The sequence below is a fragment of the Ursus arctos genome, unplaced genomic scaffold (assembly GCF_023065955.2).
Source record: "Ursus arctos isolate Adak ecotype North America unplaced genomic scaffold, UrsArc2.0 scaffold_2, whole genome shotgun sequence".
NCBI classification, from domain to species: Eukaryota; Metazoa; Chordata; class Mammalia; order Carnivora; family Ursidae; genus Ursus; species Ursus arctos.
In genome coordinates, this window is record NW_026622874.1 from 61,563,462 (window position 1) to 61,635,328 (window position 71,867).

Here is a 71,867-nt window from a genome sequence, read left to right on the forward strand (position 1 = left end):
TTAATTTTTAGACTTTAATCTTTCCCTGGAAATTTAATAATGAAGAGATTTTAAAATTTTGATTGGTGCGTCTATATGCTGTTGACATTTATTACTGAAATACCTTCATATTGTCATTTAATTTCATTGCAAAACTTTTGATGGAGCTACACCTGGGCAAGACGACCAGAAATCATTAGGATGGGGGAGAGTAGGGAGATAATTTTAGATTTGGTGGTAGCATGGCCTTACAGTTAATTTAATTAATCTATTGTTTGGACCCACTTGGGTTTCTGGAGCAAAGTCTACACTGACCACCAGCTGTTATAGGAGAATCCGTAAAGGAGTACTGGGACAGCCACATCTCTGGTTGGTGACAGGTGTATTGGTTGAGCCCTGTAGATGAAAAGAACAACAACAAAAAAATAGAAGTATTTGGGGATGAAATATTTACTTCCCATTCCTCATATGATAAAAGCAGCATCAGAGAACTGTTCCTGGCCTCACTTCCCTTCCACTCAGTTCCCTCCTGGAGAGAAGTAGTTGTGTTCTGGGCTCTGCACCCCCCTTCCAGAGAGCACACCGGTAGTCTGGGTCAGCCCTAATGGGACTATTTATGGCATGGAAACCTGCAAACACTACGAACCGGGATTTTTCGTTCCATAGAACTGGCTCTCCCGCAGGGTCTTCTGTCACCCATCTGGAAGGAATGACTTATCCTTTGATGACTTTGGGATGGGGAACTGAGCATGTAGACGGCTGTCCCCTTCTGTCCCCTGCTTTGTGTGTGGGTGGGTGTGTGTATTTGGGGATCCGCCTGTCTGCAGATAGCATGTGTTTGGGTCTGCTCTCGGCTTTGTGGTGACTTTGACAATAGGTCCTCTGCACCCTTGAGGGGAAATCTGTCTGTTTCAGTGGGGTGGGTGAAGCTGTCTACACCTGGGGGTTGGTAGGAAGCCCTCTTCACCAGCCCTGCTCTGTTGTCTTAAAGTCAATGTTTTGACCTCTGTCTGTCTGACTTCTTAATTTCTTCCAGCTGGTTCAGAACTCAGATGAAAAGGAGAGCAGTACCATTTATTAGCTTCCTTACACCCCAATTCTTACATTTTCTCTCTTTACTTGTTTGGAAGTTGTATGTATATATACTCTTCTAATGGCTACTTGTAACTTCAAACTATTCATTTTTAAAAAAATCATATTTTTTGTTTTGAGAAATGATCCCACCAAGAATGGAAATCTGCATCAAATATTTTTTTAAAAACTCAAATCATTTAAAGAAAGCTTTGTCCTCTGTCTCAGATGCAAGCATAGCGATGAAGTTATGTGTATCTTTCTTACATATTTTTTTAATGAACTTCTAAAAATAAACTTTTACTTTGCCATAATTTTAGATTTATAGATAAGTTACAAAAATAATATGGAGTTCCTATAAGCCCTTCACCCAATTTCCCTTCATTTTAACATTTTGCATTACTGGGGTCAATTTGTCAAAATTAAAAAACCAACATTGGCATATTACTTGTAACTGGACTCCAGTCTTCATTCAGATTTCTCTAGTTTTTACACGAATGTACTTTTTCTGTTCAAGGATTCAGTCCAGGAGACCGTGTCCCACTCACCATTATGTCTCCTTGGCCTCCTCTGGTCTGTGACAGTTTCTCTGCCTTTCCCTGTGTCTCATGACCTTGGCAGGTTCGAGAAGTACTGGTCAGGTATTTTGTGGGAAGCCCCTTGATTTAAATGTGTCTGAGGTTTCTCTCCTGTGAGACTGGAGTTGTGGGTTTTTAGGATGAATTATTCATTAAAAATACTTTATAGACACAGTAGATAGATGGATACCGATGTACAGTATGTCCTATTGTTTTGAATTTTAAAAGCCGCATAAGAGATAACATTTACATAGCTTTTATAACTTGCCTTTTTTTATTCAACGTTGCATTAAGATCCATCCTTTTTGAAATAACAGGTATTTTTTCCCCACTATGGTGTGATATACGCATTCCTGAAAGTCTTCATGTTCTGCATAATTGTGCACTAAAAATAGCAGGGCTCGTGGGATAATTAGACCCCATACACGATTAGGGGCAGACCACTTGAAGCCCGCGTGCCCGCGCACCAGCGCCCTGATGCGGACCGTAGCCATCCCCCGACCTGAGCAGCGGGGGGAAGGCTCCCAGCCACGCGGCCCCACGCCCGCCCCCGGCAGCTCGGGGCTCCCATGACCTTTGAGGGGCTATCACCTCCAAGAAATGGTTTTGTCCAAATTTAAAATCTGATCCCCCGTGTCGCTTTAATGATCAGAAACTGTTTTTAACACAGGGAGACACATCCTGGCAGCTTTCTCATGAGCACGTGCGGTACCATGGGGTGGTTTCATGCTGGGGACACACAGCAGGGTCTGAAGCCTATAAATCATGGGCCACATGCACTAATGGCCCTTAAGCAGGCTGCCCAGCCTTTCACGAGGATCTTCCTGTATTACGAAGAATTTTGTTTTAATTGCGCGGAGGTGTGGTGTTTATTAGGAAGCCAGGGCACGGACTTGCCACCAGCTTCCGTATTACCTGCAAGTGTGGGTAAATGCCTCTCTTCTCGGGGTTCCCGAGCTGCCGATAGGTGATCTTCCTTACGCACCTGGTAAAGCTGCTGGGAACCCTGTCAGCGAGGTAACCAGGCTGTTTTTCCAAGGGGCTTTATTGATTTCATAAAGTCAACCTTAGCTCCTGAAAGCTGTCTGGTCATATCTAATGCTCTCCGGATTATTCTCAGGTATGACCTTCCAGTCAAAGCCTTGTTATACAACCAACGTTTCCAAGTGTGTCCTGTCACAAGGACAGCAGATTCTCATTGAACTCGCATACACAACGATGTTGCCATGAACGCAAGAATACGCACGAAGAGTTTCCAAGTTCTTGAGGGAACGGGTAGGGAGAAAAAGATAAATGGTTAGTCTTTGTTCACATAGGTGTATGTTTGCAAAAAGGCTGATAGTTTAAGAGGGAAAGGTTTTCTTAAATCTGGAAAAACAAACATGGAAGAACCAAGGATGTTCCAGAATTTAAGATCGTAGAGATTATGATCATACTTATCAGCTCATTTAGTCCCATGGAATTAATGCCAGCCGATCTTGATTTTTTTGTTCGAAGTTGTACCAAGCCCTTGGTTTCTCTGTTAGAGTTCTAGAAATTCTTACCCACTTCAGTGGTGTGATCTGAAAGTCATCAGAAACCCGTTCTTGTGAGTGTCCTTTTCATGAATCTCTCTGAAGACAACTTTTGCAAAAACATCAGAATAAAACAATAACTTCTGTAAATGATGAAAAGACTGAAAAAATGACCATAGTTAAAGATCTGTTGAAAATTCACTATTGATTGTTTCAGTGACACACAACATTTAAAGATAATAACTGCAATTATGACTGATAACGTTGTACCAGAATATATTATTAGGATTTCAGGAATTTTAGGTAAATTCTAGAACCACTTATATTAATAATGTATATCCACGCAAATATAAACTACGGCTTCACCTCACTTATGTGACCATGCTTCCCATGTAATTTAACATCAAATAAGCCTAAATTAGTTTAATGCTTCTTCTTTTATAAGGAGAGAGAACAAATCTTTTGAGATGTTTCAGGGACTTCCCGGAAATTACTTCCAGGTCAAAAAAACTTCGCTTAGAATTTGATTTGGGGAAGTTTGTTAAAAATTACAAAAGGTTTGGACACTTGACTGCATAGAATCACAGATAATTATGAAATGATATTTAATTATCTATTTAACCAAAGAGACTATTTTAAAGACAAATACAGAAGGTTATACAGTGTTAAGCAAAACTCAGCTCTTAATATTAAGACTCAGTTAAGTCAGTAAACACTTGATAAAGACAACATGAAGCATAGCGAGTGATTTTAGTAAAAACAAAATATTTATTTTCCAGGAAGATGGCTTTAAAGGTAAAAAAAACCCCTTTCATCACATCTTTCCAAGCACAGACCAATAGTCCAAAACCACTTTGGCCTTCTAGCAGATAAAACAACATTACATAAACAACCTGCCGATACTAATATTTATTTTAAAAACCCTTTAACCAATTTTTAGCCAGCTTGACTCCATGAGGTAAAATTCTCTCTCTCTCCCTCCAAATACACTGTTAGTTTGTCCTCCATTATTTTCCTTCTCATTCTGAAATAACCAATTTTACTTCAGGACAAATTCACTTTTTCTCCCCCTCAACAAAAAAGTGCATCTCTGTACCTCAGACCTCTCCGTACCCAGAAACACATCCCACTTTCCTTGCATACAGAGTTGCTTTGCTTCCCTTATTATTACTAACAGTTTTAACTACAGGTGTTCATTCGAATTCTTTAACCCGAGTGGTGCCTGGGTGCCTCAGTCGGTTGAGCGTTGGACTCTTGGTCTCGGCTCAGGTCGTGATCTCAGGGTTGTGAGACCGAGTCCTGCGTTGGGCTCTGCACTCAAAGGTGTGTCTGCTTGAGATTCTCTCTCCCTCTGCCTCTACCCCTGCTCCCTCTGTCTCTCTCTCAAATAGAGAAATCTTAAAAAAACAGCAACAACAATTCTTTAACCCTTAGAACGCTTAATGTCTAGTAAACACTAAGAAGTAAGCATTTGTGAACTGTTACATCAGTATTCTTTAGGTTGACAAATTTATGAATACATTCCATAATTTCTAGAAACACATGCTCTTTCACAGAACAACCTTTCAATACGGCACCTTTGGCCATCGTTCCTAACAGACCCAAATACCTTTAGTTTCTATGAAATAGAAGGCCAAACGTAGATAAACCTATGTCCAGTAACTAGTATTTCGGTATTTTATCAGATTTGTAAATGATCTAGATATTCAATAAATATCCACCATGTAACTTATCTTAGTAAAACTCTAAGGTTTCAAGTTACCCCAAAGACTTGGGAAACATAATTATTGCTGAAAAGTTCATCTATAAGCTTTTACCCTACTTACATATATCTAAATTACTCGCACACGACAATTACTTTTAGACTCTGAACCCAGACTTCCTGAGACACTCAGCCATGAGTCCAAGCTCTTTCCCTGGCTGACAAATTCTCGAAGAGATACCATGAATGTATTTGACTAGTAAACGCACGTAGAATCAATGTTGCATGTCTGCATTAGATTTAATGTTCATAACTCTTTTTTTGGATAACTCTGAAGCTGTTTATATTTTATTTTTTTATTTTTTTTAAGATTTTATTTATTTATTTGACAGAGAGAGACAGCCAGCGAGAGAGGGAACACAAGCAGGGGGAGTGGGAGAGGAAGAAGCAGGCTCCCAGGAGAGGAGCCTGACGTGGGGCTCGATCCCGGGATTCCAGGATCACGCCGGGAGCCGAAGGCAGACGCTTAATGACTGCGCCACCCAGGCACCCCAAGCTGTTTATATTTTAAACCAACAAATGTAAATTAGCATTTTAGTTAGATGATCCCGCATCACATGGACTTGTAGAATGTGCATGCTAGTGTCTATATTTCTGAGTTTGAGAAACTCTTAATTCATAACGATTTATTTTTAAGCCAATGAAATGGAGCTCTTTTACAAATTAATTTTGACAATACCCTCTGGGGGTAGAAGAAAATACCGTCTCTGCATGTACATACCCAGACGTACATAAACACACAGACACAGAGAAATTCTAGCCTTATTTTGAAAATTCTAGCCACGAAACAGGTACATCGATATAAAAGCCACTAATTTATAAATAACAGTTGAGTTCAAATTGTAGCTGTCAGACAGAACAAGTTAAGATTACCTGCTCAAATGGCTGAAGCTTTTTACTAATGCTTCTGGGAAGACATTTAGATTTGTATTTGTCCTTGACAGGTTATCTTACGGGGGGGCTGTGGCCTAGCATTTGCACAGGGGAATCTCTACAGCATTTTGTGTTTTTAAAAATCTTCCCGCCCCGCCCTTCAGTCTCAAGTGGTCATGGGCTGTGTTTTAGTTGTTTCTGGGGGTGTTTACATTTTAAAGACATGGCAAAATTTACACATGGAGGGGACAGAGAAAGAATGTGAATTTTCTCGTAGGTGTTTTGAAGGGTATTTGTCTATTATCAGAAGTCCAGGGTAACTACTGGACTTAAAATTTTTCTTCCTTTTCTGAAATGCAGAACCACTGCCTTCCAATATTTGGATTTTTTTTTTTTTTTTTTTTTTTGGCGAGATCTGCCAATGTCTGAAGGCAAATAGGAAAGGGTCTGAGTGGTCTGAGTAGCTCTCAGTGTAACTTTCTTGCCTCTCCAGAGATTCAAGTGACAGATCAGGGATTGTTGGTTTTAAGTCCTTTTTTTTTTTTTTTAAGATTTTACTTATTTATTTGACAGAGAGACAGCCAGTGAGAGAGGGAACACAAGCAGGGGGAGTGGGAGAGGAAGAAGCAGGCTCATAGCGGAGGAGCCTGATGTGGGGCTCGATCCCATAACGCTGGGATCACACCCTGAGCCGAAGGCAGACGCTTAACGACTGTGCCACCCAGGCGCCCCTAACTCCTTTTCTGTCTTGCATTCCTGCGAGCTATCTTCAGAGAATTGGATCACTGCTCCCACTATAATGCTTAGACGTGGACTCGTCCATGCCACCACACTATTTTGAATATGTCTTTTTATGTCAGGGAGAAGATTTCCTACTAAGGCGGAAATTAAAAGATTTCTATATTCTGGAGCTTCAGGGCATAGTACAGTATGCCTTTGAGAAGTCTGTATAAAGCATTCAACAAAGGCCTTTGGAGGTTCTCCCTCTTTCTGAGAGCACAATTCAACCTTATACAAATTCACCGTACAGGGAGAGACTACTATTGCTTCTATCAGCCCCTGGACATTGGCCTCCAGTTGGTCCTTTTCTGGATCGTCTGTAGGAGGGCCTGGGAGAAATCCTGGCCATCTCTTTCCCCTGTGGGAGGGGTTTGTCCCCAGGGGGCCCTTGGCTTGTCTGTTAACCACACTACAATCATGATGGGACAATATTTTAGCAGCCAGTCAAGGTCCTCATGGGTGTCATGGTGAATGGTCGTCAATATTTCTAATTCCTGTCTAACTTTGTCAGGGTCTTCTGAAAGTGGAAGTTAAAGGGCATTATAACTTAGAAGGTCTGTTGCTATCCAGGGGACATGAATTCTTTGCGGTGGTGGTGGGTCGTTGGGGGGGGGGTGTCCAGGATGTATCCAAAAAGGACGTTGCATAGAAAGGCTTGAAGCTGAAAGAGCCTGATGATGGAGCCCAGCAAAGCGAGCCTGACTCTGTCGCAGGTGCTTCTGCGAAATTCACTTCCTGGGTTTCAGCACTTACATGAGTAACCTGTACACTCAGAGCCTGGAGAACAGGCCGGAGTGCTGTCTGTAAATCTTGTGGGGAAAGGGAAGCTAAAACAGGCGGCTGGGTGTTTAGGGATTTTCTGGGGGAAAGTGGAGGAGTTTGGGGGAGTTAAAGGAATTTGCTGAGGAGATGAGGCTGAATTTTAAGAAGGGGAATTGATAGCAGATGTGGGTTTTCATTTTTGTTCTAAGTCTAATTTCTGATCTCTCATCTTGTTAAGGGAGTCCCTAAAACTAGCTGTTATTCTCGTTTGTATCTACTTTTTAATTTGGTCTTTCCATAAGTAAGGCATAATAAGATATAAGAAAGACATATGTCTTTCCATAATAAGACAGTTGTTTAGGATGAGAACTCTCTAAATTTTTTTTTTTCAGATATAGACGTTTTCCAATTCGAAGGATCCTTTGGGCATTGATGAGTAGGATCTTATATTAATCTCAATATTAGCTCAAACCAATTAGGCTTAGTGGCTTAATGAAGGATGCAAAAGAGATGCACCAAACTAAACCAAACCAAACCAAACCAAACCAAAAGATGAACCAAGTGCGGGTACGAAAGATACAGCCGTCACAAAATCCAGAAAGTTTACTTCCAAATGTAGCCCAAGAAAACAAGACCCTTGGGGCGCCTGGGTGGCTCAGTTGGTTATGCATCTGCCTTCCGCTCAGGTCATGATCGTGGGGTCCTGGGATTGAGCCCCGTGTCAGGCTTCCTGCTCAGGGAGTCTCCTTCTCTCTCTTCCTCTGCTCCCTCTGCCCCTCCCCCTCGGCTGGTGCATGTGCACATTGTCTTACAAATAAATAAAGTCTTAAAAAAAAAAGAAAACAAAACCCTTCATTGTCATATGCAGTAGGAATTGTGTAGTGAAAATGGTGTCTCCAGTATCTCATGAGAACAGGAGATGCTTCCAGTCCCAGACTTGCTGATCTGCGACACCAGGAAAGTGCTACTGAAATGGGATCTCTCCAGCACTAACAAGACAACAAAGGTTGAGATGACAAAGGCCCCTTGTGGATTGGAGCCCTTGTGACAAATGTCCCTGTGAGCTGGCATGGGAGTGCTGCTAGACACACACTGGCAGGGGCACCTTCTGGCTGGTGGAGACCAGAGAGAATGTTCTCCCTAGTCACAAAGCCAAGCCCTGAGGACATAGAACAAGATGAAAAGAGAACCTCATGTGGTTTTCACACAGGGGACCCACAGCAAAATTTGTTTAAACAGACGCTACTACGGTGAGAACCATGAACTCACCAGTCTGTGAGGCTGGCTTGAACAGCAGGCTTCTAGGGCCTCTGTCTGTGTCCTACCCCATGGTTTCCCTCCTCATCACAAATGACACACAAGACAGAAAAAGGAAAACAGTGACCATCTCTGGGAGGAAAGGGGTCAATAGCAAACAGAAGTACTCATAACAAATCTTTACAGTAGTGGCAGTAACCAAGGAATTAGTTCACACAAACATTTTCTCCTGCTAATCTAAATTTAGAAAAGAAAAGGACTCTTTCCACTCTTGCTCCCAGCAGATCCTGCAGGCAGAGACCCAGGAGACTGATGTGATTTAAGAATTCTTACTTTCTAAAACTAAGGATGTACTGTATGGTGCTTAACATAACAACACAACAACAACAACAACAACAACAACAACAACAACAACAAAAGAGTTCTTACTTTCTGCTGCCTCCATCAGAGACCCCAGTATCTCCAGCTGCACGGCCCCAGAGTGAGAGTGTCAGCCAGTGGAGAGCCCCATCATGGGCACCAAAACTGTAGGGGAGGAAAACTTTTTCCTTCTTCCCTTCTAGGTTCTTTGGCTGGTCTAATAATTAAATTGACATAAGACAGATTAACAAGAGGAAAACAAATTTAGTTTTGTACAATGAGATCCTATAAAAATATGAGACTCAAAGAAGTGACCAAAGCAGGCAGCTTTTATGCCTGTTAGCCAAGGAAACAAAAGATTCATGAAGAATTGATGAGACAAAGGCATTTGGACTTTGGATAGCAAATTAGTGAGGAAGTAACAAGGTTCATTTATGCAGCCTTCTTGGCCCTGAATTTTCTACCTCTGGTGATAAGCATGTCTTCTTTCTTGGCGCAGGGAGGGCACCTTTCACAATGGAGACTTATTTCTAGCCTTCTGAGGGACAGAGGAGGGTCAGAGTGTTCTTCTTGCACTGGCTGTTTCTTTTCTTTTCTTTTCTTTTCTTTTCTTTTCTTTTCTTTTTTTTTCTTTTCAAGATTTTATTTATTTATTTGACACAGAGAGAGACAGCCAGCGAGAGAGGGAACACAAGCAGGGGGAGTGGGAGAGGAAGAAGCAGGCTCCCAGCGGAGGAGCCTGATGTGGGGCTCGATCCCAGAACGCTGAGATCACGCCGTGAGCCGAAGGCAGACGCTTAATGACTGCACCACCCAGGCGCCTCACACTGGCTGTTTCTTAAGTAACTTTAATTAAAAAAAAATCTCTCTGCCAAAGTGGCATATTTGGGGGTGGCCTATTCTGCTCCCCTTCAAAAGTAAGTAGTTCCAAGGGTTGTCATAAGAATCAACTACGATCATGCATAGAGAGCACTTGTAGTGCCTGGCATGGAGTAAGCGCTCAAAACAGTTTCTGCTGTTATTATCCTTAGGCTGTTCTGCTGTATATCCCTGACATAGGTTCATTCTATACCATCAAAGTATAGTTTGGTGGAATTGGTCTGAGGTGACGGCGATCGAAGGTTTTGCTAAAGATTAGGTTCAGGATATTAGGAGGATGAACAGCAAATCTTCCAGGTAATTATTTGTGAATATTGATCCCCCTTTTTCGAAAACTATTTGGAAGCATACAAGTTAAGGAAATATTCTCGGGAAAAAACGTGAGTGCAAATGTTCTCCATTGTCCAATTAGGGCAGATCCATATACCCTGACATTCAGCTAAGCAGAAGAGAGGGTCGACACTTTTTTCTAGTTAAAGAATCCAGTCAGGAGATACGTCTTAATTATAGGAGACCATCCCAACTCCCCAGGGACGTGGGCTGAGCTAATACTGTCCTCAGAATTCAATTACTATTACTTACTACACACAGTTTAGTGGACAGCCTCTGGCCCTAATAATCTTAGCCAGGAAAATTTTTATAGCTGGGATTTGCATTTAGTGAACATTAAAAATTCTCAATAAAGCTTTCTGGAAATGTTTAAATTTAAACAGTTTAGCTCCCTGGTAGATACTTCCATGTAATTTTGGTAGAAAATATATCCCAAGGTAACGGACACATTTCTACTGTATAGAGTGGTCAGACATAATCCAATTAAATGTTGGATGACATCTGCCGAAAAGGGTGATTTTAGTTTGGGTGAGTTGGTTTTACGTAATTCTTTTTCACAGTAAATGGAGAGTAGGAGTAATTGTCCACTGAGGCCGCTTCTCGCTGCTGTTGATAAATCATTAGCACTGGTTTTCCTTTAGAGTAGGGATCATGCGTCCGGTTTGTCCAGACGTGGACTCATAGGGAGATGCTGGAGGTTGCTACCTGACAGGACACTTTGCCTTGGGGACTGCAAGTAGCCACGTTGACAAGAGTCAGGGCCAGGCCTGATCCCAGGGGGAGCGCCCATGGACGCGCAGACCAGGTACCAAAAATTTCCCTGTGCCGAACAGAAGCAGCGGGCCGTTGGTTATGGTGACAAGCCTCGCATGGCCTCCAGCTGGATGAGCGGACGAGGACCCATCTCTGAGGTCTATGCAGGGCCCGGAGGAGGGACTGCAGGCTGCCTTGGAAGTGGGGCTGGGCCTGCTGGAAATGGATTTGGAGTCCCAGGTGACAAAGCAGGTAGGATGCAAAGTCTGTGATTTTTTCCCCCCTGCTTTTCACCACCCCCAGGTCTGATGTGCAAGGGTTGACAAAAATAGCAAATGACTCCAGGTCCTTAAAATGTCAGCAGTAACAGCAGCATAACAAGACAAATACCCAGGCGGTCTGCTGCAGGGCCCACGCTTCTGAACTGCCCCTGGCGCTCGCGTGGCCAGGCGAGGAAGGAGGGGATGGGGCTGTGTGCGTGCTTCCTCGTGGGGGGCCTCTCCAGGGTGCCATGCATCCAGGCCGTTGGCTGCCATTTCTGGGGCGCTGGCCATCTCCCCGGCTTTCATCTCGTGGTTGCATGGGTAGGAGAATGGCTTGCGCATAAAAATTCTGCCCTGCCTCAGTGTCCCCGCAGACACTAGGCAGAGCATGTCCGTGACACCTCTTCTAAGTTCTTCTCTACTGCCGTGTATGCTGGTAGACATAACTTCATATCCTGGGAAGCATTTACCCAGGGCGTGGAAGCATATGAAGAATCCTCGAGGTCAGTGATTCTCAACTTGAGATGCTTATATTGTAATGACCTGGGAGCTTTTAACAGTCCGATTGCCCAGGCCACCCCGTAGGTGGCTAGAGTCGATGGTCTGGTGGTGAGACCCAGGCAGCAGAATTTTTAAGTCTCTTTCAGTGACTGCAATGGGCAGCCAGTCTCTACTAGTGGGGGCTGGGGACCCCCTGTTCAAGGCTGAGTGATAGCTTCAGGAAGACAGCTGTTGTCTCTGACTGATTGTGCGGCTCTTTCTGCCTGATGTGTCCCTTGCTTCCTCTTTCCCTCGCACTGCCGAAGCTTCTGTTTGGACTGAGAGAGCACAGCAAATGCGTGTTCAGACCCCAGAGTCCAGTGTCTAGCTACTCCAGGATTAAATAAAATGAGAGCCCAATGTTTACCATCCAAAACATTTTTATTTATTCACTAGACTGGCACTGTGATAACAAATGTTCTGTTTGTCTTAGAACGTTCTTCTTTTTCCACAATTGCTACTTTGGATCTCTGCAGTTTGGGGTGTTTGTCTCATCTACTGGGGCTTGAAATGAGGAAGAAACCGAAGTGTTGAGGTGTGGGGAAAGGCTGAGATCTTTCAGGATTTTTATTGGAGCGCCGTGACCTGTAGGAGAAAGAGAGCAGAGAGCGTCGGAGCAAACACATCTGAGGCCAGAGTAAGGGTCACAGGGCATGTGGACTTATTGCACCTCCTTCCCTGATGAGGTCCATGGCCACGGTCAGATCCGGTGAGCGGTCACTGTGCTGTCCAGGCAGGTTATGGGAACCCGGAGCCGATTGCGAAAAACTCACAGCAGGGCTTAGAGTCCCTCTTCCTTGTTCTTTCTCTTCTCTTCCACTGCTTGAACCCTCCCTCTCCCTATCTCCATGTCCATCTCGCTCTCTTTCAGTGTTAAGTCTTGTTCAGAATATCCACTTTGGAGATCTTTCTGACAATGTGCTGGGCTCCTTGAAATCCGCACGTGTCCCTCGAATCCATCCATCCTACTGGTACCTGCATTCTTTGGACTCACGTGGGCAGCCCAATGCTAACAAGAAGGTAGTTTGAGCTCAGCGAAAACACCTCTTCCTTCTGTGTTCCCATCTTTTACCTATTATGTATATATTTTCTGTTCAAATTATGCATCTGTCTTTAATTGGGCAAATGGCTAGAATAAGAAAAGCTTTCGAAGTAATCACTTTAAGCCAATCTTATATTTTCAAAATAAGATGCAGAAAGTTTGGGAGAGGGTCATTTGAGAACAAATTTAACTGCACATCATTTTTTAAAAAAGATTTCATTTATTTATTTGAGGGGGGAGGGGAAAATGAAGGGGAGAAGCAGACTCCCCTCTGAGCAGGGAGCTGCACGCGGGGCTCGATCCCAGAACCCTGAGATCCTGACCTGAGCTGAGGGCAGACGCTTAACCGACTGAGCCACCCAGGTGCCCCTTAACTGCACATCATTTAAAAAAAACCCCGAAACTTTTCCAGAAATGTACGAACCATCTGAAACAGTCCCATTACCTTGTATGTTTGGAATACGCTACCCACATAATAGTTGATTCTTCCAATTGATTGAGAAATAACCTTTATTACCGATCTTTCATTGAATATCCATGGGAAAAGTCATGATGAGACCATGGCCAATAAGCTCAAGATTCTTTTCACATGGAATTATAATGTTTTACATGGAAACATATATCCTGCAAAATACAAAATCAGGATGTCAAACTGGTCTTGTTCTCTGTTCCAGGTATAGTGGGAATAAAGCCAAATAGCCACACTCAGACTGGGTTTCCTGTTGATAAAATGAAATAGTGGCTTTTGGGGCTTCAAGGGCTACCGATATCCATACTCTTTTTCCTTGCTTCTTCATTATTATTATTTTTTTTTTTCTGATTTTTCTTTTTCTTTCTTTTTTTTTTTTTTATTAATAATGATTTTTTATTATATTATGTTAGTCACCATACAGTACATCCCCGGTTTTCGATGTAAGGCTCGATGATTCATTAGTTGTGTATAACACCCAGTGCACCATGCAATATGTGCCCTCCTTACTACCCATCACCGGTCTATCCCATTCCCCCACCCCCCTCCCCTCTGTAGCCCTCAGTTTGTTTCTCATAGTCCATAGTCTCTCATGTTTCATTCCCCCTTCTGATTACCCCCCCTTTCTTTATCCCTTTCTTCCCCTACTGATCATTCTAGTTCTTATGTTCCATAGATGAGAGAAATCATATGATAGTTGTCTTTCTCTGCTTGACTTATTTCACTAAGCATTATCTCCTCCAGTGCCGTCCATGTTGTAGCAAATGTTGAGAACTCATTCTTTCTGATTGCTGAGTAATATTCCATTGTATATATGGACCACAACTTCTTAATCCAGTCATCTGTTGAAGGGCATCTCGGCTCCTTCCACTATTTAGCTATTGTGGACATTGCTGCTATGAACATTGGGGTGCATATGGCCCTTCTCTTCACTACGTCTGTATCTTTGGGGTAAACACCCAGTAGTGCAATGGCTGGATCATAGGGTAGCTCAATTTTTAACTTTTTAAGGGACCTCCACACTGTTTTCCAGAGTGGCTGTACCAACTTGCATTCCCACCAACAATGTAGGAGGGATCCCGTTTCTCCACATCCTCTCCAACAATTGTTGTTTCTTGCCTTGTCTATTTTTGCCATTCTAACTGGCGTAAGGTGGTATCTCAGTGTGGTTTTGATTTGAATTTCCTTGATGGCTAATGATTTTGAACATTTTTTCATGTGTCTGTTAGCCATTTGTATGTCTTCATTGGAAAAGTGTCTGTTCATATCTTCTGCCCATTTTTTGATTTGTTTATTTGTTTCTCGTGTATTGAGTTTGAGAAGTTCTTTGTAGATCTTGGATACCAGTCCTTTATCTGTAGTGTCATTTGCAAATATATTCTCCCATTCCGTGGGCTGCCTCTTAGTTTTTCTGACTGTTTCCTTGGCTGTGCAGAAACTTTTAATCTTGATGAAGTCCCATAAATTCATTTTATCTTTTGTTTCTTTTGCCTTTGGGGATGTGTCATGAAAAAGGTTGCTTAGGCTGATGTCGTAGAGGTTGCTGCCTATGTTCTCCTCTAGAATTTTGATGGATTCCTGTCTCACATCGAGGTCTTTCATCCATTTGGAGTTTATTTTTGTGTATGGTGTGAGATAGTGGTCAAGTTTCATTCTTTTGCACGTAGCTGTCCAATTTTCCCAGCACCATTTATTGAAGAGACTGTCTTTTTCCCACCGGATGTTTTTTCCTGCTTTATCAAATATTAGTTGCCCAAAGAGCTGAGGGTCCATTTCTGGGCTCTCTATTCTGTTCCATTGGTCTATGTGTCTGTTTTTGTGCCAGTACCATGCTGTCTTTGTGATCACAGCTTTGTAGTACAGCTCGAAATCCGGCATTGTGATGCCCCCAGCTTTGTTTTTCCTTTTCAACAGTTCCTTGGAGATTCGGGGTCTTTTCTGGTTCCATACAAATTTAAGGACTATTTGTTCCAGTTCTTTGAAAAACGTTCTCGGTATTTTGATCGGGATAGCATTGAAAGTGTAGATTGCTCTGGGTAGCATGGACATTTTAACTATGTTAATTCTTCCGATCCATGAGCATGGAATATCTTTCCATCTTTTTATGTCTTCCTCAATGTCTTTTAAGAGTGATTTATAGTTTCTAGAATAAAGGTCCTTTACGTCTCTGGTTAAGTTAATTCCAAGGTAACGTATGGTTTTTGGTGCTATTGTAAATGGGATGGATTCCCTGATTTCTCTTTCTTCGTTCTCGTTATTCGTGTACAGAAATGCAACTGATTTCTGAGCATTGATTTTGTATCCCGCCACGTTACTGAATTGCTCTATAACTTCTAATAGTTTGGGAGTGGATTCTTTTGGGTTTTCCATATAGAGTATCATGTCGTCTGCGAAGAGAGACATTTTGACTTCTTCTTTGCCGATTTGAATACCTTTGATCCCTTTTTGTTGTCTGATTGCTGTTGCAAGGACTTCTAGTACTATGTTGAATAATAGTGGCGAGAGTGGGCATCCTTGTCGTGTTCCTGATCTTAAGGGAAAGGCTTCCAGCTTTTCCCCATTGAGAATAATATTTGCAGTAGGCTTTTCATAGATGGCTTTTATGAGATTGAGAAATGTACCTTCTATTCCTACACTCTGAAGGGTTTTAATCAGGAAAGGATGCTGTATTTTGTCAAATGCTTTTTCGGCATCGATTGAGAGGATCATATGGTTCTTGAGTCTTTTCTTGTTGATATGATGTATCACGCTGATTGATTTGCGAATATTGAACCACGCTTGCATCCCAGGTATGAATCCCACTTGATCGTGGTGGATAATCCTTTTAATGAACTGTTGGATTCTATTAGCAAGTATCTTGTTGAGGATTTTGGCGTCCATATTCATTAGGGAAATCGGTCTGTAATTCTCCTTTTTGAGGGGGTCTTTGCCTGGTTTGGGGATCAATGTAATATTGGCCTCATAGAATGAGTTTGGTAGCTTTCCTTCTGTTTCTATTTTTTGAAAAAGCTTTAGGAGAATAGGTATTATTTCTTCTTTGAATGTTTGGTAGAATTCCCCAGGAAAACCGTCCGGGCCTGGAGTTTTGTTATTTGGAAGGTTGTTTATCACTGACTCAATTTCTTCATAATTAATTGGCCTGTTTAAGAAATCAATTTCTTCCGGTTTCAATCTTGGTAGTTTATAGGTTTCCAGGAAGGATTCCATCTCTTCCAGATTGCTTAGTTTATTGGCATATAGCTGTTGATAAAAATTTCTAATAATCCTTCCAATTTCAATGGTGTTCGTCGTGACCTCTCCTTTTTCATTCATAATTTTAATAATCTGGGTCCTTTCTCTTTTCTTTTGGATAAGTCTTGCCAGTGGTCTGTCAATTTTATTGATTCTCTCCAAGAACCAGCTTCTAGTCCTGTTGATCTGCTCTACTGTACTTCTGGTTTCTGCTTGATTGATTTCAGCTTTAATTTTGGTCAACTGCTTCCTTGTGCGTGGATTAGGCCTGTCCCTCTGTTGCTGTTCCAGCTTCTTGAGGTGAGAATATAAAAACTGCATTTTAGATTTTTCTATTCTTTTGAGTGAGGCTTGGATGGCTATGTATTTCCCCCTTAGGACTGCCTTTGCAGTATCCCATAGGTTTTGGACTGTTGTATTTTCATTCTCATTGGTCTCCATAAATTGTTTAATTTGATTTTTGATTTCCTGGTTTATCGAGTCATTCCTGAGCAGGATGGTTCTTAGTCTCCAAGTGTTTGAGTTTCTTCCAAATTTTTCCTTGTGGTTGAGTTCCAATTTCAGAGCGTTGTGGTCTGAGAATATGCAGGGGATAATTTCAATCTTTTGGTATCGGCTGAGACCTGTTTTGTGTCCCAGAACATGGTCTATTCTTGAAAATGTTCCATGGGCATTAGAATAGAATGAGTATTCTTTGGTTCTGGGGTGTAGTGTTCTATATATATCTAAGAGGTCCAACTCGTCGAGTATGGCATTCAAAGCCTTTGATTCTTTGCTTAGTTTTTGCCAGGGTGTTCTGTCTATTTCTGAGAGTGGAGTGTTGAGGTCCCCTACTATTAATGTATTTTTATCTATATGTCTCTTTATTCTGGTTAAGAGTTGCCTTGTGTATCTTGCTGCTCCCCTGTTGGGGGCATATATATTTATAATTGTCATATCCACTTGTTGAATACTTCCTTTAAGAATAATATAGTGCCCTTCTGCATCTCTAACTATAGTCTGTAGTTTAAAATCCAATTTATCTGATATGAGAATTGCTACCCCAGCTTTCTTTTGAGGTCCATTTGCGTGAAAGATGGTACTCCATCCCCTTACTCTCAGTCTGAATGCATCTTTGGGTTCGAAATGAGTCTCTTGTAGACAGCAAATGGATGGGTCATTTCTTTTTATCCAATCTGCAACCCTGTGGCGTTTGAAACCAGAATTTAAACCATTAATGTTCAGGCTGAGTACTGAGAGATATGCTTTTAATTCTGCCATGTTGTCAGTAAAGTCTTTGTTTGTATTGGCTGTGACTTTCTGTTTTGTATCACTCTTGGGGCCTTTTTACTTTTATAGAACCCCCCGTAATACCTCCTGTAGGGCTGGTTTCGTGGTTACGAAATTGGCTAGTGACTGTCGATTCTGAAATGTCTTTATTTCTCCATCAATTCTGAATGACAGCCTTGCTGGATAAAGGATCCTTGGCTGCATGTTTTTCTCTGAAAGAGCTTTAAAAATGCTCCCCCAACCCTTTCTCTCATTCCAGGTCTGTGTAGACAGGTCTGATGTAATTCTGATGCCTTTGCCTTGGTACGTGAGAAATTTCTTTGCCCTGGCCGCTTTCAATACTGTATCCTTGGATCTCATATTTGCGAGTTGCACTATGACGTGACGTGGTGTAGGTCTGTCATGGTTGAGCTTGGGAGGGGTCCTCTCTGCCTCTTGGACACGAATTTTTGTTTCCCTTGCTAGATTAGGGAAGTTTTCAGCTACAATTTGTTCAAATATCTCTTCTAGACCTCTGTTTTTCTCCACCCCCTCGGGGATGCCGATGATTCTAACATTGGATCGTTTCGTTGAGTCAGTAATCTCCCGTAGCCAACATTCGTGGGCGTGGATTTTTTTAAGACCATCTTCTATTTTTAATTTTTCCTCTATTAACCCATCCTCCAATTCACTAACCCTTTCCTCCGCTTCCGTGACCCTGGCCGTCAGAGCCTCTAGTTTTGCCTGCATTTGGCTCATAGAATTTTTAATTTCTGTCAAATTCGCTCTCATTTCCGCCCTTAGGGATTGTATATTCTCAGTAATATTTTCCTGAATACTTTTTTCAAGTCTACTCATTATCTTGACCATAGTTACTCTGAATTCCATTTCTGATAATTTGGTTACATCCATATCCGTTACTTCTGTGGCAGAGGCCCCTGACTCACTGTCCTTTCTTTGCTGGGGGGGGCTTCTCCTTCTTGTCATTCTGATGAAGAGAGGTTGCGGGGTTTCCAGAGCCCAAAATTATTGACTGGGTCCCAGGCCGTGCCCCTTGTTTTATAGGGATCTTAGAGATGTGGGCTTCTTTAAAGATTTTATTTATTTACTTATCTGAGAGAGGGAGACAGACAGCAAGAACGAAACAGAAGCAGGGGAGTGGGAGAGGAAGAAGCAGGCTCCCAGCGGAGGAGCCCGATGAGGGACTCCTTTTCGGAACGCTGGGATCACGCCCTAAGCCGGAGACAGGCGCTCAATGACGGCGCCACCCAGGCGCCTCCGGTTGTGGGCTTCTTGATTTCTCAGCCTGCCTTCTGTGTTCTGGGGGAGGGGCCTGCCGCGCCGATACTCAGGCAACCCTGTTTGGGTAGAGTCTCCGTGCCCCTGCGAGGGAGGATGGGGATGGGCACTCTCTGAGCCGGTATTTCCAGGCTTTTGTTCTCTGGCGGCTTTCCCTGGCGGTTTGCTGTGCCTCTTCTGAGGGTCAGAGCAGCAGAGGCTGCATTGTCGCAGAACAGAGGGATTGCGGCCCGTTCTCCACTGATGTTCTGGCCACTTTAACTCTGTTACTGTTGGTGCTGCTCAACCCTGCGGCGTCCCGGGATATGCGCACCAACTCGGCGACCCTGCCCTCACTTCCAGGGCCGGCGCGTCTCTGTCCTTTGTGTTTCTAATGCCGCCAGCCACCGGCCGCCCCGTCTCTGTCCTTTGTGTTTCTAATGCCGCCAGCCACCGGCCGCCCCGCGCACTCCCGGGTCTCCCGGTCTCAGTCTATGCCCGGTGAGCACACCTCGATTCCGGAGTTTCGTGAGAAGCCTGGTGGCGCGCGCACCCGGTTCAGGGTCTCAGTCTGCTGTTTCGCGGGTGCCGACCGCGAGTCCGCCCGCTCCCCCGTGCAGGTGGCCCGCCAGCCGCCAGCCGCCCCGCGCGCACTCCGGGAGTTCCCGGTCTCAGTCTGGATCCCGTGAGCACACCGGGATTCCGGTGTTCCGGGAGATGCCTGGTGGCGCGCGCGTTCACGGCTCACCGGTCTCAGTCCGCTCTCTCGCGGGTACCCTCTGTGTGTCTTCTCGCTCCCCCGTGCAGGTCCCTTGCTTCTTCATTAAATGCACACACACACACACACACACACACTTCATTTAAGAAGTCATGTAACCACCTTACAGAAATGTTGCTAATGAGGGAAAAGCCCCCCATAATTTCATTACTATGATAAGAACACGTATTGTTGGGGGGTATTCCTTATAGATTTTTTTTTCAAGCAAGTTACTTCTTTAAAAAAATAGTGTATACACAAATTTATCTTATTTTTTCTGTTACAGTCTCATAAGCATTTTTACAGGTTGTAGCATAAAATTCACAGCCTGCATTGTGAATGGCCATCCATTCTATGGAGTGGTTGTAGACACATACGATTTACTTCACGATGCCCCGATTTTCTAATTTCGTTCTCCTAAGTAATGTCGCGGTTGTCCCTGTGAGTCAAGCCTCCTCTGATATTTTAGAGCATTTCCCGAGCCTGGATTTCCAGGACGTGACTGCTGTAATTGGCCAAGCACCGCCCCGCAAGGCTGCTGGGGCACCCGCAGGCACCACGGCGTCTCTAATAAATAACCCGCATTGATCTCTCATTTTGTGATTTATCTTGGTTTATTTGCTCTTCGAGCTTTGATTCATGGCTCCAAGGGGCGATTTTGGAAAATCATTTACCCGTCAGCCGTGGCACGCTGACTGTAGCCCATAAAAGGTCGAGGTGGAACAGACCTGAGATGCGGATCTCACCTGCTGATCCCCTTTCCAGGACGATAACCCGGACTCTGCACACAGTGACCGCAGGGAGGAAACATGGACAAGCTGTTGCTGTGTCTGCTGGTCGTCGTTACCCTCCCTGGTGCTTTTTCGCAAGGAAGTAGGTGCTTGCTTCCGATGGCCTCTGAGTCCTTGTCTCTGGGCTAGCCTGGGCAAAGCCACAGGGATGATGTCCGGCGAGGGGGAGGGGTACTGGTCTGGGGCAGAGGGCCATCTGGTTTCTAAATCCGTTCTATCCATACATAGAGAACACATCTTCGTGGCCTGACAAGCTGTTACAAAAGAGACCACTGGCCCCAGTGGCATCACTTGGGTTAAGCCCCACATCAGCAAACCAAGACTTAACAGCTAACCTGACTGCAGTGCCAGCCACCCCCCCACCCCCCGAGTGTAACCTTTAACCAGTCAATCTGGAATCACCGGCTCATCAGTAGTGAGGTCGTCAGCCTGAGAGCAACCCTTCCTTCCCCCATAGGAAGGTGACTGCCTGAAATAATCTACTCTTTGCTAGAAACGTTTTCTTCCCGAACCTTCTACGACGCAGCTCCTCAGAGCTGCTTCCTATCTGCTAGATGGGGGGCTGCCTGATTCATGAATCAGTGACTAAAGCCAACTAGGTCTTTAAATGCACTCATCTGAATTTTGTTTTTTTAACGTAACTCAACGGCTGACACTTTCTCTCTCTGTTTTCTATCCTGCAGACACGTACGGAAAGGCCTTTGTGTTCCCCACAGAATCAGATACTTCCTATGTAACCCTGTTTGCTCCGGCGCAGAAGCCGCTGAAGGCTTTCACCGTGTGCCTGCAAGCCTATACCGACTTGACCCGCCCGTACAGCCTCTTCTCTTATGCCACCAGGACGCAGTACAACGAGATCCTCCTCTTCAAGGAAAGGCCTGGCTTATACAGCGTCTCCGTGGGTGGGTCCGACGCCTACATCAAGGCTCCTGAGACTTTTTTTGCACCAAAGCACTTCTGTGTTACCTGGGAGTCCAGAACAGGGATTACAGAGCTCTGGGTGGATGGGAAGGCCATGGTGAGGACGAGTCTGAAGAAGGGGTACACTGTGGGGGCAGGAGCAAGCATCATCCTAGGGCAGGAGCAGGATTCGTTTGGTGGGGGCTTTGATAAGAACCAGTCCTTGGTGGGAGACGTTGGAGACGTGAACATGTGGGACTACGTGCTGTCACCAGATGAGATCAGCACCGTCTACAACGGCGGGGTCTTCAGCCCTAACTTCCTGAACTGGCAGGACCTCAAGTATGAAATACGAGGGGAAGTGTTCCTCAAGAACCAGCTGTGGCCCTGAGGCCCTTTTGTCTGTGCTGAGGTTGCCTCCTTGCCTCCCTCTCGTTGCCCTGTCTCGGGCTCTGAGGTGTTGCTGTCCTACACATATGGCTCTGGGGCCCTGGGGGACCATAGTCCCCTCTGCCTTCTCTTCCCGGTTTTCCTCAGCTCAAGGGACAGCGCAGGGCAGAGGGGCTTTTTGGAGAATTACCAGGCCACACCCAAGGCCAATCAAGTCTGATTTTGGGGAGCGGGATCTAAGCACCAAAGGGATTCCAGTGTTCGGTCAAGATGGGGAGCACGCGTTTTCAGCACGCTCAGGAGCAAGCGGGCCAACTTCTCTTTTCCCCCTGGAAGCCTGCCTGTGTTCACCTGCAGCCCTGCTAACATCTGCATTTCCCTCTCAAGGCAAACCCACCCCTTTGACTGAGCTTTAATGAATTGTCTGCGTAATCCAGGAGGAGAGTCTTTCCAGCATTCTGACCCACCATCCATTAGGATGTGGTCATTATAAGTTAGAACGATCTGTAACTCTTTAAAAATCTAAAAAGAAATGTTTCGTTGTTGTTTCTGTTTCATGTGTTCTACTTTTTCCTCAGGACCGCCAGTTCTCATTGTGTGACATTTCCATTACTTCTCTTTTACCATCACGTAGAGCGCTCTTACCTGTGGGCCTCGCCCTGACAACGTAGCTTTCACTTTTCTAAGTCTCTCCTCCACACCACTGATTCGTTTTTCTGTTTGGCATATTGGGATCCTTCCTATTTCTAATGCCACCGAAAATCCCACAGCGCGTTTTGAGGCTGTCTGGAATTCCTTCTTGGATTTAATCTGTTCTTCCAAGCTCAGTTTTCCTCAAGTCCCTGTTTCCTTCAGTTTGCCTGAGAGCGTCATGCTGTTGCTGCGTCAGATTTTCTACACATTCCATCATTAATCTTTTTGAAATAAATCTTTTACGTGCCTTAAATACTGTTCTTTCACGTCTGAGTACTTTCCGTCATCCTGCTGCTCAAGGCTGGTGTGGGGGTGAGTTCTCGAGCCCCTGCCCGCTGACCTGGTCACAGTTAGACCCTGACAATCTGTCGGCCTCCTGGGGACTCCTTTGCACAGGAGGAGCTCCCAGTCATGCGGCGCCCTCCCCGACAGCCTGCAGCTCCCCGTCAAAGTGACCACCATCTCTACCAGTTTCCACCAACCGTCCCAGACTTCAGAGGTGTGCTTACTGAGTCATCTGTGTCTTCATTTCTCTATCCGTGGAGTAAGGAATGCTGGAGAGGACAGCGTAGCAGCGATCAAGCAAGACCAGGTCTTGGGTTCTTTTGGAGAGGGTCCTAGGCAGGGGAAGCTTCCGTCTGCCTCTGACGGGCTCCTCCTTTTGGGAAGAGGAGGGGCTTGTGCTGGTGTCTCTCCCCAGTCTGACATACACTGGTCCACAGTTCAGGGTCAAATGTCATATGCAAGGGACAGCTCTCCCTGGGGCTCCGGGACCCTTCCCTCTCCACTAGGTGGGAAGTAAATAGAGGCTCTTCTTGCTGAGCTGTCTTGAAGCTTAGATCTGGGGGAGGGGGCTTTCAGGAAGGTCTTTCTTACTTTGGATCCCAGCGGCATTCTCGGCCCACCGAAAGACAAGGCTGGTGCTGTGATCCTTATTTGAGTGCTATCTCTATTTCTCAGTTCCTTTAGAATGCTCAGGAGAGGAGAGGACGTTGTCCCCTCAGAGCTCTAAATGCCACAAGGAGAGAAGGGTGCTCCTTTGTTGAGAGGCCTGTATTTTTCCACGTATAGCAGCAGGAAGGGGGGCTGGCAGGACTCCGGGCCTGTTAGAGCAGTAACAGAATGGTGGGTGACCCGTCACAGGGGATGGGCCTTACACCTGGAGCCAGCACAGGCTTACCCAAGAGTTCCAACTCTGGAAATTCAGATGTTCCTCAAGGGCTGGGGCAAGTTCACCTCCAAGCAAACGTAGTCCAGTGCCTGGAATCCTTGGCCTTTGTACTGTGGGTGCCAAGCACTGACAGGCTGAACTAGGTCCTGTTCCTCTCAATATGCTTTACTCATGTTCAGGGTCAAAGAGGGACTATTGAAGGTCTAATCTATACAATTCTATGACCCATTACAGTTTCTTAAAGCCCCCACCCCTTTCACCCAGAGTTTAAGACAACAGACCACCTGAGCTCAGATGCTGGTTCCATCTTTTAGTGGCACGTGACCTTGGGCAAGTTATTTAAAATGGTGTATTCTACAGATTTCCTCATCTTTAAAATGGAAATAATGAGCCTGGGTGGCTCAGTTGGTTAAGCATCCGACCCTTGATTTCAGCTTAGGCTATGATCTTAGGGTGGTGAGATCAAGCCCCATGTTGGGCTCTGTGGTCAGCAGGGAGTCTGCTTGAGATTCTCTTTCTCTCTCTTCCTTTGTCCCCCCCCAATAAATAAATAAATAAATAAATAAATAAATAAATAAATAAAATATAAGAAAAATAAGATAGGGATTATATAGGGACTCCTTTACTGGCCCACAGCTAGTACTCAAGGCATGTTATCTATGATTTGTTAATAGTACTGTTAGCTTGATCACGATTGTGGATTTCAAAGACCCAGACTCTGGATCAGAGACCCAGTGGGTTGAAGGGATCCAGCAATGAATAGATACAGAGGAAGGGGGCCTCCAGCCCTGAGGATGATGTGTCAGCTTGCCATGGAGTAAAAAATCATGGACATGATTACAGACTTACGGGGATAAGGGGGCACATTTGGAAGGTCTGTCTCTGGGACGCTGTGGTTTCGGGAGACAGGTTCACTCAGAGGCAGAGTGAAGAAACAGGGAGAGGGGAAGAGGCTTCCGAATTTGGCAGAAAACTCTCACTCAGATTTTTAGGAGGACATCGCAAACTTAGAGAGGAGGAAATCAACCTACAAAGACAGGCTCTATGCTACAGTGAACCACCAGGAAATGGGAAAGACGTGGGTGTTCTGTGACCCATCTGTGTGAGGCCACAAGACAGAAGGCCAGGGTCAGTGGGCCGCTGGCCTCGAAGGGCAGAAGGGGCCATGTTACAAGGAGCAGCACAACCTCAAACTTCTGGGGCAAAGAGGTGGGAAGGCTGCTGTCTCTGTCACTGAATAGCCTGTCACTTTGGGTCTGAAAACTCTAATCTGAGGACAGGTGGTGGCTGGGGCGGCACTGGGTCGGAGGACACGGGGGTCACGCTGGACCCTAGAGCAAAGGCGCTAACTACGGAGTCACTGACCCTTTGCTGGGAAGCGAGGCTCAAACAGGAAGCATCTCCACACAGGCTTCCCTGTTGCCATTAAGCAGAGAGAAGGACCCTCCAAATGTAAATGAGAGCCACCCCGCCTGCTGAACAGCCTGCACAGGGTTTCCGAGCCGCTAGAATACACTGGAACACGCTCCCTGGCCCTCAGGCCCTGTGTTTTCTGACTTGTGCCCCCTCTGTCCTGTCTCCCTCCTGCCATTTTGCCTGTTCATTTCCCCCACAAACAGGTGCCAAATGCCTGTGGTGTGGCAGGCACTCGCTTCAGATGCATGGATAAGCAGGAAAGCCACAGAAGCAAGAGCCACAGAACCACACGTGCACACACATACGCATGTGCACACACACACACTCACACGCACACACACGCACGGTCTCAGACAGCTGGGACCTAGATTACTGCAAGTTTACACACGTGTGATGTGTTTCAACAAAGAGCTGCCTGTGCTCTTTCTCCAGATCTTCACATGGCACGTTCCCTATATTTGTTTTCCTGTCTGTTCTTACTTTCTAAGCAGATATCACTACCTGAAAAAAGTTGGGGGTGCGGGTTTTGTTATTGTTTCCTCTCCCACTAGACTGCAAATTCCGAGAGCAGTGACATTATTGCCTATAGTATTCCCAGTTTCTAGGATGGCTCATAGTATGTTCTCAATAAATATTTGATGAATTAATTAATTCTCGAGAAGGCAGAAGCAGGGAAGACATGGTTCGGATGCAGCTGAGGATGGAGAGATGCATAAAGAGTGGGATGTTGTGAGCCCATAATTTTGCTCACGGGTTGGTCTGCTGTAAGTGTGTGAGAGTAAGCTTGCTCCTTGCGGAAGGGAGGGAGTGGCCAGAGTCCACACTGGGTTCTGCAGGATGCTTCTGGGAATAAAGCAATTAGGGAAATGGAAATTAAAAAAATATTAAGAAGGGATGCCTGGGTGGCTCAGTCGATTAAGCATCTGCCTTTGGCTCGGGTCCTAGGATCAAGTCCCACATTGGACTCTTTGCTCAGCAAAGAGTCTGCTTCTCCCTCTGCCTCTGCTGCTCCCCCTGGTTGTGCTCTCTCTCTGTGACAAATAAATAAATAAAATCTTAAAAAAATATTAAGAATAAATGTTGGAGTAGGCAGTTAGTTAAGTTCTAACGGGAGACCGGGAGGTCTGCAACAAGAAGTCCTGGCCAGCTATGGGAAGGTCAGAGGCCCTCCACAAGAAGCCAGATCAAACCAGATAGGCCCAAGATGGCGGATGCCATGACAGGAAACCCCTGACCAAACAAGGAAGAAAAAGCTCAAAACCCTGCTTCCTGCCCCAAGTAATAAATACTCTGTCCCCTAGTTAACAACTATCAATACAAGATAGAAACCCAACCCCCGGGGCATGCATATCTCTCTTCTCTCTTCTCTTCTCTCTCTCTCTCTCTCTCTCTCTCTCTCTCTCTCTCTCTCGGCTGCTCTCCTATCTTGAGAGTGTACTTTTACCTTTAATAAACTTGCCTGCTTGTGTAACTTGTCCACTGTGCTGCGTGTCTGTCCTTGAATTCATTCTCGTGACAAGACTGAGAACCTTCTGCGACTCCTTGGGGTCTGGCTGGGTCGAGGTCCCAGGGCCTGGGGTTTCCCCGGTTTCCCCGGCAACATGAGTAGGGCAGATAAGGGGATGAAGAGAACACTGTCTTGATGCACTGGGAGTAATGCATGGAATTGTTGAATCATCACATCATACACTTAAAACTAGTAACACTCTATTTTAACGATACTTCAATAAAAATAAAGAAAAAAATTTTTAAAGAAAAAGTGGGGTAGACAATAGGGGGATCAGGTAGCTTCAGGAGAAATCTGCCTGTTGCTGCTTTGCCAATTGCAGACCATTACACATCCCTCAATTTTTCAGAGACACAAGTATTTCAAATGGTAATCACCACAACAAGAGGCAGGACACAGGTTGCTGAATTTCCCCCGGGACATTGCAGCATGATGAACTTCTTCATGAGAGGGTGATTTCTTTTAAGTGTGTGTGTGTGTGTGTGTGTGTGTGTGTGTGTGTGACATGTGCTTACTCATTGATGCTGAAATTTGGCTAGAGTCTCTTTTGTTTTTAGATCAAAGTATAATGAAGGGGAACAGAATATGGCACCTCAAAGCACGCCTCTTTGGCATATTGACTATTTTGAGCTGGTTATTTTTAAGGAACAGCAAACATAGGAGGCACTCTGAAAACAGAGTAGAAGCAACCCTATTGTAAGAGACATTTGCCTTTATGAGGGGAATCTCCATTCGTAAGGGTGTCTCCCTCTCTGTACCAGGAAGATGGGGATGACTCAGTCTCTTGACTCTCTTATCAGTGGAGAAGGTCAGGAGGATATAAATCTGCATAACAACTTCATTCTTGTTCATTGTGCTTTTCCTGGTGACTCCCCACCCCCAAAGCCTTCCTTTGTCTTTCGGTGGACTAGGTATTTAATTTGTTGGCTTGGGCCATTTTGGAGAGTTTCTCTGTTTTCCTGGTTGTCTCCCACACAGACAGGAAGAACACGTTATTAAGTTTCTGTTTGTTTTTCTCCTATTAATCTGTCTTTTATTACGGGGGGTCTCAGCCAAGAACCTAGAAGGGTAGAGGGAAAATTATTTTGCCTCCCCTACAATAATATACATATAAAAATGCACAAATCACAAGTGTGTAGCTCGGTAAAATTTCCCAAGGTGGAAGATTCCCACGCCAGTACGGACTCGTAGGTTAGTTTGGCTCCTTTCTATCGTATAGCACCTTCACCTGAATGAGAATGGTCATTGTCAGCGTCCACTTCTGGTTCCTAAGCTCAAAGGGAATGTTTTCAATAATTTGTGGTGAAGTATGATGTTTGCCCCATGCTTTTTTTTTTTTTTTTTAAAGTATCCTTGTGTCTTCTTATGGCAAAAGAGAAAGTTCAGCCTTGCAAACAGGCCTTTGTAAGGATCACAGTCTTGGGCCTGTTCTGCTAACATTTTCCTGTGCAAGCTCGCATTCCTTTGGCACTGTCAGCTACTTTGACAGGCAATATGTAATGTGATGGAAGGATAAGACCCTTTGCCCTGGCTTATTCTTCTGTTGGTGAGTTTGAGAGTGGGAATGGGGTAGAACTCAGAGTAAAGAGCTTCTAGTATTGTAAGATGGTCTCATTTTCTGTTCATTCCACCCACCAGGTGACCCTGTCCTTTTGCCCCCTGCCCACCTAGCCCAAGTACTTCTGCTTTCCAGAGGCCCTCTCTTACATCGGATTTTTCCTCAGGTGAGACTAGGGGAGGAGGGTGTGGAAGGGAAAGCTCGGTAATTGGCCTGACTGTGCGCGCTTCCTGTCATCAGCTCTCTGCCTCCTGTGGAAGCACCTCGGTTTACCCGGTGCGACACCACAGTTTATGGCTGGAGCTGGCACCTGGAGGGCCAGTCGTCCTCTCGGACAATGTGGGGAAGAGGATAGAAGGTGCAAGTGGACGACTGCTTCCTGAAACTCCCCCAGATGTGCGGCCTGGCTCCCTTTTGCTGGAACCTTCTTCTTTCCTTTCCCACTGGGGCTCAGTCACCTTATCTTCCGAAGCACTTCTCCCACTTGTCCTGGAATCCAGAGGTCTCCCTCTCATTCTGGTGGCTTCCCCAGAGTTTGGTTCAAAAGAGGGAGCCACGAGTCCACGCTGGTTTGTCATATTCTACAGAACTGTCAATCTCTTGAGGGAGAAACTTAATAGGAGAGTCCTAAGATCCATACGAAGGAAAGAGGATTGTTATTGAAGGACAAGACATGAATAAATTGAAGAGATGTGTCATATTTCTGGACGGGGAGACTTCATATGATAAAAATCTCAGTCATTCCAAGGATGTCAATCATTCCTAAAGTAATATAGAAATTTAATTTAATTTGAATAAAATTTCCAGCTTATTTTAATCAAAGAAAATAAATCCGAAATTGACCTTGAAGAATAAATGTGTGTTAAATGGCAAGAAATTTTTTGAAAAAGAAAAAAAAAAATAGTGAGGGGAACTTGTTTTTTTTTTTTTTTTTAAATAGAGAGCAGAGCTTCCTATCTCTAAAGCCACTAGAATCAAATCAATATGGCATTTGGATAGGAATTGACAACAGACCAATGGAACACAAATAAGAACTCAGAGACAGATCGAGGTATATATGGAGCATATACACAGTGCATTTTAGGGGAGGAAAGGTAATTTAGGCAATAATTAATGTTGGAACTGCTGTCTATCTGTTTGAACTAGAATAAAGTTAAATCTTAACTTTGTATAATATACAAAACTAAAAATTTGAAGGGCTAAATCTTATATATAGAACAAGAAAACACCAAAACATATTAAAAATTTTAGGAAAATACATGTAAAGTCTCCAGGTCATGGAGACTTTTCTGAGCAATGCAGGAAACCCATGGCTACTATAAAGCCCTACTAAGGCCAAAGTCAATATAAACACAAGAAATACCAAATGGCAAACTGGGAGAATATTCTCTCTCCTCTCTTCTCTGTGTGTGTGTGTGTGTGTGTGTGTGTGTGTGTATCAAAGGGGTAATATCTTTAATATACTAAAACGACTTACAAATAAATAAGAAAATTAAATGTCCAGTGGTTACATGTGACAGGACAGTCACAGGACATATATTGCAGATGGCTAGAAAAGATCCGAAATGACACTCAATCTTACTTGTAATCCAAGAAATGCAATTTAAAGACAACAAATTATTGAACATTACATCTGAAACTAATGATGTACTATATGTTGGCTAATTGAATTTAAATTAAAAAGATAAAAATAAAACAACAACAACGAAAAATCAAGACAACAATAGTACACTACTTTTTAAATGTTACTAGATTGGCAAAAAAAGTTGTTGATATCCAGTCATCACTAAGTTCTGGGGAAATAGGCAGTTTTGTGTAGTCGTGCTGGGAGTGTAAATATTTACAGAAGCTTTTTGGAATTTAACTTGACAGTGCCTATTACAACTTTGAGACGCTCATATTCTTGGACCCAGTAATTCTGCTCGTAGAAACCGATCTTGCGTCAGGAAGATGAAAGTTCATGAGGAGGTATGTAAAAAGATACTCATTATGGAGCACTCACAACAAACATTTGGAAAAACACAGGTGTTCATCAATAGGGATTGTTGACAATGGTTGAATAGATTATGCTACAGTCATGCTACGGAATTCTCTGCAGCTCCTAGGAGACAGCGAGACCGATGTACCACTCAGGATAAACATTCAGGGAGAAAAGACCGTTGCAGACCCGCTTTGTAGCGTAATTCCATTCTGCGACACAAAACCATGTTTATGTCTGTGTGCATACAGATAGTAGGTAGGTAGGTAGATAGATAGATAGATAGATAAAAGGTCAATCTGTATAAAGGCAAGATAAGTTGGGACAGACTTCATGTTACAATAAATAGGCGGAAGTGGGAATTCTATGACTTTATTTTACAATATTTGAAGTGATAGGGTTGCGTCAGTCAGGGTTCCATGTAGGAAAGAGGAACCATTCTAAATATCTTAAGTGGGGAAGGATTTAACACCGGCAACTAAGTGTTCACAGAGTCAGTGGGAGAACTGAAAGAGTAGCCTCTTGGATAACCTCTGAGGATGGAAATGACTCCTGGGATGACTGAGAAGCGATGCACGGGGTCTCCATTGAGGCCTCTGCTGGGACCCCAAGCTCAAGAACGCAATCCCCCCTCACACCTGTTAGAGGGGCTATCCTAAAAAAGTGAGACATAACCAGTGTTGGCCAGGATGTGGGGAGGAGGCGACCCTCACGCTCTGTTGGTGAGAGTGTACGCCGGTGCTGTTACTGTGGAAAACAGCAGGGAGGTTCCTCGAAAAATTAAAAATAGGGCCCTCATATGATCCAGCAATCCCACTTCTGGGCATATTTCCAGAAGAAATGAATTACTACATTGGAGAGATATCTGCATCTCCATATTTATGGCAGCACGGAGGTGACTATCTGCACTTGTCAAGACATGGAGAAAACCTAAGTGCCCACTGATGGACGAATGGACAAAGGAAATGTGGGATGCATGCATAATGGGATGTTATTCAACAACAAGAAAGAAGGAACTGTTGCCATTTGCAACAACATGGATGGAGTTGAGGGCATTATGTTCAGTGAGATAGACCAGAGAAAGGTAGACATTGTATAACCTTACTTAGGTGGAATCTAAAGGTGGTTGTCAGAGGCAAGAAGTTGGGGGAAATGGGTGAAAGTGGTCAAAAGGTATAAACTTTCAGTGATAAGATAGTTAAGTTCTAGGCATGTCAGTTACAGCATGGTAACTATAGTTAACTGTATTTTATTTTTGAAAAACGGTAAGAGAGTAGGTTTTCAAAGTTCTGATCTCAAGAACAAAACTTGTAACTATGTGAGTTGATGAATGTTAACTCAGCATTTTGTGGAATTGTTTCTCAATATATACGTAAGTCAAGTCATTATGCTGTTTACCTTAAGCTAATACAAAGTTATAGGTCAATTACATCTCCTTAAAATTGGAAAGCAAATTAAAAAATGAACAAAACCAACCCAAATCCCCACAATCCCATAGTTACTATCCCAGGATCAGAGAGCTAAATAATAATAATAATAATAATAACAACAACAACAACAGTGGCAGCCTTTTCTCCCTTCCCCAGCACCGGGAGTACTGCAGAAGGGGCACTAGGAACACTGCCCCTAAGAAATCTCTTATTTCTGTGATTTTGTTAGCCAGCAACATCTATCTGAAAAGGGAGGCGGGAGGCCTCCATGTCAGTTCCACCTTCCAAAATGCATGTAAGTTCATGAATCGTCAGAATCTGATTCACATCGACAATCTAAGCTGCAGGGGAGCCAAGGACACGTGGAGTGTCGCTTCTCATCATTCCAACAGAGAACGTGGATGGAGATTGAGTGGAACAATCCACAGGATCCGCCACGGGGATTATGCACAAAGTTGACTTTGTCGTATCTTCTAGTGCTTCGATATGGGTGTACGCTCATAACGCATTCGCGAGAAAGAATAGACATCGATATCCACTTTTCTCTCTTTTTTTAAAGAAGATTTATTTATTTAAGAGAGACAGAGAGGGAAAGAGCAGGGCAGAGGGAGAGGGAAACAAGCAGACTCTCTGCTGAGCAGGGAGCCCAAAGCGGGGTTTGATGCCAGGACCCTGAGATGGTGACCCGAGCCAAAATCAAGAGTCAGACGCTTAACCAGCTGAGTCACCCAGGCGCGTCTCCCATTTTTTAAATAAGGAAAACACACACATACACAGATATATGTGCACGGGCTTAGAAAAATATAAAGGATTCAAACAAAAATGATAGAAGTGCTTTTTGTTTCAAACTAGGGATTCAAACAAAGATGATAAAAGTGGAAAGGATTACAGGCAGTTTGAAAAAATCATTGGCATTTTCTGGGGCGCCTGGATGGCTCAGTTGGTTGGGTGTCTGACACTTGGTTTTGGCTCAGGTGGTGATCTCAGGGCTGCGGGATCGAGCCTGCATCTGGCTCCATGCTCAGTGGGGCATCTACCCGAGATTCTCTCTCTCTGCCCTTCTCCCCCATCTCTTATAAATAAATAAATTTTTTGAAAAAATAATCATTGGCATTTTCTATAATAAATACATCTTGATTTTAAAAATTAATAAACTATTTTTTCGAGCAGTCGTAGGTTCACAGCAAGATTGAGCAGAAAGTGCAAAGTTTCCAAATATCTCCTGCCCCTACGTGTGCAACACGTCCCCTGACATGGGTCCTCACCAGCATTTATCATCAGTGCTGGACCTACATGGACACATCATTATCACCCAGAGTCTATGGTTTATGTAAGAGTTCACTCTTGCACATTCTGTGGCTTTGGATAAATGCTTCATGACGTGTATCCAGCATTATAGAAGCCTACAGAGCCGTCTCACTGCCTGGAAGGTCCCCTGTGTCTGCCTGTTCACCCCCCTCTCCCCCGACCCTTAGCCCTGGCAACCACAGATCTTTTCCCTGTGTCCACGGTTTTGCCTTCTCCTGAATGTCATAGAGCTGGAATCCTATAGAACGTCGCCTGTACCCTGACTTCTTTGACTTAGCAGTATGCATTTCAGTTTTATCTGGCTTTTTAAAAAGTGGAATAAATGTTAAACATTGTTCAAAGACACAGTTTAGAGGATGAATTCCCAGATCATGCAGCCTTTGAGTTCGTGTTATATTCTGACCTATTTTATGAGCTTCTGTGAACGCTGCCATGAATACGGTTCTTGTGAGCCGAATGTTAGCCTCACTGCTTCTAGACTGATGCAATGAATCGTTGAAATGAGGGGGTGGGCAGGACGCCCCGTTACTGCTTTGTCTTTCTCGGGGAGAGCGGCTGGATTTAATTTCCCCTGGATCCCGTTCAGCCCAGTGGGTCAGTAGAAATAATTCGAGTAGGGCAATGTGGAAATATCGAAGTCTCCTTCATCTTATTTCCTGTCCCCACCTCTTCAAGAAAGACAGGTTCTAATTGATGGGCTACATTTGAAGACTTGGATGGCTCTTGGTTTGCTGAGTTAAAAAAATGCCATCTCTCCCGTCTTCTCTCATGACATCCGAGTGTAGGCGAGCCAGAACCTCAGCCTGCCTCCGCCTGTCTCGGCTGAGGTCTGTCTGCCTGCTCTCTTGAACCTTCTGCTGTTCTTGTCATGCTCCAGGACAACGTCACCAAACTCTCTGCGCTTGGTGACTTTGTGGGTGTGTGACCCGTATAGTCGCTCACAGAAGGGAGCCATACTTAGTTTAATCCTTGGCTGTAACAATCTTGGAATTCTTAAATATTTGGAACAAGGGACCCTGCATTTTCATTTGGCTCAAGGTCCTACAAATTACGTACCTGGTCTTGCCTGAACACATCACTTTGCCTGTCCCTGGGTTGTGGTCGCTCCTGTTGGAGATCCCTGATTCCGAGACCCTTAGCATGTACTTCAAGGTCTGTTACGAATTTGCACCTACTCATTTCTCTGTTCTTTCCTTTTCCTCCTTGTATGTTAAGCCCCCCCCTCCCCCAATGGAGCCATTTGCTCTTCCTTTGCCTTTGCACGGAGCCTTTCTTATACTTGAATGCTTGTCCCTGCCTTATACATCTGGAAAACTCCACATCTTAAAAACCAGCTCAGATGTAACCGCTGTGGGATTCCTTGCCGGATCCATTAGTGCTTTGAGAGCGAAGAGGCCAGTGTCTGATGAGATGAATCCGTAGGTAAGGTTATCTCTTTCCAAACACAAAACCCAGTACCCTATATCATAGTCTGTGTTCCTCAAGTGTTTGCTGAATTAAATAGATACAAAGGGTACTAGGCAGAGCTCTTTTGTTGCAAGGGAGGGAACCTAACTTAAAGCTTCATAAGCCAAATCAGGAATCTACTTGTCAGGGAACCAAACTGCCAAAAGAAGGAGGCATAGCTGGGCCTTGAGGATCGCGGGACCCGGGCTGGAATGTTGCGAAGGCTTTCTCCCACCTGTGCTTCTCTCTGTTTCTCTCTGCGTGCTCTGTCCTCTCACACCTGGTTCTTCCCCGGGGGCTGGGAATGTGTCACTAGGTGCACACCTCACATCTTTGTTCTAGAAGTTTGAAGTGATCCAGGAAATAGCCCAGACCAGTTCAGGTTGGGCCAGGAGTCCATCCCTGGACCCACCACCGATCCCAGGTTCTCAATCTTCCTGGGTTGTGCGTGTGTGACAGTGAGGGAGAGAGCAGGTGGAATCCCAGAGTCTGGACTCGCCAGATTCTTGGAAGGTTTTCCCCTCCAGCTTTATCGGGATAGCATCGACACGGAACTCTGTGAGCGAGTTTAAGGTGTACACCGTGTTGATTTGACACACTTACCTATCGCAAGAATGATGACCGCCACAGTGCTAGGGCAGCTCCTTTTCTTCTTCTCTGTACTTTGCCCTTTCACACACACAATTGCCACAAGTGACTTCAAATTCCTGCCACGGTTTCATCCAGTCAAGTGTGTGTCTATAGCTATGTTTAGTTTGCCTTTTTTTTTTTTTAAAGATTTTATTTATTCATTCAACAGAGAGAGAGAGACAGCCAGCGAGAGAGGGAACACAAGCAGGGGGAGTGGGAGAGGAAGAAGCAGGCTCCCAGAGGAAGAGCCTGATGCGGGGCTCGATCCCAGAACCCGGGATCACGCCCTGAGCCGAAGGCAGACGCTTAACGACTGAGCCACCCAGGCGCCCCTAGTTTGCCTACTTTCAATAACACAAAACTGCATTTCTTAGTTTTCCCATTTTACGGTCATTATCCATTTCCCTCCTTAAATTATGAACATTAAAGAATTGCGTTTTGAGGTGAGAGCATGGATCCGTCACTTAGGAAAGACAGGTTGCAATGTGAGCTCGGAATCACTGCAAGCAAGTAGGATCATCAGGGAAATTCAGACAAGCCCTTGTCAGGGAGGGCGTGGCAGACACGACACTGTCTCTCATGAGCTGAACAGAGAAGACAACAAAACTACCCCTTGTCATAATGAGCGAATTGGCAGCAAATAGCATTCACATGATAAAAGGCTTAGGATATTTTTGGAAGCCTGTTCAAATATAGATTTTCCTTATGTTTAAATGTGAATCAACATAAAACAGCCACTTCTCCATCACAGAATCCACACTCAGCTGGGCTCGTAACTTTTGGAGGCTCCGTTCGAAATCTCAGGAAGAATATTTACATGTGGTCATCTCCCCCCATTTGTTTCCTATAAAAATCTGAAATAATTTTTATAGTTTTGTTTTTGAGATCATTTAACTGAAAGGAACTTATTTAATTTAGGTTTGGCTATCTTTTTTGCACCATCATACTTGGGAAATTTTTGGAAGGGAGAAATTCTATCCCCAAATACTTAAATGCTGCATATTCAGCTAAGTGTTCGGTTTTTATAAGTTATTTTCTAAGGGGAATGTATTATGAACAGGGAAATGGTTTTGAACATTGTTCCCACCCCTCCCCCCAAACCAGCCCTATATATTCATACTGAATTCATGGCAGGTGTTGGTCAGAGTTTACAAAATAAGGACTGATTTATTACTCAGCGATAGAGAGAAAAAAAAGATGTCTTTAGAAAGGATAAATATCTAGATAAGGTGACTTGATTAAATCCTTACCTTTTTTTTTTTAATGATTTTTTATTATATTATGTTACTCACCATACAGTACATCCCCAGTTTCCGATGTAAGGCTCGATGATTCATTAGTTGTGTATAACACCCAGTGCGCCATGCAATACGTGCCCTCCTTACTACCCATCACCAGCCTATCCCATTCCCCCACCCCCCTCCCCTCTGAGGCCCTCAGTTTGTTTCTCAGAGTCCATAGTCTCTCATGTTTCATTCCCCCTTCTGATTACCCCCCCTTTCTTTATCCCTTTCTTCCCCTACCGATCATCCTAGTTCTTATGTTCCATAGATGAGAGAAACCATATGATAATTGTCTTTCTCTGCTTGACTTATTTTGCTTAGCATTATCTCCTCCAGTCCTGTCCATGTTGCAGCAAATGTTGAGAATTCGTTCTTTCTGATGGCTGAGTAATATTCCATTGTATATATGGACCACAGCTTCTTAATCCAGTCATCTGTTGAAGGGCATCTCGGCTCCTTCCACGTGATTAAATCCTTATCTTAATCATTGAGAAAGGGGCCACAAATTTGACTTACCTAGCAATTCGTAGGAGCTTGAATATTCTCAATAAACAGCTGAAGGCAAAACGATTAAGGTTTTTAGGGCATATAACAAACCAGCGGAATGAAGATTGTGTTTGAGAGTTAGTGACAGGTGATGATGGAGACAGAGTCATTTGAAATTCTTTATTCATCGGGATGTGATAAAAATTCTGACTTGGTGGTCAAATGAAGAGCAACATCATTACCAGCTTTCTTCTTTGGAAACAAATATCTAGGCAAGTATTGTCCCCAAACAGTAACATAAACGGGTCAGTGGATCAGCAGGTATTTTATCTGACAAATGGCAAACGACAAAAGCTACGGAATTTCTCAGTAAGAAAAGACGCTGATCAAAATTTCCACCAAGTACAGGTTGTAAACATTGGCGTCTCGGCGCCGTCTGCGGGCCCTCACCCGGGTGATCACTGGGCTACACGGTGAAAGGTTAAAGCAGACACATGGCCTCTCCCCTCACCAGACAAAACCCACCACCCCAGAACCGGATGCTCTTTGTATCCACACGAATGAGCCTCGACTCTTGCAATATGGTATCAAGACAGACCAGAGCAATCGTCTGGTCGCCGAATCTGGTTTATTAGGTGTCAGTTCAGTTCGATTCAGCTCAGGTCTTCGAAGCGACATGTTTAGTACAACCACCTCTTAACCTTGCAGGGCAGTGAGACAGGTGGGACACGGCTGGGCTAGTTCATGTGATTTTGAGTCATTTTTAACCTAAATTGGATGGAAAAAAAATCAATATAGTAGACATCAGAATGCAAAAGAAACACTCGTTTTTGGCTGAAGCACAAAACTGGTGAGACACTTGGTGTTTGTGGCAGATTTGCCTCACAATGCAACCTGTGGTTTCCGGAAGGATCCATGTTCACTTTTACCGATTTTAAGGTAAAATTTTAAGGTGTTGTACAGGCAAAGTGCTCTGGGTTGGGTGTTCTGAAGTCAAAGTTTGAGGCACACTGACGGTCCGAGGGCAAAGCATACAACAGGAAGTGAGGTTTACGGCGGAGAGGGGAAGTGGAGCACAAGAAAAACTGGGATGGAGAGGTACCCCCAAGAGTTGACAGTGTGAGGAAAATATCCTCCCCGTCACCCTTACTGTGTGCTTCTTTCTTGTCCTGAGGTTGGGTCCCTAAGCAAGTTCCACACAAAAGTAGGACCTGGATTCTCCCACTAAAGATCTAGATATTTCCACAGCTGGTCTTAACTCCTAGGAGGTGAAGGTGGAGATCAGCTGAGAAGAGAGGAATCTCGTTCCTATGTTTGGTCCCTGCTTGCTTTGGCCTGGACTCAGAGGACAGAAATGCGTCAGGGTCTTCCTCGGCTCCTGCCTCAGGCGTCCCCCTGAGCTGGGAGAGAAGTGGGCTGAGGCCACCTGAGGAGGATACGCCAGGACCTGTGGGCTCTGAGAAGAGGCATATCCAGGAACCAGATCAAGGGGTCACGGTGAGTTACTTTTTATTGTTTTTGAGAATTTAGTAATGTTTTCCTAAACACGACAGTATGGGCTTAGTTGTGTTATGAGGAACTGAGGGAAGGACTTATGTCTGTCTTGGGGTTCAGTCAATGGTCTCAGAGGTCCATTCCACAGTGATGACAGAGGGCCTCTCCGGAAGGCGAATTTCAGGGAATGAGAGTTGGGGCTACCCAATCCAGCCATTCATCACATCGTAGGTTTTTCCATAGGTTTTTCTCTGAGGGCTTTGAAGAGATGAGGAGCATGGCAGACTGGCAGAGCCACCCGACTGTCCTGGCAGAAGCGCTAGGAAGAAGCAACCGAAGAAGAGAAGGTGGGTTTCTGGAAGCGTTGGGCAATTATTTATTTCTTAATGAACCCCTTTTCCCCCTTTGTTCGGGCAAAAACTACTCATTTAATGTCTCTTGAAATAGAAGGGTGATTATGGTGTATGGCACATCATGAAATGAGATATTGAATGAATGAATGAATGAATGAATGAATGAATGAAGGCCTTGGCCTGTACAGCTCACATTGAGGGAAACACACACAGACAGCTGTATTCCAGCGAGATGTGTGTAGTAACAGATTAGTGAATCATGAACTGCAGGAGCAAAAACTAACAGAGTGATTTATTTTTCCTCTGAAACAAGGGAGGGGAAGATTGTGGATGGAATCTGAGGGCAAATACCCTTTTGTCCTGGTGGTGAAAACTGGAGAAAAAAATTATAATGAGCAGAACATGGCTTCCTAAAAAAAATGGGTCAATATTTGTGATCATTTACGGTGAAAGTCTTAAGGCTCTGAGATACACGTTTGGATCCCTTCACTTTGTCCAGTTGTGCATAGAAGACAATACAAGGGAAAGGCTCATCTGATCAGACAGCTTTAGAATTTTCTACAGGAAGCTTAGAACATAGAAAACCACACACACCCTGCAAATTTTTTTTTTGAGCGTAGGAAGGAGCCTTTTTATTTTTTATTAAAAAAATTTTTTTTTATTATATTATGTTAGTCATCATACAGTACATCCCCGGTTTTTGATGTAAAGTTTGATGATTCATTAGTTGCGTATAACACCCAGTGCACCATGCAATCCGTGCCCTCCTTACTACCCATCACCGGTCTATCCCATTCCCCCACCCCCCTCCCCTCTGAGGCCCTCAGTTTGTTTCTCATAGTCCATAGTCTCTCATGCTTCATTCCCCCTTCTGATTACCCCCCCCCTTTCTTCATCCCCCTCTTCCCCTACCAATCTTCCTAGTTCTTATGTTCCATAGATGGTAGAAATCATATGATAATTGTCTTTCTCTGCTTGACTTATTTCACTTAGCATTATCTCCTCCAGTGCCGTCCATGTTGCAGCAAATGTTGAGAACTCGTTCTTTCTGATAGCTGAGTAATATTCCATCGTATATATGGACCACAACTTCTTAATCCAGTCGTCTGTTGAAGGGCATCTCGGCTCCTTCCACTATTTAGCTATTGTGGACATTGCTGCTATGAACATTGGGGTGCATATGGCCCTTCTCTTCACTACATCTGTATCTTTGGGGTAAATACCCAGTAGTGCAATGGCTGGATCATAGGGTAGCTCAATTTTTAACTTTTTAAGGGACCTCCACACTGTTTTCCAGAGTGGCTGTACCAACTTGCATTCCCACCAACAATGTAGGAGGGATCCCCTTTCTCCACATCCTCTCCAGCAATTGTTGTTTCTTGCCTTGTCAATTTTTGCCATTCTAACTGGCGTAAGGTGGTATCTCAGTGTGGTTTTGATTTGAATTTCCCTGATGGCTAATGATTTTGAACATTTTTTTCATGTGTCTATTAGCCATTTGTATGTCATCATTGGAAAAGTGTCTGTTCATATCTTCTGCTATTTTATGATTTATTTGTTTCTCGCGTATTGAATTTGAGAAGTTCTTTGTAGATCTTGGATGCCAGTCTTTTATCTGTAGTATCATTTGCAAATATATTCTCCCATTCCGTGGGCTGCCTCTTAGTTTTTTTGACTGTTTCCTTGGTTGTGCAGAAACTTTTTATCTTGATGAAGTCCCACAAGTTCATTTTATCTTTTGTTTCTCTTGCCTTTGGAGATGTGTCATGAAAAAGGTTGCTGTGGCCGATGTCATAGAGGTTGCTGCCTATGTTCTCCTCTACGATTTTGAAGGATTCCTGTCTCACATTGAGGTCTTTCATCCATTTGGAGTTTATCTTTGTGTATGGTGTAAGAGAGTGGTCAAGTTTCATTCTTTTGCATGTAGCTGTCCGATTTTCCCAGCACCATTTATTGAAGAGACTGTCTTTTATCCACCAGATGTTTTGTCCTGCTTTATCAAAGATTAGTTGCCCAAAGAGCCGAGGGTCCATTTCTGGAGTCTCTATTCTGTTCCACTGGTCTATGTGCCTGTTTTTGTGCCAGTACCATGCTGTCTTTGTGATCACAGCTTTGTAGTACAGCTCGAAATCCGGCATTGTGATGCCCCCAGCTTTGTTTTTCCTTTTCAACAGTTCCTTGGCGATTCGGGGCCTTTTCTGGTTCCATACAAATTTAAGGACTATTTGTTCCAGTTCTTTGAAAAATGTCATCGGTATTTTGATCGGGATGGCATTGAAAGTGTAGATTGCTCTGGGTAGCATGGACATTTTAACTATGTTAATTCTTCCGATCCATGAGCATGGAATATTCTTCCATCTTTTTGTGTCTTCTTCAATGTCTTTCAAGAGTGATTTATAGTTTCTAGAATATAGATCCTTTACGTCTCTGGTTAAGTTAATTCCAAGGTGATGTATGGTTTTTGGTGCTATTGTAAATGGGATGGATTCCCTAATTTCTCTTTCTTCAGTCTCATTATTCGTGTATAGAAATGCAACTGATTTCTGAGCATTGATTTTGTATCCCGCCACATTACTGAATTGCTCTATAACTTCTAATAGTTTGGGAGTGGATTCTTTTGGGTTTTCCATATAGAGTATCATGTCATCTGCGAAGAGAGACATTTTGACTTCTTCTTTGCCGATCTGGATACCTTTGATCCCTTTTTGTTTTCTGATTGCTGTTGCAAGGACTTCTAGTACTATGTTGAATAATAGTGGCGAGAGTGGGCATCCTTGTCGTGTTCCTGATCTTAAGGGAAAGGCTTCCAGGTTTTCCCCGTTGAGAATGATATTTGCCGTAGGCTTTCCATAGATGGTTTTTATGAGATTGAGGAATGTACCCTCTATCTCTACACTCTGAAGCACACCCTGCAAATCTTGACTAAAACTTTATGTAGATCTTAGGAGATTCTGGTTGCTAGAGAGGACATCTTGCTTTGCATCTGTGGTTTAGAAGTAGGCATGGATAGATGGTTGAGACTTTGGGCATAAAAAGAAGTGTCTACTAGAAAATCAGAGCAAGCTATAGCTGTCCTATATGGCAGAAACTGTAAAACGGGATTAGGACATGTCCGACATGTCTGAGGAAATAGAAGGAGTGTGGCAAGAGGTAATTTGCTCAAGGACTCTTTGTCCTAAAGAGAAGAGACGGTATTTGCTTGGAATATCTGGGGAAACGGGAGGTGGGAGGTTTGCTGAGTGTGTATCTCAGCTTCTTTCTCTGGTGGGGCCCCAGAGACTCATTCTTGAGCTTTTTGGAGATTAGGGGTAATAGGAGGAAGCAAATAAGCTATATTTTTGAAGGACTCAGCCATACAGGAGGGCAAGGAATGCAGATTTGATACTTCATTTAGTTGGGGAGACATCCCCCCCTACATTGTGGGGGAAAGATAGCAAAACTCTGCTGTCTTGAAGACTGAAGAGAGCGCACAGCGTTGGCAGCTGGTGAGGGCCGCCTCAGGAGCCCGAGGTGTAATGTCCCCGGATGGAGATCGGGCTTCTCACAGAGGCCATGGCGTCAGCCCTGGGAGAGAGGTTTTGTGAGCTTCAGAAAAGTGGACGACAGTGAAACGCCAGGAGGGGACTAAACTCACATGAGCACCACGAGGGACCCTGGGGAGGTGACTGAGTCTAACTCTGGGGTTAGGGGACGGGCCACGAAAGCTTTCAGCCGACGTGACTCAGTTCTCTCTCCTGGGTTGGTGAGGCTTGAGAAAAGTCAGATGTTACAGCAACGTCGACAGAGACTTTGCTTTGAGTAAGTGCAAAAACACAAGCTGAGGCTTGGTAATCCCGTCATCAAATCGCAAAACCTTATGAGATATTGGATATCAGGGGACCTGCGAAAAAGCCTCTAGACGTGAGGAGAACAGACACGAGCTTGTTTATCTTACAGGGATTAAGGACTCTCCCTCTCTTCAGTGGTGTGTAACGAAGAGGCAAATCGTTACACATGGTCTAACCTGAAAGCCAAGTAATTATGACTGTGTGGGTACAATAAACATATTGTTAATATTACAGAACGTGGGCTCAGTCAACCTCGATGGAGCCATTTGCTATTTTTCTAAAGGTCTTTGATAAAGATCTTTCATGTATTCTTGTCTTGAGAGAGATTGACTGAAAGGACCCAGATTTTAGTTTAAAATAATGGTGTCCAGAGAGTAAAACCAGGTAATAAGCCCCATGTATAGGACTTTGTCATTGTGAGGCTATTTTCTCCCTGGGTAGTGCCACTGTTGGTTTGAATGACTGCTTACTACTTCATCCATCACATGTATGCACTGGGGCTCGCTGAGCCGTCCGTTTATGGGGAGAATAGAAACCTTATTCAATAAACTCAGGTGAGCAGGAAACGTCACGTCTCTATTTGCTTTAAATCAAGTTACATAAGCCTCTGGGCTTCCGTCTCATGGAGTTGCTGAGTGTGCTAACTTAGTTATTATTGGGGTTCCTATCCTGATGACCCCAGGTCAGGCCAGCTGCCGGGTGTGCTACACTAACACTCACATATCAGGAAGGCCTGCTAGGTACCCCTGAGATGCCCGCCGTTCAAGCCTCTTGGGCCCTCAAAGTCTGCTCTTCGGCCAGGTGGACCCCTGGTATCTCGGTCGAGGTTGGGAGGTCTGAGGATCTCGAGGTGCATTTCGTAGCCATCCTGTCAGAGACTCTGCTCCCTCCCCACAGGGCTGGTACCCTGTCCCCACTGCACCTGCCAGCTTTGGAGCTTCTCCCAGCCAGGGCCGTTCTCTTCATTTTCCCTGCTTGTCTCCATGGGTCTGTCTCCCTCAACTTCCAGCACGATCTCAGCGGGAGCTCAGGGTTTTGGCGAACACATATTCAATAGGAGATTATCTCTAGCAGTTTTGTTTTCTGTTACAAACCTTCCCTTGACACAAGGCGGCTCAATGCTACTTGCTTGGAATAAGATAATTCCAATATATCGGCCGATAACAACAGCAAATGACAGCCTTCGGGGGTACCCCTGTCTTGTTTATTCAGCGAACAGTGATCCAGCCCTCGCTACATGGCAGACTCTGGAGCAGGACCCCGGAGTGTGACAGTGGGCACAGCACGGTCTCCTGCAGCCGCTCTTCATGGACTTCGTGGAATAGACGGTGTGCAAGTCGATGGCCGACGACAACGCAGTGGACAGATTTGGGAGAGTCATCTAACCTAGAGCTGGGAGGTGCAGAAATCATGCATAGAGGGTGCTTCCCGTGAGTGAGAAGGGGGAAGGGCCAGAGGTAGCCGGTCAAGGAGGATGTGAGTCAGGATGAATGTGTGCAAATGTTCGGGGGAAGAGAGGTCCCGCATGTTTTGAGAACTGGCAGAGCAGCGGGTTCGGGTGCCCAGCGTCTAGGAGCGGTGGCGAGACATGAAGCTAGAGGAGTGACCAGGCTCCATCAGTGGGGAGCTTGTGCGGGCCGTGGTCTCTAGAGCGGAGGGCCTTGGCTCACTTGACGCCCGTCCCAATCTCATTTTTCTACCCTACTTTTCTATAGTGACTGGCAAGTGAAAATCTCAACTTCCTATCCTCTCTTGGTTTGGGAGGGCCGTGTGGCCCAGTTCTGGCCAACTGACCCGAGTTCACGTCTATGCTGCTGCTTCACTCCTCTCCTCCTCCTGCCTGGAAGGGCAGCTGTGGCGAGAGGCCCTTGTGGGGAGGGTAGCCCAGGAAGACCTCCCCGAGGGCACTGGGGAGCCGCGGTCTCTCCCTCCTCCGGGACGGCTCGTGAGCGAGGTGGATAAACCCGCACCTGCTTAAGCCACCAGGCTTGAGCTCCAAGCGGTTGGATGGGTGCAAATCCTAATAAAGGAACCAGTAGTATGTTTTAGGTGTGAGAGCAGATGGCTCGGTGTTAGAGTGTTTGCTCTAGTTCCTTTGTGAATGTGGGTTGGAGGGACAAGGCCAGCTGCGGGGCACCAAGGAGAGGGTTGCTGGATGTCCAGGTGGAGGGGGGCAGCATCTGGGGCCAGCCTGAGGCAGCGGTGCTGGAGGGATAGGGCAGGCCTGAGACCTGCTTGTAGGGGAGTCGCCTGGAGGTCAGGGACACAAAGCAGTGGAGAGCTATCCGGCTGGAGCCAGCGGGCAGAATGAACAGCCTAATTGTTTACTTCTCTAAATAATGCTGGAGTTAAAAAAAAAAAAAAGCTTTTTCATATTTGAATATTTTCTTAAAATGGTGGATATGATGAATTTTCCCCATGTCTTCAATCGTGACTATAGACGTTTGCAGTTCCAATAATGCTGGAAATCTCTAATAAATAAGTCATGCCAATTTCTCAGTTTAGGAATGATCCTGCCACCTTGGCCACGGAAACAAAGCCTTTTTTTTTTTTTTTTTAAAGATTTTATTTATTTATTTGACAGAGAGAGACAGCCAGCGAGAGAGGGAACACAAGCAGGGGGAGTGGGAGAGGAAGAAGCAGGCTTCCAGCGGAGGAGCCTGATGTGGGGCTTGATCCCAGGACTCCGGGATCATGCCCTTAGCCGAAGGCAGATGCTTAACGACTGCGCCACCCAGGCGCCCCCTGAAACAAAGCCTTAAGAGACAATGTGGAAAATGATTCACGTGCTTGGTGATGTCTAAGTTGTCTAAGACATTCAGGTCCTGAACCTCAGCCCCAGCGTCCTTCCGTCCTTCCATGGAGCAGAGGAGCAGGCAGAGAGAGGCTGGCAGAGCACCCCCCCCTCCCCGGGACCTGCCCAGCAGTGTGCTGCTGAGACTCTGCGAAGCCCATGGGCTGGGGGAGGGCGAACGGAGCTGATGACATGCTTAGCTGTGGGGTTAGAGGCGGCGCAAATCTCCAGTTTCCAATATTGTCCTTTATAAATATAATAGATAATTAAATTTCTTATTTCTGCTCTTTTTGCCCCTTGCACACACATAAGTACAAAAAAGCTTTTGTGTTCTCCGAAGAGGGAGAGAGGAAGAATTCCTACATAACCAAATAATCGTCTGAGGGAGCAGCCCTCGCGGAGATGCCCGAGCCCAAGCGCCGACCCTGTCCTGCGGGGCCAGACTGCGCACACGGTGCCCCCTCGAGTGGGCTGGCGGCCCTGCCCCGGGGCTACGGCGGCTCTTGTTTGCTGCGCATCCATGGGGCCAGGAGTCCCTCCAGGGACTGTGAGGCTCTGGGTGGATGGGACGCCCATGGTGAGGGGTCTGGAGAGGGGACACTCTGGGGTGGCAGAGGCAAGCACTGACCTGAGGCAGGAGAAGATTCCTTCTGGGGGATGGTCTTGGGTAAGAACCAGTCCCTATGTCTACAATGGAGGAATGATGGAAGCAGCCTAGGGGTCCCTCCACTGACGACAGATAAGGAAGATGTGTGTATAGACGATGAAATGTTACTCGGCCATAAAAAAGAATGAACTCTTGCTGTTTGTAACAGATGCAGCTAGAGGGAATAATGCTAAGTGAGGGAAGTCAGTCAGAGAAAGACAAATACACACGATTTCATTCCTATGTGGAATTTAAGAAACAAAACAAATGAGCAAAGGGAGGAAAAAAGAGAGAGAGACAAACTAAGAAACAGACTTTTAACTACAGAGAACACACTGGTGGTCACCAGAGGGGAGGGGGTGGGGCCTGGGGGAAACAGGTGATGGGGAATGAGGAGGGCGCTTGTGATGACCAGGGGTGATGCAGGGAAGCGCTGAACTGCCCTATTGTACACCTGAGACAAAATAACACTGTGTGTGTTAACCATACTGGAATTAAAATAAAATAAAATAAAATAAAATAAAATAAAACAAAATAAAACAAAAACCTTTCCCTGCCCCCTCCTGGGGCAGTCAGCCTGAGGACACTTTCCTTCGTGCTGCCTCCCTTCTGCATAAGCCCCTAGAAAGCCTTCCCTGAAACTCCAAAAAAACAAAAACAAAAACAAAAAGCACCAGTCGTTGCGGGGAGACCCTGGAGGAGTGACCACGTGGGACTTTGTGTTGTCAGCCGTTGAGACTGGCCGTGCCTATGCTGGCGGGACCTTTGGTCCTTACACCCCGGACGTATGAGGGCTGGTGGCTTGCTCCCCGAGCCCCAGCTGCAGCCCTGGGCGGTGATCCTCTCACACAGCAGCAGTCCTAGGGGGCTTCCTGGAGGGGACTCCAGCTCCAGGTCCCCAACTCTCAAGCCTTTTTGCCTTCACACGCTCGACGGCTGCGCTGTGGACACCGGACACGATCCTTATTACCATCAGAGAATGTACATTGATACTTTTTTTTCCATTAAAATTTACTTGCTCTTAGAATTAAAAAAAGAGTGGAACCATGGTAGACAGATACAAACAGAGCGAGCAAAGAGGCCTGAAAACATAAGCAATCATGTTATCTGCACGTTTCTTCTCAAGTGAAAGGTGATCCATATGACGCACTTTTGGGGGCAGGATTCAGACCCATTGTTCCGGATTCATTTGTTGTGTTGAAAGTGATTTTAGACATATTCCGACATCCTTATTTATTGGCTTTCGCTTGCTGCTGTTACAAATTATCACAAATGTAGCGGTTTCCAACAGCACCGGTACGAGTGTGTCACCCTACGGTTCTGGAGATCAGACGTCCCCAAACTAGGGTGGGGGCGGCTCGGTCGGTTGAGCACTGACTCTTGGATTCGGCTCGGGTCATGATCCTGGGGTCCTGGGATGGAGCCCTGCCTCCGGCTCCACGCTCCGCATGGAGTCTGCTTAAGTCTTTCTCTCCCTCTCCCTCTCCCTCTGTTGCCTCCCTCCTCTTTCTCTTGCTCTCTCTCTTTAAAATGAATTAATAAATCTCAAAAAAAAAAAGTCCCAAACGGATGGCTCCAGCGGCTTTCCCTGCGGCTGCAGGCTGCCTGTGTTCCTTGGCTCAGAGCTCCTTCCTCCGCCTGGAGGGCAACGGCTCAGCATTTTCTCTTCACTCTGACTTCCTGCCTCTTTCTCGGAAGGACCCTTGTCATTATATCGAGCCCACCTGCATGCCAGGATAATCCCTCTACCTCAAGGCTCCTCCTTAATTTAATGACACCTGCGAAGTCCCTTTTGCCACATGAGGTGCCATATTCACAGGTCTCAGGGATTAGGACAGAGATGAGCCTCGAGCCTGTTACATTCATTTTATAGAAGATGGAACTGAGACCTTAAAGAAGAAGACATTTTTAAAAAAAGTCTGGGCTGCTGCTAGCCCCATGGTGCTTTTGTGCAAATGGGTGGAATAAGTCAGGGGTGGGTGCGTGGGTCGGTGGGCGTGTGGGTTGGTGTGTGTGTGGGGAGGTGGCAGGCCTGACGCGCTCCCTCAGTTGCACACCCTTGTGCAGTGCACATCCTGAGCACCACTCCCAGGGGCTGCGCTGGCGAGTTTCTACACTGGGAGGAGTAAGGCTGGTCTCAGGACTTCCTGCTCTGCCTCCCCCGCCTCACGCCTGCTTCCCATCCTCTCATGGCTGCGACTCTCAGAGGCCAGGGATCATCTCAAAAAGGCAGCAGAGGAGATTCCAGACATGTATCGACCATGCTCTTTAAGTGATCAGACCGTGCCACCTTTCCACCCGCCCCTAAGTAGCTTCCAGTCAGCTCAGATATGCCAGACTCGCTCTTTGGTCAACAATAGTGCGATAATCCTATTCCTGTTTGATCTCATCTGTGTCCATAGCACCTGCCCCCCAGTCAGAGCTCCCGTCTTTCACGTGAGACCTGCCAGGTCCTGCTCAATAGCATTGAGGGTTCGGGCCGCACTCAGAGGGCAGGACGTTTGGCTCTGAGGTCTAGAAGTCCCCGGGGCAAGCTCGCCTTTCTAGACGATGATTACAGAGGGTTTTCATCAGCCCTTCGGGGAATGAGGAGACCTCCAGATCCCCAGTGTCCCGTAGAACTTTCTGGGAAAGGCTGTCGTCTGTCGTCTGACGTGGTAGCCACGAGCCCTAGGTGGCTACTGAGCCCTTGAAATGTGACAAGTGTGATGGAGAACTTGCATTCTTTTTTTAAAGATTTATTTATTTATTTATTAGACAGAGACAGCCAGCGAGAGAGGGAACACAGCAGGGGGAGCGGGAGAGGAAGAAGCAGGCTCCTAGTGGAGGAGCCTGATGTGGGGCTCGATCCCGAAACACCAGGATCACGCCCTGAGCCGAAGGCAGACGCTTAACGGCTGCGCCACCGAGGCGTCCCAAGGAGAACTTGCATTTTAAATTTAATTTATTTTAAATTAATTTTAATGCAAACAGCCACAGGCGGTCAGCGGCTACTGTATTGGACAACACAGATCTCCATTCTTTCGCGGAGATAAAGGAAAACACGGGAGGGTGTAGGAGGTGGCGTTCTCACCATACACGCTTATGATTAGGAGAAAAAGAACTTTTTTTTCCCCGTCAAAGTTTAAAATTACATTTTGATTAGACTGAAGAATGTTCATAAGCTCTACGCTTGCTCTAAGCTTATACATTGTGAACCGGGGCAAGGCACGGAACATTTTTTATTGTGCATGGTTAATATACAGAATACCCCCGCGTCCCTTGAGAAACAGTGTCATGTCTAAAGCACACGTTGATGAACACTGAATATTAAAACACTATATGACTCTCTATAAATGGGTTAAGTAGAAGTGAACACAAATACTATTCTTCGATTTTTCAGCATATTCTAAGAATCTATTGCCACGTCGATAATATGAACAAAAATATTTGGATGCATTTTTAGATTCAAAATTCTTCTGGCTGTTCTCCACGGAGGGGGCTGAGAGGTGAGGGGGTAACGAGGTCACCACCGGAGGAAGTGTGTCTGGCGTGCTCTCTGCCCAAGTGAACGGGTTCCTGCAGGGTCTGTGGATCGAGAAGGCCACACAGAGGCTCCACTGGGACAAGAAGAGAAAACCCGGGAAGGTTAAGAATCGTCTCCCTTCCAGGTGGGGAACCCTGATGTTCTCCTGTTCATACCTGAGGCTAATAGGTTGTTATCAAGTTGTTTAAGGTGTTCTGGGGAAAATCTTTAGAAGTAGGCACTTTATGTTTTTATTCCTTCTTTTGTGTTTAGGATTTTTCTCTGGACTCGTTTGCTCCTCCATTTTTTTCTTTCTCTTGAATAGAGGTGAGTTTATGCATACTTGCTATTTAGTTTTTAAAAAAGAGAGAGAGGTACCCCCAGAGCACCTTTGACTCTGCTCTTCTGGCCCCGTCGTGCTGTCTCCTGAGACCATTGTGACCTGGGTAGCGAAGGGTTTCCAGAATCACTGTGTTTGTTGTATGGCATTTCATGTTGCCAGCTCAAAACCGTGCCCAGGATGGGTTTTATTTTAAGGAACTGAGATGGTATAGAGGCCTTATACCTGAAGAAAGAGAAAATACAGCATGTGGAGGACGTTTGAGAGTAGGATGTAGGTCCGGGGTGTTTATTGATAAGAAGCCTATAGTTTCTCTGACAGCAAGTGAAATGTGGCTTTTGCTGAGAGGTCAAGAGTGTCCTGTGGCCAAAATAAGATGGTGCTCTTGAGAGGAGAGGGGAGGAGGATCTGTGGAGAGGTCCCAGGACCGAGAAAGGGGCCCTGGGATGTGTCAACCAAAGGGAGGCTTGCAGGAGATGGGGAAACGATGGGAGCAGTCATCCCCCGCCCCTGAGTTTCTGCAGCAGGGAGTGTGGAGGGGGCCTTGTGCCATTTCCGTCCCATCTACCATGGAAGCCACTGGGGCACTTGGCGGAGGCTTGCTCGATGTATCAGTACCAGATGTGAGGGGGCCCGACAATGGGGCTTTCTCTGACATTTGTCATACAGCCAAGATAAGCAGCTGCCTACAAGAGATTACCGAGGTAGGAATCCCCATTGTAAATGCGTCCCGAGATGATCCGGAGTCCTGCACACCCAATACAAAAACGACTGTAAGTTACAGATAAGTAGAAAGATAGGATGTGTCTATGAGGAAATGTTTAAGCAGAGAGCAATGAGAACTGGAATACTTTTGTGAATTCTTCAGCAACGACTTTATTTTCTCATTCGCTTCCCTGCTGATCTAATACATACTAATGAGAACCTTCTACTGAGCCGGGCCCTGTGGACCAGGAGACGAACAAGACGGCCTTGCTCCTCGGTAGCTCTCCGTCCAGCAGGAGCGGAACCGCAGGAACATGCTCCCATGATATGTGAGTGAGTAAGGACGGGTGGAGTGATTTATTCTTTCTAGAAAATAGAACGGACAAGCAAAAGAAGAACAGCCGCGGGGTGGTAAGACTTTAGCACCATCTGAAAGTCGAATAGAACTTTGCGGGTCTTGGAGAAACAACCGTGCGTAGAAGAAATAGAACGAATGGGACTGCGATCTGATGGGGTATGTTGGCCGCTTGACAGCAGACATTAGTGACACATTCGCGGCAGCCACAGGGAGGCCGTGGGAGACTCCACTTGGTACAACGGGGCAGGGGGAGGATCCGTTGGGTGCCCAGGACGTCTACACCCATGGCGTCTGAGTTCTACTCAAGGATGGATAGGAGAGAGAACGCAGCCGCTGATCTGGACTCTCTGGGTTCTTCCTGATCACGCAGATGACTCTAAGAGAATCCAGGCATCTCCAAATCCATTTTGGTTTGTGTCTGCAGTTCAAAAGCAGGTGGGTCAGAAGGTAGGAACCCAGCAAGATGAGAATTTGTGAGCCGCTACATTCCACCATTAGAGGGCATTTGGAGTCCTCCGGGTGGGCGGACAGTCTCAATCAAGCCAAAACTTAGATTCAATTTCCAAAACTGAACTCTCATGTTAGGAACTGGTAGAAGGCTCTGGGGAAAACTATGTGGGCAAGGATATTTGGCCGAGTGGGGATGGAGGTTTGCTTGGCCACCGGCTTGGGGAGAAGGGTGTGGCATCTCGGGTGCTGGTTCCCTGGTCAGGGGTGTAGGGCTCTAGGCAGAAACTAAGGGGCCCGTGAGGCTGTAAGGAGAAGTGGAAGCAGGTTTTTTTCAACAGAGAGATGAAAAATGATATAAAAGCCATACAGCTTTGGTGCCCAGGTGACAAAGGCTTGAAAGAGATGTGCGAGAGGGACACCTCCCCCTTCTAAAGAACGAAGCACAGCTTCCCTGGGCCAGCTGGACCTCTGGGCCAGGCACAGACACTCAGGGGCGCTCGGGCGCCTGGCAGCAGCTTGGAAGCCATGCGGCGTGGGCAGCAGTGCTCTCCCGGAGGCCTGGCCATCGAGACGGCAGTTAGACAGTCCCCTCGGGGAGCTTTGTGGGTAGAGAACATTTCAAGGTGTGTGTTTATCATGGGAAAATATATATATAACATAAAATCTATCATCTTAGCCACTTTAAAGTGGACCATTCAGTGGCATTAAGTGCACTCACCATGTCGTGCAAATTCCAGCACTGGCCATCTCCGCAAATGTTTAATTACACCAAACAGAACTCCGTCCCCAGCCCCCGGTGCCGTCTCTTCCACTCTCCGACTCCGTGACCCTGCCTACTCTAGGTCCCTCATGTAGCGGAATCACACAGCATTTGGCCTTTTGGGTCTGTGATGCCACTTGGCATGTTTTCAAGGCTCTCCGTGGGAGAGCGGGTGTCTTGCTATTAAGGCAGAACGCTGTCCGCTCTATGTATAAACCACATTTTGCTTACCCCTTCATCCTTTGACGGACTTTGGGACTAGTTCCAGGTCAGTTAGATTTTAATGATGACGAGAGGTTGGTGATTTTTAGGAAAGTTTGTTTTTGCATCGATGTCCAGTGATAAAGAGAGTGAACAATTCTATAAACAAAGAGGCAGAAAGAGACTGCCCGCCGCCCATCGTGCTGTGTGGGGTAGAACACGAAACCAAGGGAGAAGAGCCAGGTTGAGCCAGATGTAGGAGAGGCCATTGACTGCAGGGGCGGGAGGCTATCATTAACTAGTTTGTAAGAGGAAATTGGAGAATGATATCAGGGTCTGTAGTAGAAATACCCTTAAACTTCCAGGTGTGTGGTCCTTAAAATAGATGTGGGTTTTATCCTTCTCTGGGGTCCCTATTTGGTCTTTCATACAATACTTCAAAAAGGGACTTCTAGGCGCCCCACACGAATACACACACACGCACAGGCACACACGCGTGCACACACATGCACGTGTGCTGAGGTCTGTAGGGCATTAAATTAATTGGAGTGAAGATTTTGATCCTTTAAGTGGGTGATGCCAGGTACAGTGCACTACTCAGAGAATTTCTCTTCATGATGTTTGTTCCTTTGAATGTGTTGTTGTTTAATGCTTTTGCGATACCTCAATAAACACATTCTACATGTCTTGGCGATAGGATGAACTAAACCAGCCCCTCATTCACAGCTGTGCGTTACACCTGTTGTGCCACGTGATTGTGACATGCCCAGCCTGTGCCCTCCCACAGTCGCAGTCCTGTAGGTGCACACGAAACAGAGTTCAGAGTGCTGTGGAAGGTGGGGTGCCGCAGAAGACATGAGGGCACAGACCAGATCTCATATGTCAGGACAAGGTCCTGGAGGACATTCAATCTAAATTGAGACTTAAAATGCATCAAAGTTGGGGCGCCTGGGTGACTCTGTTGGTTGAATGTCTGCCTTTGGCTCAGGTCATGATCCTGGGGTCCTGGGATCGAGCCCCGCATCGGGCTCCCTGCTCGGCGGGGAGCCTGCTTCTCCCTCTGCCTCTGCTGCTCCCCCTGCTTGCGCTCTCTCTCTGTCAAATAAAATCTTCAAAAAAATGCATCAAAGTTGGCCAAGTTTAGGAGAGAGTGTGTGTGAGTGTGTACGTGTGCGTGTGTGTGTGTGTGTAAGGGTATGAGGGTGTGTGTGTGACTGAGGGTATGTGTGGATGTGTGAGCATGTAAGTGTGAAGGTGTGTGAATGTGTGAGTGTATAAATGTGTGAGTGTGTACATGTGTGTGTGTAAGGGTATGAGGGTGTGTGTGGATGTGTGAGTGTGAGCATGTAAGTGTGAAGGTGTGTGAATGTGTGAGTGTATAAATGTGTGTGAGCATGTGTAGGTGTGCGTGTGAATGTGTGAGTGTGTGTGCGTCACAGTGAGGTAGTGAGGTGAGCGCTATTCCCGGCAGAGGAAACAGTATGCGTCAAGGCCCAGAGGTAAAGGCGTCTGGGTACCCTCGGGGCAGGAGAGTTCAGTGCGGCTGGAACAGAGGCTGCGTGACAAATGAGGCTGGAGAGTTCCAGAGGGCAGATCCCCAGGGGCCTGGAGCATGTGGTAAGGAGTTCACACTTCATCCTGAGGTCAGTGAGAAGCCATGAGTACCGTGGGCACTAGAGAGGTGTGAGCCCAGCCCCATCAGGGAAAACCAGTGTCTGGAGGGCTGAGAACATGTTGGAAGGGCCAGGGGCAGGCAGGACCAGCCAGTCGGGACCCTGTTGCAACAACTCAGGCTTGGTGATGCCTGGACGAGCTTGCGGCCGTGGACGGAAAGAGGGAGAGAAGGGTCTGGAAGCGTATTAGGAGACTGGGTGGACAGGGGAGAGGTAGAGTAATAACTGCGGACTTCAGGCTTGGGGCTTCCTGTGGGTGAGATATTTGGATGTTTCTGTGTTTTCACTTTCATTGATCATACGTTGAATATAAAGGACTAGAATACTGTCCCAATATGCGCACTGTTTCCTGAGAGCGATCCTGAGATTAGAAATGCTTATTAAAGGAATTTTTATGAAACTAGATATTCTGTTTCCAGTGGCTGCCACAGAGACTCGAGCCCCAGCCCCGAGTCCCTGTCAGCCCCTGCAGACTTCCTAGTTTGGGAAAGGTCCTCATTCCTTCTACCCCTCCCCCCCCACCTCCAGAACCCTAAATCTTAGACCTAAGAAGTAGTTTTAGAATATTGTCTACATTTTAGGGGAGCCTGGGTGGCACAGCGGTTAAGTGTCTGCCTTCGGCTCAGGGCGTGATCCCGGTGTTATGGGATTGAGCCCCACATCAGGCTCTTCTGCTATGAGCTTCTTCCTCTCCCACTCCCCCTGCTTGTGTTCTCTCTCTCACTGGCTGTCTCTATCTCTGTCGAATAAATAAATAAAATCTTTAAAAATAAATAAATAAATAAATAAATAAAAGAATATTGTCTACATTTTAATGAGGTTGCCTGTGCTGTCATGGGCATAATCCTATAATACAACAGGGGCCAGGATGAGAAGGGTCTCAGACATCAAAGCCCCGTGGTTTTATGACCACTGTCCTTGTTGGGGAAACTACTATGCTGGCCTAAGTGAATCAGCATCTGAATGAACATGGAGAACCAACTGATTGTGTTTTCCGGTCACTTCTTGATCCCTGGGCCCCTCCTGATACTGAGCTCATGCTCCCAGCTGAGAGTGGATTCTCCTGGAATTACCCTCACTGCTCAGGCCCTAGTATCTTGGGTCCCCTACTCCTGTACAGCAGGGCTCCTCCCCTGGACCTCTCTTCATCACCAGAGAACTGTCTAGAGAGTAGACCCTGCCCCGTGTGAGTATGGGACGTGTTTGGCAAAGCGGGAGCTACAGCACGGTGAGAGCTATATTCCTGCAAGGGATTGTAGGAACAATCTAGACCAATAGATTTCAGTCTTAACCAGATCCAGCTGCTACGTAACAGTTATGTGTAACACCCCCTTCACTATCCTGAAATGAAATCCGTACATAACATAACCCGCCAATCACCTAAATTAAGCATGTCAATAGAGTGCTTATTCCATACAATGGAAAAGCAATGAAAGTAATTTGAGATAAAGCACTGTTTCCATGGCATGACAAAGGTAGAAGATACCACGAAGAGGTCTGCTGCTCCCATCTGCAGTAGAATCCAGTAGAACCGCCGCCCGTGCTACGACCACAAACACAGTCCAGCGTGCGAAGATGTGCGCACTCAGAGATCACGGCAACCTTGTGATTTTCCGAACCGCTGAGCAATTCTTGCAAAATTCTGAAGCAAACCAGGTAACATCTTCCCTTGACAAACACGGCAGCTGCATTCCTGGAAAATCCAGCTTCGGTCAACATCTTGTACAATCGATTTTATGCATATTTGTGTGCAAAATAGACAAAAGTCACAAGGGGCAATTTTGTTGTGCGTGGCTGCCCCAAGGATTTCAGGACCTGGGGGACCCTGCTCCTGCCCTCTACTGCCCCTGGGTCCCCTCATCGTTCTAACCCTTGAAAATGGCCCCCAAAATGTCCACAATGGTCTTTGGAGAGTGGTCTCACCTCCTTTGAGATCCACTGATCTAGACAGACGTCGCTTTGCCTAGGACCTTACCAAAGTTCGGGAAGGACGATTGCTTTTCTGAGTCATATGGCGAGCCGCACATGGGTAGGGCTCGAATCCAGGCATTATTGAGCGTTATTCAGTGTTTTCCCCTACCCTAACTCACTAACACATCGGGAATTGAAGGAACAGCTTTGTTTGGGAACTGCTAGGAAATTTAATATAGTTTTCCAACTGTCCATTCTTCTTACTGTGAATCTTGAAAGAAATGGTTGTTTGAAAGATTATGAGTTCAGTTTAAATAGTCTCATAAGATATTTATTGGCCCCGTTCACACTTCCCACATCTATTTGAAACTCTGATGTCTAACACCTCACAAAATATATGAAGTCACACTTCCTTTAAAATTTAATAGATATATTTACATTTTATCCAACTAATATATGCTTGTAATTAAAAGGTGAAATTGTGCAGAAGTGTTTTAAAGTCTCAACATTTTATTCCCAGTCCTACTCCACTTTGAGCTTTTAAAATTACTTACTTTTTTTTGGAGGTAACCCCCATTTCTCTAAAAAGTCTTACATGGCTCTTTCTTATTTTGTCCATTTTATTTTATTTTATTTATTTATTTATTTTTTAAAGATTTTATTTATTTATGTGACAGAGAGACAGCCAGCGAGAGAGGGAACACAGCAGGGGGAGTGGGAGAGGAAGAAGCAGGCTCATAGCAGAGGAGCCCGATGTGGGACTCGATCCCGGTACGCCGGGATCACGCCCTGAGCCGAAGGCAGACGCTTTAACGACTGCGCTACCCAGGCGCCCCTATTTTGTCCATTTTAGACACGATCTATAGACTTCCTCTCCGATGGAAGTGGAGTCCGCTGGTCTTCGCTGCTTCCCCCAAATGAAGGTGTGTTACCACCTGAGTTCTTTCATGGGCTACATTGTCACATTTCCTTAAAGTCTAGTCTGTACAGACACTCTGTACAGTTTCTCTTCAATCCTCACTTTACATTTTACAGGATTAAAAAAAATTAACGTCCCTGCAACTTCTTTTACTTCTTTCCTTCCGTTCTCACTTCCCTCTGTCCTCTGTTTTTAGATCGTCAAATGTAGCAGTACTTACAATCGATTAACACAATAAAGAATTATGAGCTCTGTCCACAGATTGAGTCTAAACGCTGAAATTCAGGAGTGGTTACATGATTGTGATTTCGTGAATGTTGTTCACTGCAGAGCCAAACTATGCTATCGTTATGCTTCCTTCTAGCTGTTTTTTGTTCTGGTGCCTCTTCTTTGGAGTTTCTGTCTAATATCCCTTTTTCTGGTATTGTCTTAGCGAAGGTACCGCCAAACCAGAGGTATCTCTTTATCCCCCCCAAGCTCCCGCACCCCAGCCTGCCGACCCCTCTCTGTTGGAGCCAGTAATCCTTTCTCTCTAATCTGGGCTGATTGTTCCTTAGGTTGGCTGAAGAGATGTCATTTGGAATCTTCATATTCTCCTTGCTCTCCTAGGCTGGTGTTCCATTTTTTGTCTTTGATTTTATATTATATATGTATTTTCCAGGAGTAGGTCTTAAGACAATTTCCATAGAAAGAGTGTGGTATGAGGGAGGTAAAGCTCTGGCTCGTCACATGTCTGAAAATGTCTTTAATCTGATCTACGAGAATGAATTCATTAGCTATCAAATTCCAAAACGAAAATAATTTTTGCTTTGTCACTTTGGAAGGTGTTATCTGTTAAAATTCATGTTTATTTGTCAAGTCTGATATCTATCTGCTTCTCATTACTGAGTAACTGCTTTTTCCTCCCAGGAAAATTTTAGGATTTTCTCTTTATCCTTTGTATTCTGAAATTTCAAGAATTTGGGTATTTTTCTCTTCATTCACTGTATTGCACGCTTAGTGGACCATCTTAGTCCGGAAAATTGTTTACCTAATTCTGGCGATTTCTTATATATTTCTTAATGGTTATCCACTCCTCTTTCTCTTTCTAGAATTCTTATTGGTTGGAGAGTGGGACTTCGGAGTGATCTTTTTGTGGCTTTATTTTCTGTCCCTTTGTGTTTAGGCTCTATCTTCAGAGAGATTTGCTTCATTTTATTTTCAATTCTTTATTACAGATTTTTAATTTGGCAATTATACATTTCTGTAAGTGCTTTTTCTTTAGTTCTCTGCTTTTTCTTTTTTATATCTAAAGTTTTGGGAGGAGTAGAGAAGAAAGCGGCCCCCATCCTGGGCCCCCCTCCTGTTCATCGGGTCGGGGAGACTTCGAGGGCTGAAGCTGTCTGGGAGCACCCAGGTGTAGTCGCTGAGCGTGCTGTGATGGCTGGACGGATGGAGTTCGGCCCCCCTCGCCTTGCCACACACTACATCTTGGGACCCCGGGATGGAGGAAGTGCCACGTTCGCTCCTGTTTCTCGGGGTTTCTGACACCACCTAGTGACGCGTCATGACAAGCAGGCAGAATGACAATCAGGACGCCCATGTGTTGGCGAAGAAGGCGAGCTTCTCGGCTTGTCTGTGGCCATCGGATCTCCTGCGCTGGCCCCTGATTGCTGCTTTTTCCTAACACCCGTTGGAGGAGGTCATAGAGAGGTTGTGACCTCTGGTTGACCTGCGAGCTGCCCCCCCCCCCCCCAGGGATCTGAGCTCCTTGCTCCCTCCGCTGTCCTTGGAATGTACTTTCTGCAAACCCTTCCCGTAGCCCAGGTTTCGAGAACCCAGCCTTGAGTGAGTAAGGTGTCCTTGAGGCTATCTTGACTAAATCCGTGACTAAACCCTATTAAGGCCTCTGGAGAACCTGTTAAGGCTCTGGCTGGGGGTGCGGAGGGCTGCTCGGTTCGCAGCCAGCCAAGACAGCCTCCGGAAGTGAGCCCCCTCGTTGCGTTGCTTAGTTCACCCGCCCCCTACCAACCTGCCGCGTCCGCCTCCTTCCTGGGTCTTTCCTGGGCCGCCGCGTGCAGGGGTCACTTTCGCTTGGCGGGGCGACTCCAGAAGTTGCCAACCTACACCCCTCTTCTGACTATATGAGATTACAGTGTCTGAAAATAGTAGCTTTTCCTTTCTAAGTTCTTTTCTGCTGCCTCCGGAGTTACTTTTTTTCATCTTTTGCTTAATGCTGCGTTCTTTCCCAAATGATACTTGAAATATGCATCACATTTAAAAATAAGATTTCAGGGGTGCCTGGATGGCTCAGTCAGTTAAGTGTCTGCCTTCGGCTGGGGTCATGATCCTGGAGTCCTGGGGTTGAGCCCCGCCTTGGGTTTCCTGCTCAGTGGGGAGTCTGCTCCCTCTGCCCGTCACCCTGCTCTCATACTCTCTCTCAAATAAATAAATAAAATCTTTAAAAAAAATTCAACCACAGAAAAAGCCCAGTGTGTGTGTGTGTGTGTGTGTGTGTGTGTGTGTGTATGTCCCCCCATTGGTGGGTTTTTGTGTTTAGCTGAATGTATATGGAGTCAGCCCTTAGGGTAGAGATCTGCAAGTAACAATCTAAACCCCCCCCCTTTGTGAACCCATACCACCACCACTAGCTAGCTGCCTTTTTTCTATTTTGGTCAATATCTTTAGAAAAGCTCCCATTGTTATGTATTTATTTTTGGCCGGGATGTAAGATGTATATCTACCAACATTTTGATCAAAGGATTAGGGGAAGGGTTTGCTGGGGGGGCGACACTGAATTTCAGGGTCCAGTTTCCAGTGCTGGTGGCTCCCCGTCTTGGGGGCAGGCTGGCGTCTTCCTAGGCTTTTCTGGGAAGGTTTTCTCCACCAGCTGCGGCCCCTCTTCTCCCTCATAGGTTGCTGGCTGTGGTTTCCTTTGCCCAGCTTTAGAATTCCTCATTCGCTTGTACTTCTTCCAGAAATGTTTAGAAATATTTCACTTGCTAATAGCTTCTCTCCTATTCTCTTCACTGTGGTGGGTTTATATCATTTTTTTCCTTCAACATCTTTTTGACTTGGCCTTGGAAGACAGAGCAGATAAACATTTGTGCACAGTTTGCAGTTTGGACTGGAAAATCCTCTATCTTTTTTCCCCCACTTGACATTTTGAAGATTTTTTTGCATTAAACGTCTTTTTCTTGTGCAGGTAACACATGTACATATTATAAAATTCAAGAGGCCCGAAAGGGTTATACAGTAAATTTAAGTCTCTCTCATTCCTGTTTCCTAGGCATCCGATTTCTTGTGTGTCCTTCCAGAAGTATTCCATGCAAACATATTCTTTTTAATGAAAACAAATGCAAGCAGAGGCACAGAAACACATGGCTTTATGCCCTTCCTTTCGCACTTACCAATGCCTTGGAGTTCATATCCACAGCCTAGAGCTTTTTAAAAATTACTTCCAATTTCTGCAAATATGTTTTACTAATGAATACACTGTAATTTATTTAACATTTCTTTATGGCTTAACTTTTTAAAACCAATTGAAGTGTAATTGGCATGTAATACCGTGTTCGTTTCAAGTTCTTACAGGTTAACATGTTCTCCGCCTGTCTTTTGCTTTCATAAACAAAGCTACAATACATTTCTTTTTATGCACACGATTTCACACACAGGTGAGTGAATCTGTGATAAATCCCAGGACGTGAAATTGCCAGTCAATTACCAGGTTTCTTGGGGGCGGGGGTGCTGGTGTATCAGTCAAGGCTCACTCCAATAATGTATGAGATTGCCCGTGTCCCCACAGCTTTGGCCACTGTACCAGTTAAGATCCTATCAGAAGCCACACCAGTTATGTAAGCAGAAAGAGTTCCACACCAATTGTTGGTTAGGTGTAAGGTTGTTTTAAGAGGAGAGAATAAGGCAAGAAGGGAATGCTAAGGTATAGAGAGGCAATTTACAAGGGAACTAGCAAAGAGGTTGACATTGTCAATATTTAGAAGCCTTTTGTTTCAGCTGTGCTGTGAACTCGGAGGCACCCTATGGACCAGGACCAGACTTCTGAGGAGGGAACGCTAATTGGTCCGAGATGGTTCTCCGAGAGGGCAAAGGTCATGTTGACTCGTCCAGCTTTGGAAAACGACTCAGCTGCCGCAGCGGTTCCGCACCCACCAGGTTGCAGATGAAAAGAGTTGCGGGCGAGCATGGCCACGAGGAGGCCGAGGCGGCGGGGCGAGGCCCTGCTTCTCCGCCACCTCCTATTGGCCGAGCCGCGGCAGGTGGGATCGCGCAGGTGCCTCGTGCAGCGTGCGCAGGTGCCTCGTGCAGCGTCCGCACGAGCTCCGCAAGGTGTAAAAGGCTGCTGCGCGCCGCGAGACCTTCCCAAGCTAGTGGGGCGTCGGGTGAGTTCTCCAGCTTCTCGCTGTTTGTCGGCGGGGCAGGTAAGCGCTCAGCTTGTGGTTTTGCTTAGCGGTTTTTCTTATTCGGTGATGGAGTCTCCATATTTAGAATGGATTTTCCTTTTTACGAACCAACTTTTGATCTGTTTTCCTTGTCGTGTTTGTTCTACTTGAAGTTGGGGTTTGGTTTTGTTTTTTTTTTTTTTGGGAGTACCTTGTCAGTTGTAAGGTTTTTTTTTTTGTGATTTTTTTTTTCCATGTATACGTTTTGTTTCTAGAGTTTACCAACCTCTTCTCTTGTGACTTCATGGTTTTAGTTCACCTTTAGAGAGACCTTCCTAATTTTGAGATATAAAAAAAGTCTTGCCATTTTTCTCCCTGTAGTGCTTTTACGGTTTTGGCTTTAAAACTTAAATATTAGATTAAATTGGAGTTTTTCCTACTATAGGAGGTATGAACAGAAATTTTTCCCTCGTTTTACTATCCACGTATCTCAACACCATTTATTGAGTAAACTTTTTCAACTAGTTCGAAAATTCACTTTTATTACTATTCCCGTATGTCTTTCCCCCCCCCCCCCCCCCCCCGTTTCGTTCGTCTGGACTTCCTAACCGTTTAGATGACCTGTATTCCTGTACTAGCTGTAGTTTTCATTTAGCTTCGTAATGTTTAAATAGTACTACTTCCTCACTTTCCCTCTTTAGAATCTTGTTTGTTCTTGATTTTTCTATTTCCCCGTAGGAACAAAAGTTGCTTGTTGAACTTTAAAACATTTGTGGTTTTATTGGGATTATGTAAAAATACTAAGTACTGATACTGTTATAATGTGTTTATAGAACACAGCACCTTTCGGTATATTTTTCTTTGTCTATTAAGTGCATTCCAAGGTGCTTGCTCTGTGGTCCCCCGCCACCTGGTCCCACCTTATTTGCAGCCTCCATGCACCTTGGTATCTTCCCACCCCAACTTTCCGTGCATGTAGCTGCTCTCCATTGTTCAGGGTTAAAGATTTTGGGGTTTTATGGAAGATGGGAGTTTGCTTTTGTTCTAATCTTGTTGCTTTTGGGTGAGAAAACAAGGTGGGGGGAATGGCTCCTTTAGTTATTTAAAACACCGATGGTACTTCACTTACGCGCTCAAATACTCCGGGCTCCCTGCCCACGGACTGCGAGAGATCGTTTCCATCCCAGCATTCCCGGCAAGGTAAGAAATGCTAGAGCGCCTCTGATGGACTCCGGATGCCCTTGCTGCCTCAGCGGGGCACGTCTTCGGGCACTCCCCGGCCACTCCGCGGCCCGCGTTCATCTCCACACCGGCGTCCCTTACGGCGCTCCAGCTCGTCGCTCTCCCACCTGTTCTCAAACTGGGTAAGTATTTCTCGGGGGTACAGAAAGGCCTCTCGAGGAAGAACAGGAACAATGATTGTAGAGTCTCTATTTCTGTGTCTGTTGCCCTAAAACTGTGCCTGAGAATGTGGTAGTGGTCCGGAGGTGCTCTTCCTACTTTCCCTTTCACCCGTCAAGGTCAGGCCTGTGCAGCGCCCCAGCTCCGTGTTAGGTGGATTGGCCCCGGGGCGGAGAAGCCCCTCGGGGGCGCGCCAGGTGCTGGTGATGAGCCGGTGGACGGCTGCGGAGAATGGTAGCGACTCAGGTGGCTCCAGTGTGCCGTCGCTAAAGCTGAAGGCTTAAAGGGCTTGGTGGACAGATGAATTTACTGTCGGCTGATTGTATCGTGTTCAGCTTCTGAAGGATTAAAGGGTGTCACGGTTAGGCTCATGTATGTATCTACTTTCATATGAATAATTCTCAAATGCTTACATTAAACTGGTAAACTTGGTCTCTAGGGCTGGAAAGTGTTCATGTATGTGTACTAAAAAACCTATCTAAAACATTTCCTTCAAAAATCTACCTCTTAAAATGATCAAAACCATGTACAAATAAAAAATACACAAGAAATAGTACTTGGATGGTCACTGGAAATGGAAAAATATTTTGCAGGGACTTGCAGGGTGATCAATAAAACACTTTCAAGCGTAAAATTTACATTGACACTTTGGGGGAAGTGGAATGGAAGGGAGTTCTAGGAGGAAAAGGAATGATGGAGAGCTTTGACTAAAAAAGCTTGTTCATATAAAGTATATGAAATATTCTGTGGAACGTATTTAACGAACGACATCAGTTTTAAAATGTCAGTAATGTGCCAGCGTTATGTGTATAATTGTTTAAACTTGTGATGAGAAACCTTAACTGCCAAGTCAAAAACGTGTGAAGGCAGGTTTTTTTCCCCCAAGTTTTGAGCATTCTCCTAACCCCCCAACCCTAAAACCCAGAAGAACCAAGTTGAAGGCTGTCCCCCTAAACCTTCATTGCAAGCAACTGCCCCATTTTAACTTCAAACCTTGAGTTAATGAGTGTACGTAGAAAACAGACCTCAGACCTAATTAGTTTTGGGACACCTGATGTGCACCCTATTGGACCCTTCCTTGCCCTCTGGGCTCTATAGAGTCTACCGAGTCCATACTAAAGGGGGAACTCCCCTGGGGGCAGGGAGTTCCATTAAACCCAAACCCCTTTAATTTAGGACCCACCTTCTAGGAGCACAGGGATGTGAAATGGCGTCCCACTTCAGGTGAAGTCCCTTTGCATCAATCTGAAGTTGCCCAATCTGCTAGGTTACTAGTGTGACCACCCACTTCCTTGGGAAGCAGAAATTCACCCCAGTTCCTCCCCCTTCGGCTTGCCAAAAGCTACGGAACATGGTCGACATGTTTGACACGCTCTAGATTATACATCAACTGCACAGGGTAACAATCTGGCCAAGTGGGCCATCTTCTCTAGAGATAAAAAGTTGTGTTGGAACATCTTGTCCTTTTCCTAGCTTATTTTTTTTCTTGGTGTGTAAGGACTTTAACAAAACAGACCTTCTAAGAATTCTCAGCAATGAAACACAGGGAAGAGGATTTACCTATTAGAATACAATCTGCAGATACATTAAATGTCACGTGCAACTTTTATCCTTTAACATGACCTGCTCAGCTGGAACCTTTCATGTTTGTTTCAGTCTGTTTTCCAAGTGCAATAGGAGGGCTTGAAATACATCAAATTAAAAGGACCTTCAAATGATCTTCTAGCTTTCCACCCCTTCTGGAAGCAAGGGTGGCCTGCACCAATAAGTTGGTTTCTTCTGGAAACTCTCGTAAGGGACTACGTTCCAGACTCACCAAGGATGACCTTTCAGTTTTCTGGTTACTCCTGCTTGGACGTCCTCCTAGCTTAACCAAGCTGGAGAACTCCAGGACTTGCCCGTTTGAGTTTCTCATCGGGTTGCTGCCGATTTTTATCCTGAAGTGTAGATTCCTATAAAGAACTTAAGTACACCTGTTGTAGGTCTAAAACACTAAGGCTGCACGAAGTGATACGTGGATAGGTTTTTATGGTCAATGAAATTAAAACCAAAGCACAGCAAAAATCCGTGACCATCCCCACTAATCCCATTTACCGCTCCAGGCATATATCTATCCTTCTAGGATCTCTCCTCCCAAGCTCTTTAAACACAGAGTACGGGTATTTTTCAGCAACTTTCTTAAACTCCATCTATATTGGAGATCATCTTCTCTCCCCCCCCCCCAACATTAAGCTTGGAGGGCTCCCTTCTTAAAGATTGCCTTAGTGTTCTGTAACCTAAAACCTGTTTTTGAAGTTCCCCTCTTGGTAGACCTAGTTCCAATTTCATCACTTTAAAACTTTACAGGGCTGTTTGTATACGTGAAGGTTTTTCTTTGCCTTTATTCTCGATATTAAGGAATATCTTTCAGACTTCAAACAACTCAAATCCCTTGTGATACTTGACAAATATTTTCTGTAAAGTTCTAATGGTGTCTTCAGTCTTAGAGAAGTTTTAAAACTCCACCAGATACATTTTTACCATTTTTGCTTTATTTTGAAAGTTTATACCCCAAATCCTAAGTATTAAACTTGTTATGTTTATATGGATACTTCTGTAGCTAGACAGCTGAGGGGCACCTGGGTGGCTCGCTCCGTTGAGTGGCCTACTCTTGATTTTGGCTCAGGTCATGATCTCCGGGTTCTGGGATTGAGTCCCATGTGGGGCTCTGCGGGGAGTCTGCTTCAGGATTCTCTTCCCCAAGGCATGCACTCTAAAAGTATATTTTTTCCTCTCTTCTATGTTCATTGGTTTTCTTAAATTTCACGTGAGTGAAGTCCTATGGTATGTTGACTTATTTTGCTTAGCATAAGATGAAAACAGGGAGACAAACTGTAAGACTCTCAATTAGAGGAAATAGGGTAGCCGGAGTGGGGAGGTGGGTGGGGTGATGGGCTTTAAGGAGGGCCCTTGAAATACTGGGTTTTGTATGCAACTGACAAATCATCAAATTCTACCTCTGAAATGAATACCGTGTATGCTAATTAAATCCAATTTAAACATAATTCTAAATGGATAAATCTTGGAAAAAATGATAGCGGACTGTGTCAGTATAGCTTCTTGAATACTTTTCCCTACAAACCTTGCATTCAACCTTTACGTTTGTTTCTGGATCTGTTTCCACTGATCTGCTTGTCATAGCCCCGGTAACCTATGCCTGATAAGACTGGCAAGTTTTGATACTTGGTAAGAGGAGTCCCTGTACTTTCATTTTTCGTAGTATTAGGTTTTTGTTAAAGACCTAATTGACTATAATGAGCTCTGAACAAGACCACCCCCCCCCATAGTTGGTCACTCTAATTGTCAATTATTTTGGATTTTCTGGGTCTTTTTTTTTTAAACCAGTTTTAGATATTCCTGTTTTTATTGTAGCAAGGTCTATTGCTAAGACCTCTAGAGAGATTGGATAGTTGGAATAAGAGAAGGCCTCTGTTTTATTTCTGACTTGCAAATACACTTGTGATGCTTAAAATCTTTTCGTATCAAGTTTACTTTTAAAATGAAGTTCTTGTATATGGCTAACTGGCTAATCTATTCTGTTTCATCAAATTCAGTATAGGTAAAGTTTCTTTTGCTCAGTTAATGAGGTAAAGTACTTCCCCCACCCCCACCCCCGTGAACCGCTTACATTCTTGGGATAAATGGTGCTTGGTTATCTGGTATTTATTGCTCAATATACTGACGAATTTGACTTAATATTTAAACTTTTGTATTTGTATTAAGGTCCACGTACAACTTTCCTATACCCTTGTCTGGAATTGTTATAGAAATAATGGCTAACTCATCTTATTCTGAGACAGTGTATGTTGGAAATGATCTATTCATAATCAGAACTTGCCTGTAAGCCATCTGGGGCCAGTGTATTTTATGGGGAATGGATCTTTGTAGACTCCTTTGGTATTAGTTTAACACTTTATCCCTATTTTCCTGCTTCTGAAAATTCCTATTCCTGGAAATTAACTCTTCTGGGTTCATTTTGTTAGTATAAACTTGTAGTAGTCTCTGTAGTTTTTCATTCCTATGGTTTGACTTTTTTTTCCTCTGCTGCTCTTGGTCTTTTCCAGTAACAAACCTTTGCTTTTAATACCTGAATTCACTAGTTTTATTTACATTTTTAATTTTATCTTCATTACTAGTTTTACGCCATTCTTAAACTGCTTTTAATTCAAAAACTTGAATGTTTTCTTAAAAACGTTTGTCGGAGAGCACGTGTGCCAGCACAGGCAGAGGGAGAAGCAGGCTCGCCACTGAGCAGGGAGCCCAGACATCCCTCAAATGCCATTTTAAATAAACGTATTTGTAATGATTCTGTGTATATACATCTTCAGTGTGACTCTATCCCATTCTAAGCTTGCTTTGATTTTTAAAGTGCTATTTTGGGGAGCAATGGAAAGTATCCTAGGATTTCCAATTCAATTGTATTAGTGAATAGGACATATGTCAGCTTTCTGGAATTGGCTGAAATTGTAGCTGATACATGGTCAAATAGGTCTGTTCCTATGAACAGTTACTTTCTTGGTTGTAGACGAGTATGAGCATGTTTATATGCACACCCGTAAATCCTAGATCAAGTGTCTTCAGAAAAACTGTATTCTATACTTCAGGTTGCTGAGACTAGATTTTAAATGTTACCACAAAAAGGACTTAGGATGGAGGTGTGAGCTAATGCTGACAGTAATCACATTGTAACGTGTGTCAAATCTGCATGTTCACCTTAAACAGGTCCATCAGCTCTCAATTTAAAAAAAAAGGTCGGGGGGCGCCTGGGTGGCACAGTGGTTAAGCGTCTGCCTTCGGCTCAGGGCGTGATCCCGGTGTTATGGGATCGAGCCCCACATAAGGCTCCTCTATGAGCCTGCTTCTTCCTCTCCCACTCCCCCTGCTTGTGTTCCCTCTCTCTCTGGCTGTCTCTCAAATAAGATCTTTAAAAAAAAGTCCGGGTGCCTGGGTTGATCTGCCTTCAGCTCAGGTCCTGAGCCCAGGGTCCTGGGATTGAGCCCCACATAGGGCTCCCTGCTCAGCGGGGGGCCTGCTTCTCTCGCTCCTCCCTGCTTGTGTGTGCACATGCATTCTGTCAAAGCTCTTAAAAAAAACAAAACTAGCAACATCATTAATTTCATGACTTTCTGAATAAACATTAATGTCCCTTCTATCATGAAATATCCCCTTTTTTCTTTTAAAAGCTTTTGTTCTTGGACACCTTAATCTCAAATCCTAGTTTTTGTCTGGCGTTTCCTTGTTTTTCCTTGTCATTCTGTCTTCAGTTTCTCTATAAACAGCATGTAGTTTTATTAACCTCGGAATTCTTAAAATTTAGCAGATCTGCTTGTCTGTAATGTGATCCTGGGCGTGCTATAGAATCCTGTATAATTCCTGCCCCCTCCCCTCTTACTGGATTGACTTCAGTATCTTTTCAAACTTAAGAGTTTAGCATTCTATTTATCAAATGGTAAATGTTTGTGTTTAATTCAAGAAATTCATCTTTTACGTATTTTTCCTTTTCTGACGGCTTCGACCACTTCTAGTGGCTTCGAGTAGATCCTGGCGAAGTGTTACAACCCGCATGGCTGAATCGTAGCGGCTACTCCATTACAGGCTGAGGAGGCTAAGAAGTCCTCTCCCTGCAAAACTGTGGAATTGGACAGAATCGTCCGAAGCCATTTGAACACTGAAAATTCGCTAAAAGCCTCCAACACGCACTGAGCTTTTACTCAGGGAAGCTCCAGTCTGAGCGCAGCCTGGGGGGCTTGTGCCCAGGGATCCCTGTCCCCCACGTCGGGTCTCCCGGCAGGCCGGGAGGGCCCCGAGCCTTGCTGTCCCCGTGGGGGAGCCGACTTCGGTCAGCGGCCCGGCAGGTGCGGCCTCGGGGGTGAGCGGACGGGGAGGGCCGGGCTCTCCACCAGCCTGACGCTGGGCTCCTGCTTGGAGTAACCCGCGGTCTGGCCAGGACTTTAAACGAGGATCCAGCTTTCATAAGGTGTCCACGGCCCCGCGGGCTGCTGGGGGGCTGCGGGAGGAGGCTGGTCTGCCTGGCCGGGCTGCGGGCTTGTGTAGGGGGCCGGGGAGCAGTGGGAAGTGGGGTGCCCAGCCTGCGTGAGGATCCCTCAGAAAGCTGTCCTCGTGCGTGGGGTCTGAACGCAACTCCCCGGTGATCGTTGAATAAGCTATTCAGACACAGGGGTAACCCTTAGGGAGTCCTAAAAATACACAATAAAACAGGGAAAAACACAAAAGCAAAAACTAGAACAAGTACTGAAGTTGAGACCGTGCCAGGTAGATGTCAGATTTAGTCCAGACCTGTGACCAAACTTGCAACCCTCAGGAGCGAGGTCCGCTCAAGTGTGTGACTATATTCTGTCCTGCCCTTAACAAACGGCCTGGAAAGAAAGAGGTGACCTCTACTGGGAGGAAAGTGGATGGTAGATCATATCTGTGCCCCCAGAAGCTGCATCTGTGTCCCCAGAAGCTGCATTTAGCAAAGATGTCAAAGCAGCTTTAATAAACATGATGGATAAAGACTCCAGCATCTTGATAGAACTGAAGGAAAACCTGATAAGGTGACGCCATGAATAGAGCATCTGCGATACAAACTTTTACAGAGTTGGAGTCCAGGAGTCGAAAGCAAGAATGGGCTACAGGTTCTCTGGCTCCAGGATGGAAGAAAGGGCATCCATAAATGCCGAGGTGTTGGTAGAAGTTAACTTGAATAACAAAGGCTGAAGAAAACTGCACACCTCAGCCCCTGAGCCTTCAAGCAGGCTGGTGGGGGGTCAGGGTGGGGGGCTCAGGAAAGAAAGGAGTGGGAGAATGGGTAGAAACCATTAAACAATGGCTTCAACCATCCCAGCTTTGAAAACCTGTAGACCCAAGAAATGCAAATTTCATGTAAGATAAACACAAGAGTAGTTCCCTGGAGGTCAATACCATTGAGAGCCAAAGACCAGAACAAGGGAACAATAAATAGACTTCTCTCCCTTTAAGAAGGCCAGGAGCGGGGTGATACAGTGCTTCAAAGACCGTCAACCTGAAATTCTACATGCAGTAAGTGTGGAGGTGCTAGATATTCCTATATGGACACTCAAACTTCTAGGGGCGCCTGGGTGGCTCAGTTAATCATCTGCCTTTGGCTCAGGTCATGATCTCAGGGTTCTGGGATCGAGTCCCGTGTTGGGCTACCTGCTCAGTGGGGAGACTGCTTCTCCCTCTGCCTCCTGTTCCCCAACCCCTGTGCGTGCTCTGGGGTGCACGTGCTCTCTTCCCCTCTCGTGCACTTTTGCTCTCAAAAATTTTGAACGCTTTTAAATTCACCTGTAAGGGCATTTGTTTCTGGATGTTCTATTGTGTGTTATAGACCGATGACCTAAATTCAGCTTCACCGCACGTCTGGATGTGTGACAGGCCGGTTATTCCGTTTTCCCTTTCCCTCGTGTTTTTGGTGGTCTTGTACATTTAGTTTTCCAGGTGAATTAGCATGTTATGCTTCCTAAAATCCTGTTGACCATTTGACTGGAATCTTACTGTAGTTTATTTGTAAGAAGTGCACAGCTCTTAAGTCCCTCTAAAGCCTAAATCTTGGCATGAGAATGTGGGGAAAGGAAACAGGAGTAACTCCAGAGTAAAATGACTGAAGGAAGGTTAGTGGCAGGGACTTTCTTGCGTTCTTACCAGAGTCCGCGCACCTGCCCCGTGGGTCTTTGCCACCGACGTGACCCAGCTGTGTGCTGCCCACTCCCAGTTTCAGCTTCCTGGGGAGAATGGTCTTGTCTCCCCTTGGGTCCTGTCTGCCCCTTCACCATCTGATCTGGTGGCAGAATCTGATCACATAGGTCTCGCTGCTGGGCCCGCTTGTTGGTAGACCCGAAGTCCTATGCATTCCCTGTGTCTGGGGTCAGCGTCCTCTGCCACGCTTTCCCTGGATCTTGGGGTTGTGCCGCTGTTTCTCCCTTGTGGGGCCTCGTGAATGGGTGTTGGTACTTAGGCACCACCTCTTACCCTTACTGCTTTCCAGCTTTTCCCCCCTGGGTGCACTTCAAGGGCTGGTGTTACAGCTCATCTAATTTTGTGGTTGTGTCCACTGTATTCAGCCTACATACTTTAGGACTTTACATTCCAATACAGTTTAAATTTCCATGATCTGTTGACATTTCTTATGGGTGCGGTAATCTTGCACCTCTCGAAGATACTAGTCTTAGATTAAATTCCTGCTCTTACAATTAGCTCTGTTTCCTTGGGTCTAAGGGGTGTCTATTGAGCTTGGTGTTTGTCTTTCATTTGCTTGTCTTCTGCAAATATCTTAAGGCTGTTTGCTCATCTTTGAATTGAGGTGTGTTTTTGGTCTATTTTATGTGATTATGAAAATAAGTGGCAGGTGCCCTCTGGAAGGAGGGAGGAAGACTGTGCCTTTAAGTGCTGGTACCCTATTGATACTCTAGGAGCTGCGTGTCCCTGTCTTTCTGAAGTGTCAGACACCCGGGATACTCGCCTTGTCTCTGCTCTAGACCCCTGTACAAGGTGCTTCCTGCCGTCACGCAGGGAGGACTGTGGGCGTGTCTGATCACTCCGGTATGGTGGGGGTGTGTGTATGTCTGATCATTCCTGTCGGTGCTCCAATGAGTGACCCTCTGAGCTGGCCTTGAGCACCTCTCCCCTCTGTCCAGTCCGGGCACACGCTTGTCTTCCCAGTGTTGTGCAACAGTGGTATTTTGGCCTGTGGTTTGCTTTTACATCCAATTTTCTGCTTTTGACTGTTAAACAGCGATCTAAAAACATCCTGGAACATCTGAGTGGTTCCACTTGTGTTACTGCAGTATAAGGTGGGAGAAGGAGGCTATAAAGTCAACCATCCTAAAAACTGTTTTGGGACTATTTCTAAAAATCTAAAAACCAAGCAAAATAGTTAAATCACCTATTTATTTCTTAATTTAAACTTTAACAGACCTGTTGTAAAATACCCTAAAAAGCCTAAGTATTTAGAGCAAAAAGTAGTTCTTATTTCTTTTACTGTGCACCTGGGGGTACGTTTATCCAGCATTTACTTCTGCACGTGTGTGCATGCACACGGGAAATCCTAGTGTGTGACTTCCATTTACTCCATCGTTTCTTCCTGTGTCACTACATATAAATCTTTCCCCCAAAGATTGTTCCATATGTAAGTTATGACCTTATTTTTCCTGTCTTTATAGGCAACTAAGCTCACTTCTTTACAGTTCAACAGATGTCTACTGAGCATCCAGAATTCCAGCCCCACTCCTTGCTGTGTAATTGTGAACACATTCATCTTTCTTAGCATCTGTAGGATTAAGGATCATCTCGAAATCCGATCTTTAGAGGAATAAAGAGTTCATATAATGAAGTGCTCAGCGAAGTGGCACGCAATAAATTCTCCAATGCCAAACCACT

The 71,867-nt window shown here is 45.3% G+C and overlaps 1 protein-coding gene across 1 annotated transcript; it reads left to right on the plus strand.

The window, feature by feature from the left end:
- Positions 1-20,330: 20,330 nt before the first annotated feature.
- CRP (C-reactive protein) lies at positions 20,331-22,753 on the plus strand. Its single transcript, XM_026487351.4, has 2 exons — positions 20,331-20,599; positions 21,201-22,753. The coding sequence occupies exons 1-2, from the start codon at positions 20,536-20,538 to the stop codon at positions 21,806-21,808; spliced, it is 672 nt and encodes a 223-aa protein (XP_026343136.3). The 5' UTR covers positions 20,331-20,535; the 3' UTR covers positions 21,809-22,753.
- Positions 22,754-71,867: the final 49,114 nt, after the last annotated feature.

Coding starts and splice junctions, on each gene's coding strand:
- CRP (XM_026487351.4), top strand. CDS start 20,536: ATGGACAAGCTGTTGCTGTGTCTGCTGGTCGTCGTTACCCTCCCTGGT. Junction 20,600..21,200: donor TGGTGCTTTTTCGCAAGGAA/GTAGGTGCTTGC, acceptor TCTATCCTGCAG/ACACGTACGGAAAGGCCTTT.